The sequence below is a fragment of the Amblyomma mixtum genome, chromosome 2, assembly GCF_055824585.1.
Source record: "Amblyomma mixtum isolate Tamu chromosome 2, ASM5582458v1, whole genome shotgun sequence".
Lineage (NCBI taxonomy): Eukaryota > Metazoa > Arthropoda > Arachnida > Ixodida > Ixodidae > Amblyomma > Amblyomma mixtum.
The window spans coordinates 28,808,974-28,880,135 of NC_143013.1; the positions used below are offsets into that span (position 1 = coordinate 28,808,974).

Here is a 71,162-nt window from a genome sequence, read left to right on the forward strand (position 1 = left end):
GAGTCCTTTTCAACACAGTGCAAATTTTGTGGCCAGAAGGAAAACTTGCACCACATGGTATGGCCTTGTCAGAAAAATGACAGCATTGACATCATAAATCAGCCAACGCGGGAGGGCTGGGAGGCGGCCCTGTCCAGCTCGGACCTCGAGGAACAACGAGCCCTCGTCGGCAGAGCACGGGCCGCGGCTATTGCCAACGGCGTCCCGGACTAGGGACCCGATCAGCCTTCCCTTGAACTAAGGCATTGTGGCTTTAAATAAATGTTTTCATCGTCATCATCTACCTCCACTGAGGAGGAAAATTCCATTTTCAATACAATGATGGTTACGATGCATGGCATAGGAAAGGGCTCCAGATTACTATTAAGAACCTGGATTCGTTACATGCAAGGGTGTTTTAAGCATGAAATGCTTTTAGCCCCCGTTGTCGGCAGTGTGGTGACGTCACGCCGAGACCGAGAGCCATCATCCGGGCTCTGAAACGAGGACATCCGGGCACCGTACGAGACTTAACGAGATTTAACGAGACTCTCTAAGCCCTCCTACGCGACCGGCATGCAAGCGCCGGTTGGTCTCCAAAGGAGTCACAAAAAAAATAACTGCTGCCATGCCTTCTCAATGTTTACCAAGATAACAGTCGCTGTGCGTTTGATAATGCACGGAATTATAATTTCCGATTTCTAATAACGCGTGCAAAAAGCACATAAATGTACGATACACTTCGTTGTCATACGTGATCTCTTAGGGGCTTCACGCATCGAAGCAAAGCCGCGCAGGCGCACAGGGGCCCGGGGGGAGAAGCGCTGCGTTCAAAGGGCAAGGCATCGCGCCGAACGGGTGGTGACGTTCCTCCCTTCCATTACAGTGCGGTTCGGGTGTCCACCGAGATGGCAGAGAATTACTGCGCCATTTCTTTTCCTCAAAAAACCTTGCGTTCAAATGGCAAGGCATCGCGCTAAACGGGTGGTGGCGTTCCTCCCTTCCTGTACGGTGCGGTTCGGGTGTCCACCGAGATGACATTAGGCCCGTAAACATTTCATGCTTACTCTACTCTCGGTTACGGGAGAGGCAGAGATTTTTTTGAGTTTCGTGCTTGCAGTTCCATCTCTTAGCTGCCCACCTAGGTTGAATTTGATAGACTAGAAAACCCAAGTAGGCTCGTTCAGTTCAGACAACGAAGATATAGTTAATACGCATAATAAAAGGCAGCTTGCTTAAATCGGCATTTATTATGCGCATCTTCCTGGAGCTTCTGTTTTGAATATAGTCTTACACACTGATCGTTGGTGCAACCACGAGCGATTTTTACATAATTTCACAACTGGGCCAGTATTGTTGTGCTGGCTTTTCCTTAATCTGTGATAGTTACACATGATGCTGAATACTGCCTGAAACGAAGTGGAGAAGGGGCTTTACTGCAGGAGCATTTCGTGGGCATCGTAATAAATAACGTAAAGTCGAAAAGCAGTTTTAGGGTGGGCTTTCTTTACACCATAAGTGTTAACTGTCAAGAGACAGGTCATTTTAACTGTTTAAGGTCATTTTAACTGTTAAACAGCTCATAGTAAATGTTTTGTTTTTATGCTACTCATACCGAGAAGAATATTGTAATCGTGATCCAGTCATTCACTTCTGGTCCTCAATGCAAACGATAAAATCAGCGAAACGCTTATTTCAGCAATTAACATTGGGAAAAAATATCTTGAAACTTCGCTCTAGAAAACTTGCGCATTACCTATTTCAGAGAGAAAAAAATATTGCGCACGAATCTCTTCAGGGCGTAGTGAAAACGCTGGAAGATAGGATTCTTCAAAGCACAGAACAAAGTGAACAAGGTTTGAGGGGGAGTTCTATTCCACTAGCCAAGCTGTCGACAAGAGAACTTGTGGTCGTCTGGGTAATGTGATCATTGGCAGGGGTTAAAAGCGCCTTCGCTCGGAAGAGGAAGAAAGGTGAAGGGGAGAAGGGTGAAAAGCAGGATGGTTGAGGAGATGGGGAACACGAAATAAAAAAAAAGTAGGATACGCTCAAGTTCCGCCTCGAAGCTATGACGCGATAGCCTAATGAGTTTATGCAGGAGTCTGTTCTCTACTTTACATTCATAAATCCCTGGAAGCCCTCATACCCCTCCTGGTGGAATGGTATGGTTAAGCGATGCGCCACTGCCCTGCGATGGCAGGGGTTACCAGCGGTGGGCCTTGCGCGGTCCAGGTTGCTCTTTCCGAACGACCAATCATTAATTTAGCTGCCACCTTCCATGGTGGACAGTTTGCTCACAGTCCAGTGAGTGGGCTGTGATGACGCCGTAAAGTCACGTGACCCAGGTGGCCTACCTGGCTCTTAGGTTGCTCTGTGGCACCACCTGCCAGAGTAATGCCCGTGACTGTTCGCTCACACCGCCAGCGCCGGATTTTCTGGGCAACAGGGCGTTTAGCGCTATCGTGGTAAAAAGCTGTTTGTCCAGGTATGGAGGCAACGGCAGGTGGCATGGTTAGAGGAAGTGATGTTGACCCGAAAAAACTGCGATAAAGAAGTCGAGCAGCAAGGCATAACCAAATACGGGGAAGTGAAAAAAAAGGGGTGAGAACGAAACAAACGGAGAGAATAAGGAGCGGCGTAACAAAGCGTGTTTATTTAAGAGAAAGCCAGAAGAAAAGAACAAAAATAAAAAGAAGGAAAGAAGGGGATGGGGGAGGTAGAGGGGTAGCCAAAGGCCACTGAAAAAGGGTAGCACCAGGTACAAGGCATAAGTTAAAAGTTAACAAGAACAAAGGGAGTAAAGAGAAAAGAAAAGACAGAAAAGTAAAAAAGAAAACGAGAATAAGAGACTGGAGAAACAATAAAAAAGCGATAAGAAGTATTAGAAAGGCAGACGTAGTGTGTTTTTGTTTTCTGGTGTTATATTTGCTCCCACCGTGTTCAACATTTTAGCAAAGGATTACGTCAGAAGCGCAACATGCCTGAGTGATTATAAGTTTCCTTCGGAGGCCATTGGTTTTAATGGTTGAAATTCGTGAACTAGAAGTGGCTGTCTGTATTTTTTGTATTATGCGCATTTGAAACATGATCGAACAATAAATAGTTTAAGTCCATCGAAGTTCTGACCACGCTGAGTAAAATCAACCGAAAGTGTCCTTGCGAAGTAGGCAATCTATGGCAATCTATGACAGGACAGTCTATCACAATAGCGGTGATAGATTGTCCTGTCTCTCTGATATATTGCTGCGAAACTTTGTACAGTTTCTTTTCATGATCAAAGGCACCAGCACGGGATTTTATCACTTTGTATGGGACGCAAGATGTGGCCAAGTTTACCTCGAATGATCGCAGCCACGCTTCACTACTCCTACGTTGTTCGATAATGTAGTAGTTACTTTTGGCGTCCTCTCTCGAAAGTTATTTGACGGCTTTACATTGAGCGCAGCCAAGAACATCGGTGATTCTGATCTACGGCGATGGTTGAGTTCGTTTGTTGCTATCGGCTCAACCGACTTTCTCAGTTCTTTGTGAGCACAAGTCAGCCCAGTAGCGCTTTCTTTTTAGAAGCCTTTCACTGTCTTCCTTACGGCTAGTATGCCGTGACCAATGCGTAACAATATCGTTTATGACAGGAAGAGCATTGTAGACTGCAGGTAATATTGGACGACGGGGAGTTAACGCTAGTCTTTATGTCGAAGATAAAGTCGATGGCTGTGATTCTGCATGAGAGTGTGAGCTTATTGTCCTGCACGGTTTCTTATCGAGCCTAGAGTGCTTTAGCATATCTATCATGTTTGTATTGCCTCCCTACGTCACCCTTGTTCCCCGGGAAATATTTTCTTGGACGGCCTTTGCTAGTTAGCGTAGGGTGTTATTTCTGCAGAATATTCCAGAATAGGGATGATACGGGCTAGTTGGTACTTGTTGACGAAAAAAAAAATAACAGCGTTTTTTGAAGCATAATATGTGCTGCTTCAATTTTCACAATAAATTATTTTGGTTGCTAGTCAGAGCCGGTATCTGTCTCGTTCTCTGTACCGTTTTCAAGAGCGCTGTTATTTCTTTTCCGTCTGCAGAATATTGTTTATGTTAAGGACATTCGAGTACCTCGTTATAAATGCAGGTGGTCGCTAAGTATTAGCTCTTAGTCGTGTTTTAATACCTCGCCTCATTTAAGACTAATGTCGCTTTGGACAGCTGCATTTTGGGAGTTCGTGGGGGAATTGCCATGAATTAGTTTTTTTTTTAATTATTTGAGAGGATTCAAACAGTCGTCGTTGTCGGTAAATATTCTGCTAGGCCGCGTTGACTGTCCTACAAACGTGCCATGCTTACAGTGTCACGTATTATGGCCAGTGAGATCGAAGTAAGTCGGTCTGTAGGTATCCTGCAGAGCGTGGTTTTAAGATACCGAATTTCTAAACTAACAAAGGTGCCGAGGAAATTGGTGCGTTTCGGAGTAGTGGCAGGTAAATTAAACGCTAGAGTGAAAAGGTATTAAGGTGCGAGATAGACGCTCTTAGATCCGTGTTCTCATATCATGAAATTGTTATCTTTGTAAATCAGGTACATGGGAGGTTTTTCTGAATAAGCATTTAGTAGTTTCGATTCCAGTAACCTCATAAATTGTTTTGCCTAGTTAGGTGTGAATTAAAACTCATAAATGCTCCAAATTTTTTAAGGCACTAAGAAGAATCTTACTCAAAATAGTTGTTCGTGCGGACTAACTGATGTCGTGTCATATACGTGTCATCTTCATGAGGGTGTGTATTTTGAATTAGTGTTTGAGAGGGCGTCAATGCAGAGGCATTATGTGTCGACAGTATGCTATCCGTTGCGATAACGGCTGTGTCATTAAGTGATTCTCTTAGTCGAAGAAAGTGTAATGTGGCCTGGACAAAGGATGGATAGAGGGTCGGACTGTCTGCAAGGCAGTAGCAGTTGTGAACGATTAAGAAGTTTCCTGCAGGCGTGTTACTGTCAGAAACGATAGGACTGTCCTGGATAGCTGCTATAAAAAGTCTTCCCGTGGAAACCTTGTTAATTTTAAGGAGTAAGTAAAAGCGTCCTGTTTGTTTATTTGACGGACTTACGAAGTTGTTGAACTGTACTGCTCTCTTTCTTTATCGCAGTTTTTTTTTCTGGTTAAACAGACTTACCACGCCAGCTGTCGCAGACCCCAATCCTGGACAACAGTTTTTTCAAGTTCACATTTCCATCCCACCACCCTTCTCAGTAGGGGTGTGCGAATATCAAATTTTTCGAATACGAATCGAATACGAATACTTGGTTCCGAATATCGAATCGAATATCGAATAATCAAGAACAGATGCATTTAACCACTACAAAACGTTTATTTGAGCACCCAAGAACATCACAGTTTAACTATCAATGATTAAATGAACACAAAAGGTGTGTGTGGCTGCACAAAAAGCATCAAAGCCTCGAACATTATTCTTAGAAGAGTGGAAATATCAGAGAAGATGGCTAGTACACAGCACTGATTAAGGCTAGCTTGCCATAAGCACAAAAGCTCTTTGCTGGGATGAACATAAAAGGTTATCGAGAAGGGCAAACCCGCTGCTCCACATGGTCAGGCAGAAGTAGTTCCCTTAACGACTCCTCCCGCCACAGAAAATGCCCTCCCACTTGGCACTGGACTGGCACGTATTGCGAGGCACTACGTGCACAGCTCTGAATATACCAGCTTCGCAGGTATAGCCACAAAGAAGCTCATCAGCGCAGTCAGCTACGCCATGGCCGAACGTTACGCATTGCTCTAGGCGCCGCCGTGTTGTTATGTCTCTGTCGAAAGGACTTGAGGACCGATATGAACGCCGGTGCTCACAATAGAATATTCGGCTGGATACGTATATTCGCTTCGGATGGAATATTGGAAACAACACGAATACTTGGATTTCGAATCGAATACGAATACTAAAAATATAATATTCGAACTATATTCGAAAATTTCGAATATTCGCACACCCCTACTTCTCAGTTAACAGCCGACTACACTTCACCGGGACTTTCTCCTCGAAGCGAAAGCCCCATTTAACCCTTAGCAATTAAGAAAGCAAGCAGAACAGGGGCGGAAGAAAATTAGGTAGGCGGAAGAGATTAAGAAGTTTGTGGGGATACGGTGGCTGCAGCTGGCAAAAGACAGGGTTAATTGGAGAGACATGGGACAGGCCTTTGCCCTGCCGTGGGCGTAGTCAGACTGATGATGATGATGAATGAAAATGCGTTGGCCAGACGAAGGCAGGTCCTCTTGTCGAGCCCTTGCTCATTTTCTTTTCTGTTCCTAGCGCGAAGATGCTTTATGGGATGTCTTTCGAAGTTTTTTATGCGTAGCATATTGCAATCACTCAGTTCAGCCCTTGGGCGCGGCCGGGCAGCCACCAAACCACGTGACGTGACGTCACGTTACGTGTGACGTGACGTCACCAAACCACGTGAAAAAAAGAGAAAGAATTAAAAAAATAAAAAATGACAAAAAAAAAACAAAAAAGGGACGGCTGAGCATGGTGGCGGGCGCCACCGCCCCGTTTCAAAGGGGGCGCTCCTATCCATCCATCTATCCATCCATCCATCCATACGTCACGGAGGAAAAGCTGCTGAGAAAATCGAGTGCCGCCAAGCAATACCTCGCGCAAAAAGACCGCGCAATATGCAACGCATTCTTGGCTTAACCAAGCTAAGCCTGGGCATTTTTTTCTTACCTTGCAGGTGAAAATCGGTGGAAACATCATCAAAGGCACCGACTTTTACGACTCACGCAGTGCTGCCGCCCTACACAACTTTTATACGTCTTGCGTGAAGGAGATATGGCGTTCAGAACTTCGGGTCAGAGACGTTACCGAAGCTGTTTTATCATTCGGAAACACCAGAACTCCCATGGGCCCCACCGAGATGCTCCGCTTCGCCCTGAATACGCAGTTCAGATACCGGCTCAACTTTTTCGTGATGTTCCTCTACAACCCAGGTTTATATCTCGCTATAGAAAGACACATTATGCTAATTCGCCAGACCTATTCCCAATGCGGCAGCGTTTGCTTAGATATCGCTCTTTCGCTTGTCAACGCTCACTTTCGGACTAACTATACCAGTGATGAGGTTAGAGAGTGGGAGGCGCAATTTTTAGGCCCTCATACTAAGGCCGGCGGACAGTCTACAAGTGCTTTACAACGGTTTGGAAATGCGTTGGGTGGCGTGGACACTTCGCAGCTTAAAACCATTTTTCTGGAGTTCGGCATCGACATAGACCTCGCCAGGAAAATTTACGCGCCCTCCACGCGAGACCTTGGGCAAATCCGTTTCCTGTGGAACAGTTCACACCAGCCGTTGTCTTTGTGCTACATGCTGACGACTCTTGCACTCGATGCAAGTGTCAGGATACAGGCGAATAGGGTGCTCGATTCCCCCTCTACGACCAGCTGGAGAACTTGTAGCTTCCACGCCCACAGCTACGCAGAACTATGGCGCGCCACGTACGTCCGGGCCCTCACAAGTCCGGCCAAGAACGTTCAGATCCACGCACTGTTTGAGGCGACGCGACGGGCCCTGGTCCGCTACGAACCACTTCGTAAGATCATGGCGGCCGGTGGCAGCAACGAAGAGTTCGAAGCTTTCATCGGGAACATGTCCCTCCTGCTTCCCATCGACCTCGTCATCCGAGACGTTGCCGTTCCCAACATGTCCGCGCACGGCTTCGTCCGCAACTACTTTCGGGGGTTGAGCTTCGAGTTCGACGTGAAGGAGGCGAAGAGGCGACGCGGCCTGTCCCTGGTCCGAGACGACGTGCTTGCGGGCGTGAGGGATGACATGTGGTTCCTGGATGATACCACCCTTTACGTGCCTGCTCCGGCGTTCGCCTTTTTAAGCTCCAACACAACCGACTCGCTTCTGGCCGATGCCCCGGTCATTGCTCTGCGTATGGCAGCCCTGATGTACTACCAGGCTGCCTATTACAGAATCTGGCCCAAGAAAACAGCGAACGCCATCACATCCCACAGGTGATTTAAGGCATCTTGTCGCTGTAGCGACGAGGCGGGAATGCTATGGGTTGGCTCGAATGGGCCACTGTGGAAAATATTTCCTCCCGTGTTTCAATTCTCTTAAAGGACAGCTGCATAGGTTTTAGAAATCGACGCGCTTAAAATGTTCGAATGTGTGAAACTTGCAGGTAAAGCGTTCGAAGTGCTTTTGGGCTAGCATTTGAAAGGAGGACGTAATCGCCGATTAAAATCACGACGGCCTTCAAGCTTCTCCGCAGCGCACAACGCTGAATGGGGAGGGGGGGGGGGGGGGGGCATGATTACGTCATCGAAGGTATCGGTGTGTTTCCAACGCATAAACGCCTGTTTTGAAGGAAAAAAAAAAACCAAGCCCACCGAAGGCAAAGCCCTCCGAATGCTGTTCGGCAGTGTCCAACGAGGCACGGCAAGGTGTGGCTGACGGCAGCTGTAATTTGAAATCATACCTTCTCTGAGGTCCAACTTCCCTTCCACGCACTCCACTGGGGCTTTGAGGAAAAACGCAAAATTCAATCGTCGTCGATTACGTCATTATTTTAAAGGATAGAGCCAAACACTTCGTATGCTTTACCTACAGCCCATATAAATTTGAACCTTCGCAAAATTTTCAAAAAGTGGTGCAGTTGCTCTTTAATAGCGTCAAGCCTAGGGGAAGCTAAAATTATAGAGGTGGGTCAGTAGTATTCTTTTGAAACCGAATCGAATACTCTAGCTTTGCTACGCAATCGATTACGAATAGGGCAGTAAATAATGAATCTAATTCGATTCGAATATTTTATGAATGCTCGCCAAGGGTGGTAATATCCTTAAAAAATGACTATTTGTGCGAAACAGAGATCCATTAGGCCGGGCGCTGCAGTAAGGGATTAAAACTTCTAGCTCTACAGCTGCCAAAAGTCGCAACACTAATATAAACAACTAGGCGAGCAAAAACGCTAAACAAATCACTATGCTGACCCTATAACCGTCATGTAAAACGTACAGGGAAATGACGTTTTGCTACTGATGGCAACGACAAATATACTTGCACCGCAAATCACTAGGTAAAGGAAGCAACATTTATGTATGATCCATGGTTTCGGATGTGGCTGCAAAGCTGCTTGACCGTGGCTAACAAAATACCAGTAGAGCTATGCAAATGGAGGGGAAACTGCAGTAGAATAGTCCGCTCAGCAAATTGCGATATGCTCGTCGTCTCGAGAACAGGAGTTAGCCGCAGTGGCTTACTTCTTGAAAAACACTTTATAAATGATTCTGACAATAGCTCATCGGCTCGCAGTTTCCGGCACCTGTGTAAAATCTGACCAAAACCCACTTCAGACCCACGACGCAGACGAATGTGCCAGTAGTCACTGGATCTGGACAGGCTGTCACCTTCAATTTCTACTAGCAACGTTTAACGTGATATCCTCGTTGAGCAAGGCTAACCTAGCTACGGTGTTTGAGAAATTACGAGGCAAAAATTGCGTGCCTTAAGGCTTAGAATAATTTGCGGAACTGACGAGGTGTATATAGGGTTTAATTGCGGGTGCGTTATTTAATTGGTGCCTGCCAGAGCCGAGGGGACATGATGTAAAATTCTTGGTTACTAAATGTACAAATGGCATTATTAACAAATCCTTCCCTTCAGTATTCACGTGAGTGATGCCGCCATTATAATCATGCTCTGTGTGTAGTAAAACATCGAACGTGACGCAGGCACACTTCTTACATTTAGTCCGGATGACGAGGTCGCCGAATGGTTTTGCGATACGTCGAGTCTCTAATTCTTAAAATAAATTTTATGCAGTGTACTGATCCGTTACTGTAATGCGAAGCTTACGAGGGAAGTCAAGAAGCTAACGGGCAGCAGAAAAGTACATCGTGTAGACTTAACGAAGAGGAGGGGTGGGGGGTGGGGGGAGGGGGGGGGGTGTACTACTCGCAGAATTTGGATAAAGTAACAACCTACACGTGAACATCTTGTGCAAACATCACAGGCAGGGAAAGTTTCCCATTGAGGAACACAAATGGTGATACTGATAACAAAGAGACTTCTACGCTTCGGTGATGGCACCGACGACAGTAGAGTAATAGGCTGCTGTAAGTTGCGCTGGAATGGACTGTATTGAGCTGACTAGCCTCCGTAAAAAAAACTCTGTGGGGGCGATAACAACAAGAGTGGTCAGCAGTCGTCGGTGAACAGAACCAGCACCACTTTTGGCCGCTCTCAGTTTACAGACAGCATCAAGCATTCGAGAGAAGGGAAAGGGAAGAACGACAAAAATCTCGAGCAACATGGAAACAGTAGGCGGGATTGATATCGCGAGAGGCTCTGATTCCTTTTTGCCTAGAAAACGAAGTGATGGGCTCATATGCCGCCAGCGATAAACAGAGCAGGAAAATAAAGAGAAGAGACGAAAACAAAAAAAGGAATCGCGCGAATAATGTGCGTCCATTTCGGTATTGTGGAAGACTTAGACGTGTCAGGGACGTGAGCTCTGGTGAGCGAGAATTTGCCTCGAGAACTAAGGACCTTGAGCGAGAATTAGTCTAGAATTAGCCTAGACCTTTAAAGGCACCGCGGAAAAGCAAATAAACATGTTAGCCTTAAAACAAAACGTCGATAGTCAGGATCTCACTCAAGAACTAAAATTCTGCTTTATTCGAGAAAGGCGAACATATCGTACAAGCGATTATTGGAAATATTACCAATACGATCAGATAATGAGCAGTTGAGCCAGGAAGTAAGACTGACGGGCTGAATACTGGCTGGTTCAAACTCTGCAAACAAAAGCCCATCGACTCTCTCTTAATTCTTCAGTAACGCTTATACAGCTCTGGACTCATATCGGTGTCCCACCGTCCATCGACTCTTTCTTACAGCAAATGCATGCAGACCTCGATGTCCGCACGCTTCCGTTACGGCACGGAAGGTGTGATGGCGTCCACGATAGGTCTGCACATCGCCGCGGCAGTTGTCGGGGCGGTGTCCACGTACTCTTCTCCGGGCCCAGTGACAGCCGACTGGTTTGAAGTTAAGCCTGTCTGGAGTCTGTACCGCATGTCTAAAGCCCAGTTCTTCTACACTCGCTACGCCTACTTCCGGTGCAGCGGCAAGGCGAGCTCCAAGTCCGTGGTGAACGAGCCTCTGATGCTGAGTCCCGACTTCGTCCGTGCTTTCCACTGCCGGGAAAACCCGAACATGTCAAGCAGTATCGCGTGTGCGAACTTTACGCAGGACTCGTAGGCTTTTTGAAGTTTTACTTAATGAGATGGCCATCCCTCCTCTTGTTTCGCGCTGACTTTAGGTTCATGGTATTTGTGTCGCTAAGAGCGACTTGCAGACCCAAAGCGACACCTTTGCGTGTTATTTTTAACATTCCTCTGCTACGTGCCTTTGTGTCTCTGAACACTTTTCTCATTATGTTTGCTCTATTTCTGCGAAGTGTTCATGTCATGCTTTTACTTGTAAACTCCTTTCAGTGCTGCAACGCGTTTTAGAATTGTACCATTAGCTGAATTTGCAGATGCCGCGGCGTGCACTTTATGCGTAGTTACCGCGTGTGAAACCGCTTAAGCGCGGTTAGATCACCTTGCGCGTTTAGTTTTTCTGGATTAACAGTCTCTGCTGTGGTCCGTATGCGCATGACATGTGAGCTACGCTGTGCTCCTTGTCATACATTTGGGCGTGACTTGCACACTGAATCTGACTCTTCTAGACGGCAAGTTTTCAAAAATTGGACGAAATTGGTGTTTGAATGATGTCTCTGTAACGCTGCACGACCACATGGTGGTCATCGTTTGCATACAGTGGAATGTCTTCTAAGCGATAACATACCAGTCTCCAAAGTTCGACATCAAACGTTGGTTGTCGACCAAGTACGAAGATTGATAACCCAACCTTTCTGAGAGCAGATCACTCGCAGAGAGCGCGATTGTTTGAGTTGAGCTTGGTTACGGTGATAGCCCACCTCACACCTTTGTTCTTCACCCTCTTGTGCTATAAGGTGTTCTTTAAAACCATTCTATACACCAGAACTGCTTTCAGGAGCATAATACATTATGGAGGTGGTATTTTTCTTAGTGGTGTCATCGACGTGCTTTCGCGACGCCTGTTGCCAGTAAGAATTGTCCAGTGATTGTACGCAATCCAGAAAAAGGCAGACAGAAAAACAGCGCCGCGTGCAGTGACGTATGATATAAACTCGCAGAACAGAGTGGGTGCGTGCTTTGTGAGAAAAAAAAACGCAGATTCATCAACGCATGAACGCAATGCTGCGAGCATGTGGCCTTCAAGAATTTATGCACAATGGTGGAATGCCTCTGATTCGGCCGGCGCTAAAAAACACGCTAGCACCCCAATCTCTTTCAGCGTTTGTGAGAAGTTCCCTTCGGCTTAAAATTTTCCAAAGAGGCATTCTACGGCGCTAAATAGAACTAAGGATACGCAATAACGGTGTTTCTTTGCATTGCTTGACGACTGCACCTGATAATACTGTTTAAAATGCATGTATTACAAGTTGTCACGGGATATAATTACTGGGACGTGTTTACCACATCAGAACTATTGTCACGAGTGTTTCTGCTGTTCTATTCTTTTACTGAGCTGAGAGTGAGAGAGGCGGTCAGTCTGAAGTGCTTACGGCTATCACCGCTGTCGAGTTCATTTCTTTTTAAAGGCAAAGGTTCGCAGAAGAAATTTTTTTTTTTAAAGCCGTCCTCTGTTTTCTTGGTGCCCGATTGACGGCAGCGTCACGTTAAACTGTTCACAACGGAGTTTTAATTTTTTTTTCGGAATGTGTTTAAAACTTTGTGCTAGGAATTTACGGCACAAAGTAAATGCAGTCTTCCCTATAAAATTGTCCTGATGTTTGCGACCACAGAAAGTAGTTTCTTAATTTTCCGCACGACGCGTTCCGCTGCTCTGTTCGATGCTGGGTGGTATGGTAGGACCAGGATTCGCTGAGTGGCGTTCTTGCTCAAGATGTCTGCGTACATCGCGCTGTTGAATTCGGTGCCACTGTCGGAGAGAATGACGTCTGGAATGCCATGTGTGGAAAATATGTTTCGCAGCGATCGAATCGTGGCACCCGCAGAAGGCACATGAGTATAGTGGGGTCGTGCGAAGGCCCAGGGACCTGTGTGCCCCAAACACCTCTGTTAAAATAAAAGTTTTTACTATACCACCCCACCACATGAACGGGACCCAACTCTACTCAATTAGAGCAGGCATCGATTAGGTCGAAAAAGTAGTGTCCCTGAAATGCACCACCAAAATCAGCATGCAGTCTAGACCATGGACCAGTCCTGTTCTCTGAGGTTCTTGAGAGCTTTTGCAAACTTACACCTTCTCTGCGATGCTGCTGTCGAGTCCTTTCAACCATATTTGGGTTCGTGCGACTGCTTTCATTTTATTCACGCCCGGATCAAGAACTACTACCAGTTCCTTAGGAAGACGACTTGTGTTCCTCGCAGGACGTAGTTCTCCTGAACGCTAACCTCTCTATGGTTCTTCCGAAATGATGTCCAATCACTTCCTCTTGGCGGCGCATCTCCAGTAAAAAACGCATGACGTAGGTATGACAGCACAGGGTCATGGTCTGTGGATTGGGTAATGTCGGTTGGCGAAAGAAGTCGAGGATATGAACTTTCAAGCATGAAGATAACAGCAGGCTTGGGTACTGTGCCGGGCTCTGCAAGAAGCGGTAGCTTGCTTAGCCAGTCGACATCGCTGACGTTGGTGACAAGGTAGTACACAAACGTGTATTTGTACGCCGGAGTAAATTACACGCGCTGCATAGCTTTACAAAAAAAAAAAAAAAGAGAAGCTAGGGAAGACGTTCAACATTGTTCAACCAACTAGCCCGAGCACAAACTATACTTAGTGTACTTATAAGAGGGTATTTGCCCAGCGTATAATTCTGGTTGATAATCTGTCGGGAATAGGCTTGCATGAAAAGTGCCAGAAGTGGTTTGTGATCACATGCAACTTTAAAATATTGACCCTATAGATGCTGATGGAACTTCGAGACGCCGAAAATTAATGCAGGGGCTTCTTTGTCTAGCTGTCTGCAATTATATTTTTTTTTTTGCTGGAAGAAGGCGTTTCGATGCCAAGGCAATAGGGTTGTGCGCTGTGAGAACGCCGGCGGGTGGCATGTCTATGCAAGAAGTGCGTCACCATGTTAGGTACAATGCATGCTTGCTTCTCGCTCTCAGATAAGCGTGTCTATTGCCATTCATATGATATCAAATTGGTGTATCTATATTGCAGGTATGTAAGTATACTATAGCAGCTGTAACTTACCGGTACTCACCTACAGGACAGAAACATGCAGGCCAACGAAAAGGGTGCAACTTAAATTCAGGACAACGCATCGAACAACGGAAAGGAAAATGACAGGTGCAACGTTAAGAGACAGGAATGGGGCAGGTGGGTAAGAGAACAAACGCGGGTTACCGACGTCCTAGTCGAAATCAAGAAATGGGCTTGGGCAGGCCATGTAATGAGAGGGCAAGATAATCGCTCGTTAAGGGTAAAGGAATGGATTCCAAGAGAAGGCAAGCGTAGCAGGGTGCCGCAGGAAGTTTGTGGGTGGATGAGGTTAAGGAGTTTGCGGGGATAGTGGCCGCTGCTGAGGCCGTCATCGGACAAGCCAGTATTTTTCTTCAGCAGCGCTTCCGTATGAAAATGAAATAAGTAATGGAAAAACTGAAAACGGCACAGGTATGTGGGAAGGCTACACAGGATGAAAAACCACGCCACAAGCAAGAGACGTAGGTTATTTTAATAATGCACCACATGAAAGTCAGTCAAAATATCTCGCATACATACGGACTAAGCATTCGTAAGAAACCGACGAAAATATGACACACAATTTCCTGTTTCCGTCACTTCAGAATCTGGTATACAAGGAGCGCTTTTGTGCGCATGGCTGGCGAAACGCAATAATCTAGCGTGGTTTTCAGTGCTAACACTGAAGACAGAACATTATTAACAGGAATCACTTCTCCAGGCTAGCTTTGTACACGCAGTTCTTCAAAAGCGTACTTGATTGTTAAACATTGTTTGTCACAGAACCAAACCGCCAGAGGAACCATTTTCAGGGCTTATTCGTAACGCACTAGGAACTGTTTCCTCAAGGTTGATCCTCTATTACCGAAGAAAGGCATTGCAGGTTACTGACTCAGATTTTGGACTGTCTCTCAAAGAAATCACCCTTCACGCTTTCGCACACCAACGAGATAGGAAAAAAATGCACTGAGAAATTATTGTCAACTCCTACGCAGAACAGTCTGCAAGCAGTTCTTTCCCGCGTTAATCAACCAAGAGCACAACACAAACTCTTTTCTTGCCGAGTGTTCTCAGGGGATGCATCCCCCGAGTTATTACTTTCACTCCTCGTCGGGGTCATTTGTGGGCACCATGTGGAAGATCTCGTTTCTGGTCAGTTTCCTGAAGGACCCCTTCGATGACCTCCTGGACGAAGAATGGAGGTCCGCCTCTCCCGGCGGCGGTACGCGGCTCCTGTCGGCCAAGAAGCGCTTTTCTCGGCCGTAGAGGTTGCCCAGCCGACCGCTCAGCAGAAAGACCACAAAATTCAGGGCCACGCCAACCATGAGCAGCACGAAGGTGGTGCCGTGCAGTGAGTAGTTGAAGGTGCGCTGGTCGTACACCCAGCAGTTGCCCCGTTGGCCACAGCTCTCCTCCCACACCACGCACGTCGAGTCCACCAAAGAGCCGTACACCAACGGATACGGCAGGAACGCTGCAAAATTATTAATAAATATCGAAGGGCACCGAGTGTTTTTTGAGTCGTACGTGCAAACCTTGAACCTTCCGTGATGCCCATAGTTGCTACGGCAAACAAGCAGGCTATGTGCACCAACAAGAAGACATTAGCTGGGTTAAAAGGAAGCCCGTGGAGCGATGCATCTAGCTGTGACGTATCCTTTAGACACAGGTTAACCAGCCCACTGCATAGCAAAGCTAGAATGGTGTTCACTGCACCTTCACTCTCACGCTCACAAGAACACTGTTAGTTACACAACAATGGATGTCAGCATGGGTTCGGACACTGTCTTGAAAACAATCTCGACTGACTTTGACATATCATCGTCTATTATGACCTCCCTTTGTGGGGCTCTTTTTATGTTACTGCAAAATTTTATGGCAAAAGCCTTTAATGCCTCATCGTCGACGACAGGAAGTTTTCAGCAGAGGTGTCACGCTTTTCTAGTCAGACCAGAAAAAAAATCTTTGTGCACGATGGGATTCGAAGCACCATCCTTCTGTTCCGCAGCCGAGCGTGCTAATGGCTACGCTACTTCCTGCCAACGCATACGTAGTTCTCCTTGTCTAGGACGCTGGAGAGAGTTTGCAGAAAGGCGTCGAATCGGACGGATGCCTCTCAAATGCAATGGCTTTCGCCTCACCGCACTTTACGTCAACAAAGTGCCCCCCTGATTTTTTCTGTAGCACAGATCTCCAATCCGACATTTAAGCATTTCGTCGATAGACTGCCCTGCTGCGGCTGGACTTGTGATAATTCGAACGGCAGGGTAGCAAAGCTGCGCTTTTGAGGGCAAGGAGGCATTAATTCTGCCCAGCAACAGTGGTGTGTGTCTGAGCCATGAGCACGAAGCTCGTAGAGTTCAAAGCTAATTGACATCATTAAGCCGAAAAGGTACAGCAAAACATTATGCATCATAGCCATCTCTGCAGATACAATATGTATCATGACGTGCTTTTGATCACCGTGGGAGAAATGACATTGTCATTAATTCATAATGACTTACAAAAGAGTGCCAGGACTCCTTCAGCGAAGCCGAGTGCAAATGCCTTGTCCTGCTGATCAACACATCTGAAAAAGAGTTGGAAAATATAATTTTTTCCAGCGATTTTGAAGTCGCATAAGAGGTCTGTAGGGAAAAAAAAAGCCAGAACAGATGTCTAGAACATGCAGCATAGTTCTTATTATCTCCGATTCCAAATCTGCAATTTTAAATTATGCGAAGGGCTACATATCCAGCACCGCTGCTCGTTTACTACGTTTCTGGCAGCCCCGGCGCCTCATCACCCTCATCTGGACGCCAGCACATGCTGGCCTCCCTGGCAACGAGGAGGCTCATTCCCTAGCCCGAGGTCTCACATTCCGGGCAGGAGTCGGACCCCCTCTACGAGCCTCGGAGCGCCTGCTCTCCTTCCGTGATATTCTCTCGTACTACCGAGACAAACGAAGGGAATACGCACCCCCAGCTCCATCCCTCACCATACCGCAGGCTGCACATTGGCGACAACTACAAACCCGAACTACTCCATACCCAATACTGCTGCATGCCCGATACCCAGACCAATTCCCGTCATCATGTAAACTTTGCGGCAAACCAGGAGACTTCTTACACACCCTCCTCACATGCCCCACCTTCCCTCATCCCCCATCACCAACCGCGGCGGAGTCTTATTGCGAGTCTCTTCAGACCAGCTCGTCCGCTCAAGACCAGCGCCGGATCATCTCCAGCGCTCACAGTAGGATTGAACTCCAGGGGCTATCCTTCGCGTTGTAAGGGTGCCTCCTCCTCACATTGAGGAGGCATCCAAGTGCCATGTAGGGGGCTTCGCCCCCACGATTTACATCATTGGCAATAAAAGTTTCCACCACCACCACCATAGAAATCGAGGGCAATTGCATTCATGCTCCAAAATAGGATTGAGAAAAAAGTTGCTTAAAAGCGTCTTTCGCTAAAATACAAGCCTTCCAAGATACGGTACCGTAATAGCTTAAAATATAGAACTCGCAATAGCCAAAATAACTAGTTTTTCGTAAAAAATTACCATTTAATTTCTGAGTTTCTTGACCGTGAGTGATGATGGGTCAGCCTTGTTTCACTTCGCATTTTATCACCCTTCCTCCATGCCTCCCCTCACAGCGCTGTTAACGTGCCCACTATGAGTAGGAGAATTACTTCTTTTCTTTTCCTGTGACATGTACGTGCCTTCTTGAAATTGAGAAACAAAACTACGGTGTTATGTACGCCAGCATAGATTTACGTGTATATTATCCTAGATTCGAAACTCGCTAGGAGTTATCACTGGCATTCTGCCTATTGTACCTCTGTGGAGAAAAGGAGAGTGCATTTTTTGTTTGCAATTACTTTACGGGGGGTACGCAATACATCGCACCATTTTCGAAGACAACTGTCAAGTTTCGTTATCAGCATACTGTATTAATATGAGATCAAAAAATTTGCCCAGGTGTGCCGACCCGTAGCCAAGGAAGAACATTTTTGTTTTATGACGCACTGTTGTCTTCGAAATATAAGGCAAACGGTGATATTCCATGTCAAACTATAAGCTATCACCTCGTTAGACTTCGAAGTATGCAGAGTACTGCAAGCAGCAGTCGAAAGAGCTCATAAAACGGCTTTAAAACCAGGAATAAAACACGTGCACTATGTCGAGTAAAACCTACTCAGCTTTAATACTGTGTGCCAGGAGGCGGGGGGGCACAGGGGAGTGATTAAAAAGTTTGCACTGAAATCATTTTATCCTGTTCTCGTGTGTTGTACCCTTGTGATGCTTTGTAAATACTTAACAGCTATTTTCCCCTCGCTTTTTGTGATGCCTTAATTTTTGTATAAATTCTACGCGTTTTGTTTGATCTGTAAGTTTTTAGTTTATATAATCTGTAATATATGTGCTTCTTTTGTTGATGCTCTTACAAGTGCTGGGAGCGATGTCTAGCCTTCTTTATACTAACTTACTGTCTTTATTTCGGTATATTGTTGCCTGCATGTTTGTATACCTTTTTTTCCATTGGACCCGTTACTAGCCGTTGGCTATGGGTCCGGGCAGTGTTTGCGTACATTTTTAATGCAACAAAGACCAATAAATAAATGAATGAATGAATGAAAGACGGCAGCGCGTCGCTGCTCTAGTCTACCTCTAATGGCGGGGGAGCGAGCGGCAAAAAAAAAAAAAAGTAAACAATCGAGCCAAGGGAACAGAGGAGCCCGGTCCCGGCCTGCTACCCATCCCAGTCCTAAATCTTCGAATGAAGTTTTTAATTAATTCATTGTGTTTATTTTTTTTTTCTGACTCGCTCAGGTGTGTAAGTTGCGAAAGAAAAGAAAGAGGTCACTTTTAATTGCGGATAATTGGTGCTTCGTAAGCTATACCGAAAATTTTTCCGGGAGGATGATGGGCGATTAGAGCTGTCTGATATTACTACTTGGGAAACTCTCCATACGGTCCATGTATAAAAAAAAAAACGGCGATCCGATTTGGCCCAGAATTCGGGTGTTTACGGATTGCACCGATGCCTGCGTTCAGCAATTTAATCTACGCTCAAGTTTTAAACTTCGAGATTTGATAAACGCAGAACGGCCTGACAACAAAATAAGTTAAACATATTCATAGATGTAACGTCCCGAGAGATAAATTAAAAGATAAAAAACTAAAAAAAAAAGAAAAAAAGAAACGCGTTTCAGAAGATGATGGCAACATATAGCGAAAACTTTTATTGGCCGCTTCTACGTGGTAGCACCATCCGTAAGCACCCGGAGAGTGGCCCATGGAACTAGGCATCTTTCAAAGCACGGGAAACATTTATTCATTCATTAATAGTAAAATTGAAATGAATTCGAATTCGTTTGAGTTTTGTGGAATCTTGACAGGTATAGAAAAGTATATACCTTCCTACACCTGTCAAGATTCAACAAACTCAATCCCGCCCAATACCAAAACGCCTGCCTTTGATGCAGCGCTGGTCCCACACTCCCTTCATGTTTCATGGCGGTGTCAAACTAAGCTGCAGCAATCACAGATACCGGACACGTCACCCGAACGGTGGGAGGTGCAACTGACCAGCGTCACCTTTTAGAGCCAACGAAGGCTCATCCAACTGGTGGGCTCGACGGCCAAGACCACTGGAGCCCTGTAATAAGGACTCCAACCGCCAACTCATTCAACTTTCTTTGGTCAATAAAGTTTTTTTCCTACTTCTCCTAAGAGTAAAATATTGTGTGAAGAACGCCTGAGGAAATTGGACTGTTACAGGAGGTCCCATAAGGTATTTAAATACTTGTACTGAAAGAGCGTTGAATGACAGCATTGGCGGAAAAGAACTCGAAGACTAACCAGTAAGCATGCAGGAAACCAGGACGGAGAAATAAACAGATCAAAAATGGGATGGGTAAAAACTGGATTAATTCTATGGAGAAAAAGCAGACTCTAGACATGTATGGAAAATGGAGAATGCAGATCAAGAAGGAATCGATCTGTGATGACTCAGGAGGCAGCGGCTTACTCTTTGAAGCGAGATCAGGGTGTCTTAGAACGCGAAGCGACAAAAAGAAATTTAGCCAAGATGATGACGTATGTGCAGTGTGCATGGTAATTCCGTAACTTTACTTGAATGTGGCAGTGTCCACCCAGATGTCGATACTGGCACAGTCGCTCTCTCAGGGCGTAGGCTTTAGATGTAACAAAGGTAATGTAAATGCATCTGCTATAGACGTTAGCAAAAAGCGGTTGGAAGATTGGTGGCTTAAGGGCAGTGGGGGAAGGTTAAAAGTTAAGGTTTAAAATTTGGCGAACATAAAACTTATAGAATTTATATGTAAAGAAATGGCGAATTCATAGATAATACCGCTAAATTTGGCAGATTGGGTAAAGAAATATAAACAAAAAGAATACCGAACATGGTGGCGCCCGTCACCATCTGGTTTCAAAAGGTATGCTCCTGACATCCATTCATGCACTACTCGGAAAGCAGCCCTCTGGGACCATAGAGTTTCTTACTATTACCTAGAGGGAAAGCTGGCGGCGCTGCACTTCAGCCGCCATGGACGCCCAAAGCATCATGGGGCGGTGAGCTACTTGTTGCGGAACAGTCGTAGTTTTTCAGGAACACGGAGTGTCATTACTAAGATGTTTCATTCCAAAAACGCTGTTCGTGTATGCGCAGACGACTTTCGCGCGAGCGCAGTGTGCAAAAGCCATAGTAGTGAAAACTCGACGACACACGACGCCAATAAAAGGTTTTACTCTTCCGAAATGCCATTAAAAAACCTCTTAAAGTATCTAAACAACAACATTTTTTTTGAAAACATATTTACTTTTAAAAGTGCGCCTGTTAACTACGAAATATTAGTTATTTTAGTGTTCATCACTTGGCCAATAGGAAAGCTAGTCATCTCTTATTTTAGGCAAACTTTGCACTTAAATACTTTTCTGCTCGTTTGTTGCAATCATTAGACAAGATATTGAATGTTAGGACGTTTGTAGTTATCAAACAGCTTAATTTTTCTATTATTTTTTGGCCAACAGTTGTAGTTCTGCAGTCGGTAGCTCACCGCCTCATGATGCTTTGAGCGCCCATGGTGGCTGAGGTGGTCACGTGGGGTCTCCATGCAAACTCCCATAGACGGCTTGCCAGCTTTCCCTCTAGGTAATAGTAAGAAACTCTATGTCTGGGACTATAGTCGGATACAACTTAAGAAGGCAGTGGCTTTCCCCCGTCAAAGGAACCCCTTCCATCAAATGGCGTCGTCCGATTCTCGTGACCCTGCTAGCGTGACAAAGCAGGAAGTGGCATATGAAAGGGTATAGTCCCCTCCTTCCATAGTGGGGGATAGACCCCTCTCTCCATTGTGGCATCGCTCCCTGCAATGTCACCCTAGCAGGGTCACGAGAATCGGCCGACACCATTGGATGGAAGGGAATCCTTTGACGGGGAAAAGCCGCTGCCTTCTTAAGGTGCATCGGACTATAGTCATTTTCTGCAATGGAATTTCCCAACTGGTATGATCTAAGAGCTCTGGGGCAATTAAATATCGGTAGGTCTTCCGCGTTCGTTGCCCTCGGTGAAAACCGTTTCAGGGGCCTTTCAAGGAGCGATCGTTAATTAGGAGCAGCTGACGCGCATAAATTGTTTTGTCAAACATATGTATTTCGGATTCCGTATGTTGCATTGCACACAAATCTTTTGCTGCTGATGCAACACCAACTTGTTTCTACAACAACTTTAGAAGTAGTTCAGGCGTTTTGCTATTTATTGACATAAAACTGCTTAATAAATATAGGGGAGCCGTATCCTTACGAATCCTTTATTCCTTTTATATTTCATCTTGCATGACCTTAGTGTAACGGTGGCATTAGACGAAAGCAGAAAGCGGCCATTCACAGAAATTGCAAAGTGGGTTTAAGTGAGTGATCTCTCAAAACTTTTGTTTTAAACGAGCAGTAGATATCTCAATGCACCTGTGTTAAAGAAATGTTGAGTTATTACAGGTAATCCTTAGTACTGACACATGTAAGCTGTCAAGGAGTGTCGTGCTTGTGCACCAACGGACGACGCCAGCGATTTGCAGGGAAGCACGAAGCGAACACTGCTTTCACGACTTCTAATTAGCACTTAAACATCCCTGTTATTTCCCGACTGCTGGTTATTTCGGTCGAGTTCAACGCACGAAACATCTCTCGTTCCTGGTGCCACTCTGATAAACCCGCTCACCACAGTTTTTCTTACAAAATTCGGAAGTCGCCAAAATTATGCCGAGTTATGGCCACGGAGCCGAGGCAATTCAAGAATACAGCGTAAGAGAACGCAGAACAGTGACAATGGAAAGCTGGCGCCGCGGCCTCTTACTCTGATAACCAAACCAGCCAAACACTAAAATACCAAACGCGCTTGATGATGATGATGATGATGATGATGATGATGTAGCCTTCCCTTTGTAACGGGCGGGCGCCTACCAAAGGTGCCCTTAGCGAAATACGCGCCATCTATTGTCCGAACAGCCTACTTGTGTTTAGGAGAATCTCGCAAAGATGGCGCGCCATGTCCGCTTCTTGGGATTACAAGGCTGCCATCGGGCGATTGACAGCCTTTAATATTGCTCAACTGAGTGCTTTATTCACTCAAGTAAGAACCTTAATGAACGTAAATGCGTGGAAGATTGTTCTTGACTCTCGCCTTTGGAAGAAGTAAATCATTTGCTGTTCTTTAGCTTACTTCCAAGCATAACAATTGCCCTATAAGCGTATTCTCCGCACGAAGGATGATGCGGTGAGGCACAGTTAAATGCCTTGCAGCGTGTACAGATTTGACCTCCTATTTCTTACGCAACATATTTGTAATTCGTTGTAAAAAAAAAAAAAAAAGTTTAGAGGGTTTGTCAGTACCTGCTTCGCACGAGAAAACTGGCGTTGCGTTGAAATAAAATACAGCTGATGTTAATCACATCGGCCTAACGAAAGTTTTAATATCGAAACTAATAGCCAATTTGCTATCGGCCACTTATAGGCAATTAACTGTCAGTAAGCAAATAGGCTATTCGTTTTGCTACTAGATTCCCTGACGCTGGGAGGCAGCATACGGAGGCCTGTCATCGCGACATTCGTTTTCATTTGAAGCACGCACCGACTAACGTTCCTTAGGAATACTGTGACATAACAACGACATGCGGAGCGGCCGTTCGCTATGTTATTTATCCCAACAGTGGACGCTCGGTACAAAGAGGTCACCGACAAACTACACAGTATAGTAATGAAAGCCGCGAAAAAGACTATAGTAGGATACAACTTAAAAAAACAGCAGTTGCTAACACTGGGCCGCGGTTCGCGGCGTCTTGTATTACTCCGCTGGCCAACCGCAACTGTAAACGAAATCAGCTTTTTAATATTTGACTATCTCAAACAATCCCCATGTCAAAATCCTAGAGCTTATACTCTTTTTCTTGTGATGAGCTTCTTGTTTTGGTCACAAGAAACGTTTAAGCAGCGGATTACTTTTTTGTCGTGGAGGAATTCTGTGCGCGGAGGCTGAACGTGGGCGGAGCTTCACTGCAGACTTAAGTTGTATCCGACTATAACACCCTCAGCTACTGTATGACCAAAAAGTTTCAGGATTAATTTAGAATCGTAACGCGTCGTTTCCAGCACCCAGAAAAAGAGAGTAATTTATTTGCAGAGGCTATAATTCCACAGAACTTTAGGAACGCCTAGAGTTACCTAAGCAGTTTTTTTTTATTATATCTCTCTGCTTCTGAAGAGTTACCTGAGTGGAATGACAATCTGTGCCGCCTTCGTGCTGAAGGAGAACCCGTAGGCGATACAGAGAAGCATAATGTAGAAGGTCAGGAAAGGACAGTCGCTTTCGCAGAACCCGTCTTTAGCCCTCCGAGCCGGACCGTCATTGTCGAAGGCGTCCACGCACTTGCAGTTGTCGTATGTCTGAATGCAGAAAAAAAAACCCAAAAAACTGAATGAGCCTCCCTTTATAGTGTGGTTCTCTGACAGCTAGGCGAGCTCTTAGCCGACCACAAAAATTTCGCAGACAATACCACAGGCGATTGCTTATTAAACAATGAATTTCGAATGCCCTCCATATTTCGTTACTACCATGGATTATATATACGAATTAAAACTCGGCATTTTACAGTTTTTTACACGAGGTAAAGATTGTTTATTTTTGTAAGAGTGTAATAACTGATTAGCATCCTGATTAGCATCCACCGAAGCGCAATCACACCCCTACAATGCTTATCTTTATTACTATTATTGCTCATACATTTTCAAGTAAAGGTTTATTATTTCTGCATGTTTTGCTCCACGCCGGACGATATCCCATCAAGCCCTACATTATGTTGCACTTTGATAAACGTGATATCGAAACTCGCCAGCCCGCTGGCGCCTATAAGGTAATCTTAAAGTAGGGCAAACCCTCAGTTATCTTAGTGCAAAGCTGTGAATATTAAAAGGCGCGCAAGCGACAACTCTGTTTCAGAGGTCCAGGTACCTAAGAGTTAGAACTAAAAAGAGGAAGATGGAGAAGGTAACAAACTTTGTGCATTATTGACGTATGTTCAGGTTTATCCTTGATTATTGATTGAGTTACTAAGTTTCGTAGCCATTCTTGTTCCTTTCGCGTATAGGTGTAGGAAAGGATAAAAGGAATAATATTTGGTTTATGGTTTGGTTTATGGTTTTGTTTAGCGGGTTTAACGTCCCAAGGCGACTCAGGCTATGAGGGACACCGTAGCGAAGGGCTCCAGAAATTTCGACCATCCGGAGTTTTTTAGTGTGCATTGACATCGCACAGAACACGGGCCTCTAGAATTTCGCCTCCCTCGAAATTCGACCACCGCGGCCGGGATCTAACCCACGTCTTTTGGGTCAGCAGCCGAGCGCCATAACCACTGAGCCACCGCAGGGGCCCAAAGTGAATAATAGTAATGTTGGAGACAAGTATCCTCACCCCCCTCTCTGCAGTGCCGTTAGGTCCTTTGGTAGCGCATCCGGCAAAACAAGGAGAAAAATACGTAGTCTTTCCTTCGCATATGGGATGGAACACTTCGGTAGCGCAGGAACAGTTCTGGTTGCAGCTGTTCACCAGGTCTAACCTGAAAATAAATATAAAAGACTGTGGCGTTTCGGAAGAGGAGTACATTGGATCTACTAGCAAGGTGCTATTCCCAAAGTCTTTGACACGAGAAAATATGTTAAGCAGATTACGATTGGAGCCGTACATGCTGCTGGGTTTGTTGGTTCATACTTCAAGAAGCAAGGACGGCTCCGAAAAACAAATGCAGGGACCCAAAGGCTGACCACACGCTAACTTTCAACACTTTATTCCACAAACGCCTCATACGTAGCATCAGTGCGTATGCCCAGACTTAGCTCAATTATTCCCAACAGATCCCAAATCTACACATGGTAAAACGGCTCATGCTTTAATGAGCGTGCGATCATGGATGGACAAGAAATGCACACATCTACTGTGCGCTCTCAAACCAGCGCGTATGTGCGTCTAATGTGAAAGGTTTACTAAAACAGAAGTGCACATCAGCTATAGAGAAGTGCGGAAGGAAGGTCTTGTAACGAGAAAGAGGTAAAGGTTGCACTGTGAGACGGTGGTGGTCCTGCGCGAATATAAGGGGCTTTATCTTGATTCGCTCTGATATCTACGTGATGACTTGGCATCTTCTGTCGCGAATTTTTGTTGTCTCTTTGCTCAGAGGTACAGAACCAGTATGCATATGGTGTCCGTCAAACAAATTGTTTAAAGTTAGCGGTAATTCCATCATCACTGCGTCCTTAGCGTCCTTTGGCTCGTTTTGGCGCTGTAGCTTAGGGGCTTAGGAACGCAATAGTTTCTATTATTTCACGTGTATTTTGTCCTTTTGGTGAGGAAACCAGCAGGTTTGCACCTCGACAAAATTCGTCGTTAACTGTTGAGCGGAAAAAAAAGTGAGAACTTCGATTACTTAACACCTCGCTGTCGTGGTGTCGATGTAACTGTTTAAATTTTTGGTTCCAATTGGTATCCGCAAGAAAATAAACTTTTTTAATTAAATTGGTACTGAGGGCAACTTCATAGAATTATTGTTTGAAGCAAAAAATGATTATCTTCATCCTTTTGGCTATTTTGACGTTTGTCTGGCCGCAAAAAAAGCTATTTGTCGGCGAGCTATTTGTCGGAAATTGGATTTAAAAATCTTGCTATCAGTCGATTCAAACTCCCGCGGTTTTTGCCAAGAAGGACGAGTTCCCGCCGTTTTGAAGGGAATGGAGGTTTAGTGTAGCCTCAGGGATCGGTGTGGAGATTTACTTTGTACTTGGCAATTCAGCCGGTGATGGCGACACCCGTATTGTGCTTTTTCTTTTCTGTTCAAGCTGATAAAATCTTCGTTTTCGCTTAGGGTGTCTATTTGTGGCTAGAACGCGTAAAAATAGAGGCCAACTTCATCTTGTCGTCTGCGCCTTTAAGATACATAACACAAAATATGCCATTTAGGAACCCTTCTGCATATTTAGGAAGCTATAGGAAGCAGAAGGAAGCTATGCACTCACAGCGGAGCAACAAGCACTTGACCCTGCAAAGGAGGAAAGAAGGTACTAGTTTACGAGCGAAGCAGAAGGAAAAGGTCATTAGCACATACTTGACCTTTATATTAACGGGGTGAAATGTACCGCCTCAGCTTAAAGTAACCAGGCTGCACGGTTTGCTCCTCAGTTGTATATTAAAGCTATTACACCAGACCTCAAGCTCTAAATCTCTGTATGGTAAGGATAACCCCTGTCCTCACCTTCAAAGAACTTTTTGATCTTTAGGGCAGCCGTGAGGGTTCTACTATTCGAATGAGAAGCAAACCATGCAACCTGGTTACTTTTGACAAATACTGTACTTACTAAGAGCACTGGGTATAGTAACATGGACATCCGTACAGCATTGGTAGGTGAGGTGAAGAAATTTGGTAAGGAGAAGAGAGACAAGTAATGAATATAAATTATTCGCCAGACCTATTACGAGTTGTCGACTCCTGCACTGTATCTCTACACCACTATAACGCAGGTATACCTGCACCTAAGAGAATTAATGACAACATCGAGGCAAGATAAAAATACCTTGATCTGAGTTCGCCTTTTTCTCTCAGAGGAGGCTGTGGACAGCTGAAAGCCATCAGCGAGATAAATATTAGAGCTGTGATAAGCTCTGTAGCGAATATGATGGCTGTCAGTATGCGCGCGGAAGGCCGAAACGTCTTCATCAAGAAAGCACCGCCCAGTGTGGCAACCATGGCGCACCCGATCGGGAACGTTCCTATAAAAAACGACAGTGGCACACACGGTCAGTCAAACCAGAATCACCAAAATTTCTTGGCCAGTTATCTTAAAACGATGCACGAAATGGATTGTAAGGAAGATAAATAAATGCGATAAGCATAAACACGCGCATAAAAGAAACTGCGTGTACGAAACTGCTGCGCAACCAATTAGTGGAACTGTTTGGAGCTTTTCACCCCGGATTTCTTTTCAATTTTTCTCTCAGTATATGTCCTTACTGCACACGGCACCTATGGCACCCCAGACTGGAGGTAGGACACACGTGGAAGCGCCATCATTCTTAAAATTGAGACATGCACTGAAAGAAACCTGCACTGCGACGTGTAATTCTATAATTCTTCTAATTTATAAACAAACGCTATCCTTATTTTTACATTAAACGTTCATCATTTTGACGCCACTGAATGCATTCAAGGTCGCTAATTTGCTACATAGGGGCCGTCAGTGCGAAAGAAGAAATAAAAGTGGTTGAAGGTCAGGCAAATGACCGTTAAAAAAAAAACATCGAATACAATACAATTCGCGGCAAAAGACTAAATGGCGCTTTTACATGCGTACCACTTAGAACTGAAGCAGCACTCGGCGACTGTTGGAAATGCTCTTGCACGTACTTCGGCACGTATGTACAAAAACCCAGGACGCCGAACCACTTGAAGACGTGCGCGCCCATCTGAGCGACTATTATGGGGTTCTTGATAAGTCGCTTTGACGCTTCGAAGGCTTCTGCAAAAGAAATCACGGCACTGGTATCAGTGTCACGCAAATTATGCCTCGCATAAGACGTCAAAGGAAACATGAGGTGAGGCCTCTTGTAACATTTCAGCTTAAAGACAAAGCTGGTGACAAACTCAAAAATATACATGCCGCAGCAGTCAGAATTTCATGCAGCAGTTAGAACCGGCTTTGTATGCCAGCGACGCCGAATAAAACATGTTTCGCACTAATTATTCTCAGAAATAAGTCGCGCGTTCATGCTTCTCGAAAGACATGTAACGTAGTTTATGAGCGATCTTGCTAACTAAAGGTTTCATATATTGCAGCGTTTTCTCGGTTTATGATAGAAGATTATGAAGAAGCATTACAGGTGACCCTGTAATACTTCTTCATAACCTTCTAAAAAGGCTGTACTGCATAGCTGCAGCTAAAAGTTGCTGTAACCACCGTCCACAGTTGCTTTACCTTTACAGTACACTGTCGAGAATTCGCGAGTTACCGTTTCAACACCGTGCACTCTTTAATAATGGGAGCTAGCATACAAAGTTTGATGTGAACGTGTTCACACTTGCCATCGCTTTCGTCACTGTGAGCAAACCGTGGCAAGAAAAAGGGGGGCGGAAACGAGCAGCTTCCAGGCAGCGTCTGAAACTTTTGCGCCAGCCGTTATCTGGCAACTTCTGGGGGAGAAATAGGAACACATTTGTTGAATAAAACCTTGTCGATTATCCCTGAGTCTTCTTGTTGGCTCGATGCCTTCAATTTGATCTTTCACACAGCTCAAATTATGTGCACAAAACGAACCAAAAGCTGATTGTTGCTAATTGATCACGTACTGATTTCTCAGATTTAGCAGTGCTCGTAAAATTTTGACATTTGTTTTTGAATGTGTCTATATTAGACGGCATAATGTGGAGATAGTATTTTTTTTCTTTGATACTTTATAGCTTAGATTAAAGGATTGTGCCAGCTAACATATAAAAAACACCAAAATAATATTGCATAGCTTCATTGTAAGCTCTGTCATTTTCGCTACTGAACAAAAAATCGAACAGCTTATATAACCATATATTCCTCTTACTATTTAATATAAGCATATCCGCCTATACAACAACCAGCGTGATCACGCTATTTGTTAACGAGCGTAGAAATGTTAAAAAAATATTTTTTGTCCCACAAATGTTATAAGGAAACCAACAGCATTGTATTTGAACTCTGCAAAAAGCACAATGTTCTTTTCGTTTCTTCAAATACCGACATGCAACAAAGGCTTTCACACCTTAGCAAAAGGAACTGGCCATGTCTCTGCGATTTTTGTTCTTTGATAACTAGTGCGATTTTTCGCGTATGTTTTCTGGCCTGGTACTGCTTGCCAAACCGGAGGTGACGTCAAATGGGGCATTATAGTCCTCTGCTACTTCGAACACGACGGATAAAGTTCTACGGATTAGAATGATTCTTTGATGAACGCCGTGGTTCAGAACGACCTACTGTCATAATGGCTTCAGATTTGGAGTGCCGATAGTGACACAGAAAACAAACGAGGCCCAAAACATTGAAGTAAGACAAGATGTTGGGCTAGTCGGTTCATGGTTAGAGCGAAACAGAACTGCGCGAAGGCGACGGGACAAAAGAAGGCACGAATACACATACACAAGGCACAGACTCGGCAAACATGTCCCCAGGAAGGGCCCGGGGTGCCGAAGAGCCTCTGAATTTCAGGCGGCACAATCTAACGCTTCAGGCAATACATTTCTTCAATACATTTCTTCTACTCTGGGCTCTACCACTCTTCCTATGAACAAGGGACAAGCGGCAACTACCTATGTTAACCTCATCGCACTGTCAACGTGCCAGTCAAGAGTCTTGGGCCACTGCCTGAAGCGTAAGATTGAGCAGCCTGAAATCCAGAGGCTCTTCGGCACCCCGGGCCCTTCCTGGGGACATGTTCGCCGAGTCTGCGCTTTGTGTGTGTGTGTATTCGTGCCTTCTTTTGTCCCGTCGTCTTCGCGCAGTTCTGTTTCGCTCTAGCCCAAAACATATTGCTGTGGCCGATCGTACATAAAGTCACCTGCTGACTTTTGACAAAGGTTGTATAACAACGAACGCATTCTGACTTTTTATTTTCACTTTTAATGTTCTAGTAAAGCTCCTTAAACACCTATCAGAGAAAGATCAGGCAACCTTTAAAATATGAGTGTCGTATGTTTGCCAAACCTCTTAGGCTCATGTCTTGCTCTTCCTCAGTCGGCTGGTCGGAATTATCTTCAGCCAGACGCATTGGGAAGAAGAAGAGCGGCAGGGCGAATAGCAGCTGCAGGAAGCCGAGAATGAAGAAACCGAGCCACCAGGCTCCTATCCAACGCGGGTCTTCGTCCGCGAAGCCTGGATTATCTGAAGAGACGAATAAAAATAAAGTTATATTAAATCTTCCCCCGCCAAACAATGTACATGTGCTTAAGCAGGGACAGCTGCATTAAACAAGCTACGATATTGCGGCAAGGAAGCCGTAATTGAATTGGGAAGGAGTTTTGAATTTATCATTGGCAAAACCGCCAAGGCGTCAAGAAAGACGCAAAATTTTTGCGCACATGTTTATGATTATGTTACCTAATAATATATGATAATCCACTTTCAGGGTATATTAAATAAACAAGCTGGCCAAAAAAGGCATTCGCAGCTCTCAAAGCACAATGTTAGTTTTGAACGCCTTCGGTATAATCGTCTAGTGTGTAAAGGCAGGTGCAAGAAGAAAGTTTTAGTTGCGCCTATAAGTAACACTACTTGCAGGGTACATGACATAGCAGCGATAATGTCGATCGCGACTTTGGAATAAGAGCTCGATTTGTGACGCACAAAAGGAGTGAAATGTATCAAAAGTAGGCACTCACAGTATGGTTCTTCGTAGATCGCGAGAATGAGGGCTGACAGGATGAATCCCAGGCATGGTCCACATCCGCGAACAACCGTCATGATTGCTGCTCGAGAAAAAAGAAACAAAAACATTTTGTCAACATCGTAAATAAAATTTTATTTCATTTTTCTTTTTTTTTTTAGAGTGTGGAAGCTGAGCGTACTGGTGCGTTCGTTGCACTCAGCCTCCGAAATTTTTTCCTTTCCCATCAAGGGATGTGCATGAAGCATGCCGACACAAGAACCATGAAAACCATAAGAGTGGAGGCGGACCTCCACAGGAAATACTTGTACCAGGCACACGTGCCCCGTTTGCCAAAAGTAACCAAGCAACGGGTTTTTTCTTCTCAACCACATAGCGGAGCCCTTACAGGATCCCTAAAGACTAAAAGGTGTCAAAACGTGAGGAAAAGCGCTCATCTTGCTTTACAGAGATTCATAGCTAAAGGGCTGGCGTAAGTGCTTCGCTACGCGGCTATGGAACAAACCACCTGTGCTCGGTTACTTTTGGCAAAGACTGTACGTACAGAGAGTCGTGCCTACGCAGTAGTTAAAATGACTAACGATCTAGTTATATAATAACCATTGCGTACGCAGATAGAGTCAGTTGGGGGAACGATTGAAAAATAGGGTTTTAAAGCGGTCGCATTTGTTACCAGAAGATTTCCGAACACTCTGTGGGAAACTTCTCTCTCAAACCACTCCTTGTTTTGTCATTACAGCAAAGCTTATCCCTGGATTCCTGCTCTCACCCATGTAGACGGCTGAGTTCTTCTTGCGAATGAGGTCGTCCAAGTAGGCAGTGCCAGCCGAGTAGTAGATGGCGGTGCCGATGCCCGTAAGGAAGTTGCAGCTGACCAGCAGAAGCAGCGCCGGTAGCGTCTCGGTCTTGCGCGACTGGTTGCAGTTGAGCTCTCGGTAGCGCCGCTCCTCTTCCTGGTCGTGGCAGAAGTGGTTCAGGTCCGACTCGACCTCGGGGTCCGTCATGCTGAACGCCTCGTCCGCCTTGCCGAACAGCCAGTAGGGCAGCGAGGCCAGCAGACAGGAGGCTCCCATGAGCACAGCCGCGCCTCCCACCCACCTGCAGAAGACAGCCAACAGCTATTTGGGCGTGGTGATATTCACCTTAAAAGCGAAATGTACACTGGTGGATATTGGTTTAAAAGGATGGTTACAGAACGGAACAGAAAAATATACAGAGATGAGTATTGGCTGGACACACCAGTGTCACGCCAGTGCTCGTCTCTATACAGTTCTCTCCCACATTCTGGCTGCAAATGGACACTAACCAGACACATTACAATTGAACCAAGAAGACGTCAGTGCCTTAGAAAAGGAAAAGTTGTAGATGCGGTATAACTGGAAGTTTAAGAACTAAATGGCGGTGGGTTTGTGAGCGAGTGCCAGTTATTCTATACCCTAGATTAATTGAAATGATGGAAATGGACTTCTGCAGGACGTATAATGTGAACAACCGTTAAACGATGGTCTATTCTGTTAGAACAGCTTATAACAAGGCAGAAAAATGGTAACCCGAGGTGCCAGCAAGGTCAAATGGAGAAATTAGATTGTGAACTTCGCTGGGGAAGCGAGAGCCGGGGCTGAAGCAGGAAACGGGTCCTTGAAGGTCAAGGGAGGGTGTCCTTTATTTATACAGTAGACCCAACCTGGTTAATGCTACAATTATCATCGTAATCAGTGCAACGAGGGGCTGAACCATGATGCCATGGCATCATATGAAGTAGTTGTATTTAGAATAGAAAATATTTATTCTTTCAGGCCTCTTTCTTGCAACGTATAGCATAATTTCCGTCGCAGAACAAACAACAAAAAAGAAAAACTGAACAGACACGCAAAGATGAAACAAGCTTCTTTTTGGAGGAGTAGTCACTCGCTGAAGTAACTATCTGTAAATTAAACAAAATAAGCTTCCTACTTTTCCCCCAGTTTCGGAAGCGTAGATGTTGCGACGATGTCTGTAGAAACAAAATTGTTTCTCTTCTTCTACACCTCCTTTATATGTCCCTTCACACAGTGTAGACTCTTCTATGACACGCAGCGCCTCATTCAGAGAGAGCAAAAATAAATGCTTCCTACCTCGGACGGTGCCTCTTCGGACTGTAGGTGCCGATGAAGACACCCAGAAGAATAGGACCGAAGTTGTCGGCGAAAAAGACGAAACCTGCGGTTCGGCTGCCGTAGGCGAACCGCCTTTCCAGCGTCGTGTTGACGCCGATGAGGTAGGAGTAGTAGCAGCCTTGCAGGATACCCAGTGCAGAGAAACAGATCATGTAGCACACCGGTTTAGTGAAGAAGGCCAGGAACGCTCGGAGTGCCCCCTTCTTCTTTGCCTCCTTGGAGCTGCCGCCGCGCTCCGAGGTTGGAGCCATGACTCAGCAGTTGTGAGGGACGCTGCTAACAGCAGCTTTAATGTTTCTTCAAAATTTGTGCGCTTTTCTTGGTCAGGTAGCTGTTATGGTGCACGGGCAATGATGGCGGCTGTGAAAGTCAGAGAGGACATGCATAACGGGATGGCTACCAACCAGAGAAGAAAGTGAGTTCAAAACGTCGATTAGAAAAAAGCAGGTACTTCGGCCTTGCGAGAATTTTTTAATGATTCTTTTCGCGGCATTTGACTTTTACAAGCTTATATGAACGCAACAGCGTCCATGTAATTGCAAGTAGAAGTCTTAGGCCACTGACATAAGAAGTGCTTGCAATAGAGCTAGTTGGAAAAGCATTGTAGCAGATATGCGGTGCTTGTAATTTACGCGGACAGTGTTAACAAAGGCAGGGAAGACGATTATGCGCATGCGCTAAAACGTTTTTGTTAACTGTGTTCCGTGCAAATTCTAAACCCCACACCTCTCGGTTAGTGCTTACGTAACTCGCTGCTAGCGTTGATAACTGCTATCACGTAGTGCTGGGTTCAATGTGCTGCTACAAATGTCGTGTTTTGATTACGACGTAACTAAGAATATTTCACACTTAAACTGGCTTCAAGGATATAAAAACGTCTTCGGGAAGGCGGGGCCGCTACTGCGATGTTCCTTCTAGGACGGGTGTTAGAAACATTAAGCTATTTGCAGAACGATGTTCACGTATTCTGAGTTACTGTTTTGGCGGATTAAATATAAGATGTAGCGCATTATAGAAATGTACCTGGCCGGCTTCAACGGAGGCTTGAGGAACATAATTTTTCTTTTCTCTCCAAAGCTTGGCGGTATGCAGAGCTAAGGCGTCGTTTTTTTAATAACTGAAAGCACTCGTTTAGGTAGCCGCTGCCTTCAAATTTTAACGAAAAAAAAAAAACGCCTTCATTGACGAAAAGTAACTGAACTCGCAGAGAATAAACAATTATTACTCGACAAGAATATTTGGCTGTTTTCAAAGAGCAATGTATAAAAAAAGAAAGGACCATTCATTTTCAATTTATTTTTTTTTTGGGGGCCACACAAGGCAAACAAAAATTTTGGCGCCACATTACCGTATTTATCCCTAACTTATGTATTTTCGCGGAGGATCTCTGTGCCCTCAAAGCTGACACCGCATATACACTCCTTGCGGAAAGTCCTCACACCACAGGGTTACCTTTTGAGCTGTTCAGTATCACACGTACTGTACATAAAAAAACCTCGAAATGCGCGGAAAGCTGAGAACAAGAGTTTTGCTCCCTCTTTGACAATGTTGAACTACGGGATGTGCGTTAACTGCAAACTACACGGCTAGAGAGCAAACAATGTGGCCTGAAGACTTTCGACCAAGGCTGTAGACGCGTTTGTTTTAAGTGGTGGTGTACAGAAGGCCTTCAATGGTGTGTTTAGCTCTATAGAACACTTGTACTTTGAATCAACGAGAACAGAATGTACAGTACAGTGATGTGCAAACAAACAACAGCAACAACATAAAGAAGCGTAAGTGCTCAGGATGTTTTTGCTTGCCATTTTCATGGTGCAGACAGTATGTAATTGCTACAAGATAGAGCTAGGATAAAGCTAATGGAAAGGCAAACCTTGTACCACTTTTCTTTTTCGCGATGACAGCTCAGGAAAAGCTTTTAGGGGCTATTTTGAACGGTGAGGACATTGGGCAGCGGGTGGCAGTAGATGCTGGAAGGTTAGGGCCCAGGGCGGCGCCATCAGTACCTTGAAGGAGCCATTAGAAGCACTCAGGAGATCCCCATAAGTGTGCTCGTAGAAGTGGCACGGCGCAACAATATCGGCAGCCACGCCCCTCGCTCCTCGCAGGAAAGGGTTTCGCAAAAGCGTACGTTCTGAACGAATTCCCGAACAACCTCAGCGTAATTAATAAACCCTTTGTGACTCGTGACTCGCCTTTCAACCTGGTGGTTCTACACATTTTTTAGTCATAACGATAAGTAAATTTCGAAATCACAGCGAAGTGGCACATTTGGCACACGCGTGAATGACGCCGAAAGCATAGCTTTGTCTTTAGGGGTATTTTGACAGAGCAATGAAATAAAGATGTGAGTCAAGTTGAGAACAGCATGAAGGAATGCGCTTCACAGTAAACTCTAGAGGCCCGTGTGCTGTGCGATGTCAGTGCACGTTAAAGAACCCCATGGTGGTCGAAATTTCCGGAGCCCTTCACTACGGCGTCTCTCATAGCCTCAGTCGCTTTGGGACGTTAAACCCCACTAAACCAAACCAAACTATCTTGATTTGGAATGGTACGTTCACTTCCCGCTAAACCTGGGGATGAAACACGCAAAAGCTGTTTATGTTTAAATTTACGAGCGGTAGAAGCAGCTTATATTAATAATCGGAGGGAGGTATCGCGCGCCTAGAGACTAAACGCACATCATTTCTCTGCTCTTGACAAATGGTAGAAGTGTGTTGAGGGCTGATTTGAAGCGTTGAGCGTGGCACCAGATGTATGGCTGTTAACCTGTCAAAACTTTTGAATCCAATCGATACGTGTACGTTCAACAGGCGTGTTCGAAGATTTCGGAGGGGTTACATTGAAACCAAAACAATAGTGCTCTTTTTTCTTGGAGCAGAAACACTCCACCCATAAGTTCATATAACTCTTTTTTCCTCAGTAATGTTTGTCCTCCTCCTCCTCCTTCTGTTCGTCCTGCCCTTGTCCTTCCCCCAAGAAAGCAACGCAAAGTTATTACTTAAAGTGACTGCCTCTGACGTCTATACGTTCATACGTACGAGTAATAAAACACCAAATGTACCATCACTTCCTCTCGATGCACTGCCTAACCACTTCAGTCCGCTCCCACAAAAACAGAACGAGTGAGGCAGTAGCGTGAGTTACGCAAATGTTATAGGCAAACACTACAGGAACCTCGAGTGCTGAAGCAGTGGTTACTATCTCAACGTGACACCGTTCAGTCGCTGGGGCACTCTCAGTGCCGATACGCGGCAAAGAGCCGTCCCAGTGCAGAAGGACGTTTCTCCTGAACGCAAAAAGGTTTCTTTCTCAGTTCCCGCCCTCTTTTATGTTTGCTAAAAAGCGTTTAGCGTCTTAGAAGGCTCACTTACTTTATGGCGACGTCAGGCCGGCCCATTCGCAGCAGTCAGGGCGTCCCGACAGGGTGCTGCCGATTTCCACACCGATTATCGGGGAACGAGATACGCCATTGTGCGATGTCTCCGGCCTGGGAGGCACGGAGAAAGAAAACACGCTTTGGGTCCCGGTCGAAGCACTCGAACGGCACTCGGACCCTTTATCAGCATGCCGGGATGATAACTAGGCGCGCTACTCATCTAGGGCTGACGCACAGAGTCGGCATAGGGGCAGACTTGATACAGCGCCGTGTGTAGATGAGTGCGACGAAACAGCGGCTGTTACATGTGTCGTATCACGACATGCCTCGTAAATGGGGCGTTGTGCCCCACCACAGCGCTATACGTGCGATGAAACAATTGGATTGGTCTGCATGTGATAGGTAGGGTGATTACAGCCGTTATCTTCGGGTTATCACATCCGATAAACACTGTAAAAGTAAATAGTTTTTGTTTGTGCCGCAATGAAATATAAAACCTTCGAAGAATTATAAGGATCACATTCCACCACATATTTCTCGAATCAAGCATCAGCTTTCAGAAATACGGGACGCCTGTTGCGCTACCGTCACTGCAAACGCTCACCCTCTGTGCAAATCAATCTAAAATTCCAACAGGCAAACTGCGGCATGAACAGATAATGGACAGCTTTCGAACTTTTCTAACGGTTTATTCCATGCGTCTGATTTCACCACAAGCGCGGTTTTATTTATTTAAGATGTCTAGAAATTGGCCTAATCGGACACCTTAATTGAGAGAGATAACAGTTTTCTCTGTAGACGCAGTTTATGTGTTTCATGTCGTAGAAGTTGTTTATGTGATTCACTGCACGATACCACGCACAGAGGCACCATGTTATCAATTTTGCACTGCGGGCAAAAGCAGCATAACTAGCTTTCTAAAGCGCGCTTGTAGCGCTCGATATTTCGACCAAGATGTTTATTCAGAAGTTGTAAAAATTGGTTTGTCTTCGATGCAGACTGTATTCGCTTTCGGAAAAAATTTTATGTCCTAAAACTAGAACTTATAACGTTGATAAGTTTCAGTTGTCTAATCGTCTTTCAAGTGTACTCAACAGATCGGGTGCTTCATTTCACGTATACCTCCTCTCATCACTTACCCTCCACATTGTAACACATTTGGCGTGCCCAAATACACACTGTTCGAATACCTGTGGAAATGCGTTTGCCGACATAATGTATATTGAGGCATAAAAAAGAATAAGAAAAAACAAGCCTCTCCCGCATCACTAATGTAAAGCCGGTACAATCCCAACTGTAAAATAAAAGATGTGGCCCTTGGGCAATTGGAATTTTTTCACCCGAAGGTGGAAAGCCATCAGTGTGGGAATAGCTACTAAAGCGACCAACAGCCGGAGAAGCGGGCCCGGGAAGACTCCCCTGAACTCCCGTAGGAAGTAGCAGGTTGGGGGGATATAGGAATGGGATATGGGAAATATGTTTGGGATTATGGGAATTATGAGGGATTGGGGACAGTGGAGATTTTGCCGTATTTATTATCCCTTCGAGCTCCTTCCGAGGCCTCCGTAGAGAGCGAGCACTCAGATTTCAACCCACAGGCACCCTCCACAGGAGAGGGGGGGAGGGGGGGGGGGGCTCTCCCGCCTTGTCACCCATGCCACTCATTCCTCCTAGGAGGCTGCTTTGCATACCGTATACCCTCCGGCCAGAAATAGCTAGTGGACCACGTCCTACGTGAAGCTCACGCCCGTGGTGTCCTAGACCAGTAGGAGTCCAATCAGGTGGCCTTTACTTCAGCCAATATAATTGTTTCCGTGGAACAATCCATCCCTTACATAAAGCCCGCTTTGCCGTAAAATCCACATGCGCAGGATGCACCGACTTATATTGTATCTTTCACGGCTTTTAAAGGGAAAAAAATATGTGTAGAATGAAAATAAACAACCCATATACATAATATGTTAATCATATGAATTGTTCTATAGCTTTTGAGCTTCTATCTTTGAGGCACTGTCCCCTTATTAACGGAGTTGAGTTTTCTTTCGTGACTGGTGCCTTGTTCATGTTCGCAGTAACAATCACAGCAGCGATGGTAACGAAAATAATTCTAGTAATGATAACATGGGTTCGCTATTTTTTTTATCCTCTAGCTACATGGTCAGACATTTCCGTCTTCAATGCTGGATATGAGACGGAAGCGAAGCGAAATAAAATCTCCGGACTGTAATTCGTTTCATTCAGTTAAACAGAGTGAACGAATTACCGGTGGTGGTCCCACCTTTTTCACTGCAATGTCTTCATAAAATTTAGCGTTATTTAGAAAAAGCGACGTACTACGTTTGCCTCGTCTTTCCTACATGTGGTCAATAAGGCACCCCTTTGTGGAGTAATCAGGGCGAGTTCCGACTGTGTGATGCTAAGCACAAGCACCTACCCCCCCCCCCCCTCCCCCACCATCATAAGGAGCATCCTCATTTATTATAAAAGCAATGATAAATTTTCAAATGGCAAAGATGCGTGTAGTTTATCAGGCTCACCGTAGTGGAGGCTCATGAGATTGTTTCTTAGCAGCTGAGGCTATTTAATGGCCTCTGAAATATACGAGGGTAATCCCAAAAGTAAGGGCTCCAAAGGGCTGCGGCCTGAGAGAATCTATTTGCGTGGCTGCTCGCCATACTGCTGCGTTCATTGTTCCCCGTCTTCCAAACAAGCCATGACTCAGCGCGAAAGGGACTGTCAGTCTTGGCACGGCAGCCATTTGAAATGGAGCTTCCGTCTGTCGCTACCGCCAGGTACGAAGTTCGCACAGTTGGTCGATTTTTGAACGCAAAAGGCGGTCAATCAATCGAAATTCATCGCCAGTTAACGGAAGTGCACGGAGAGTCGTGCATGGAAGTTAAACACGTCCGCAAGTGTTGTAGGGAGTTCGCCGCTGGTCGCACTGAAATTCACGATGAAGAAAGAAGCGGGAGACCGTCAATTTCTGATGAGACAGTCGCGAAGGTCGAAGAAATGATGCGGCAAGATCGGAGGATCACACTCGACGAACCCTGCATTTTGGTTCTGGCGTTTCTAGAAGCACTATTCATAGGATTTTGACAGCAAAGTTGAAAAAAATATCTGAAGGTGCGCGCAAGATGGGTTCCGCGAATGCTCACAGACGATCATCAACGGCAATGCGTTGACTCCTCCCACCAATTTCTTCGACGTTATGGAGGTCAAAAGGAGACCTGTTTGGATTCCATTTTTACGGGTGACGAAACCTGGGCATTCCACTTCACACCTGAGACCAAACAAGAATCACGTGAGTGGCGGCACTCCTGTTCGCCCAAACCGCGAAAATTCAAGCGAATACAGTCAGCCGGTAAAATCATGGCAACTGTGTTTTGGGACTGAAAAAGGGTATTGTTGGTAGACCATGGCTCCTGGCAGTACAGTAAACGCGGACAGATATTGTGAGACCCCTAAGGAACTCAGAGGTGCGATTAAAAATCGCAGAAGAGGAATGCTGAACAAGGGCGTGAGTCTTCTCCACGATAACGCTCACCCCCACGTTGCCTGCCAAACCGTCCCTCTCCTGCAATAGTTTGGATGGGACGTCATCAGCCGCCCACCCTACAGTCTGGACTTGGCACCAAGTGACTACCACTTGTTTCCAGAGCTAAAAAAACATCTCGCTGGAAGACACTTCACCGATGATGATGAGGTGAAAGATCCGGTCAAACGCTTTCTCAACGGGATGGCGGCGAGCTGGTAAGACATGGGCACACAAAAACCGCCCCAGCGTCTGCAAAAATACATAGGCCGCAACGGCGATTATGTGGAAAAGTAGAAGACTGGTCTGCCTTTCAAGTGATTTGTAAATTGGTTAAAATAAACGTTTCTTTCGATTTATAAAAACTGGAGACCTTAATTGTGGGATGACCCTCGTAGTTACACGACTGTTCTTGTAATTAGCGTCACCTAAGCCCGCAGTCATGCACAGGAAACGAATTCTTTGTCTCAAAGTTGATTGACGTTGTCACTGAGTTCGTGTCAATTTTCCTTGCTTAGCATAAATTTCAACCACCATAATTGCATAACATGGATAATGAACAAGAGAACTACTACTGGGACTAGTTGTAAATACATTCTTGAAGGTACTGATGAGCGCTATCAAAATACGGAAAAGGGATGAACACTTAAGCGCTTCGTCCTGCGTGTTCATCCCTTTTCCGTATTTTTATAGCGCTCACCAATACCTTCAAGAATGGATAATGGTTATTCTGCAGAGTGAATAGCTATTGCAACTATGTATGAAAAAACGATGGAACTTTCCACATGGCACTTACGTCAAAAGCTATCGTTTGGGCGCGGTACTCTGTTGGCCTTACGTTGTACCTTTGTTTTTTAAAAAAAAACTGCTCGTTGGTTTTGTTCTACATAAGCGACGAACTTCATATATGTGAAGCTTTTATGTTTTCAGCATTCCAACAATGAAAAGCAGAAAGCTTTGATATTTTTACGGACTTGTCCACAGGGTGAAAATAATCGAGACAGGAATGAAAAAAGTGCAATTACTATCTATTACTCGCGTAAGTTCTGCTGGTGCAAATGATGTATTTCGCAGGACAAGATACAAAAAAGAATAAAAGAAACGGTTGGCAAAACATGATAGGGGTTGGAACCACGCTAAGAAAGTGTGGCTATCTAGCCTACAAATTTTCACTTCATAATTGGATTGCTTCGACGGGGAGCATCAGTTCGTTGGATTCCGGGTTGTAGGTCAACACAACTATAACGCACCTGATAATTATAGCAATACAGGAAAATGATAGCAAGACCGACATGAAGAACACTGGCGGCGATTGCAAAACGATTAGATTAGATTGTGCCATGTCGCAATAGAGCTAAAGCAAGAATCACTCACCTATCCCACTGGGGCGTTGCCAAAGATCTGATATACACGCGATTTCTGCGGTTGATGCCAACTACCGCCTTATGCAAAAGGCCAAGTTTCAGCTACTATAATTCCACCGTTGTATACGCCGGAAGCTCACCGAAATGCCGAACGAAAGCCTCACTGACGCAGAACACATCGCCTCTTTGTCTAAAAGACTACGTTTCAGTGCACCTTCCCGATTTCACTAACCGCCGATTTGCAACCCAGGAGCAGGGAGCACTCTTGTGTAATTAGTAGTGCACTCTTATTTGGGGGAAATTTGGTGGTTAAATAATGACTCTCATAGCACAGGAAAGTGAGGTGCTTTAACCAATACGTACGCTTCAAAATTATGTGCAGATTGAAGAAAACAGGAGCCAAAAATGCACAACTTACCTTTTAGCGAGTTTCCAAGGTCTTCTCTGAACGCCAGGAAGGATTCTACATACGTTCACAAGGGAATGCTGTGGCAAAATGCTGCATCCTTCGGGGCATTCCTTCACACGGTGTTTTGCAAGCGTTGGAACATCGTGCTCTAGTACCTGAGTGGTGGTCGCTAGAACTCTTCCGCATTTGGTCAAGCCGCCGGAATTTGGAACCCTTGGCACTCAGCAAGCTGAGGACAGGGTCGAAGAGGGCAGCTTAGATACGCTACTTAATTGGGGTACACGTGCGTCAAAGCTTGATAAGCCCCCGCCGTTGTCCGTGCGCATTGTTTATTTAAGTCTCCTTTCTCCAAGATTGTGAGAACAGTAGGTCTGAGTTGCTGTTATCTTAGGCTTTTATGGCTTCTTGGTTTGCACAAGCGTAGATGGGAAGCCTCATCACGTACCTCCAAGGGATAGCTGCGAGTCAGAAAGAGAGAAAGAGAGAGAGAGAAAAAAAACGAGTGATGCATCTGGGGGGAGGAGCAAGATATGTTACTTGTGTGTGAAGTAACGCAACAGAACGTGGGACCATGCGGACGCTGCCTTAGAAGCGTATGTCGCTTATTGCTCCTGAAAGTTTCCTGCTCCTCTAGGCTTGAACTGAACTTTCAAAGATGTCAGATACAACTTGCAATAACTAATCTTCGAGCCAGGTGCTCCAACTGCAGTCGCGCTCAAATCAGTACTACACTTGTCATTTGGCGGCCAGCTTTACATCTGGATTATCAGTGACCCCAGTGGCTGCTCAAATCACAGAATAACGACCGGAGCCGAGACTGCCTGCACCCAGTTAGGTGTCATGTTTCATGCGTGTTTCACGTGTGTTTCACATGTGCTGTTTCGCAAAATTCCTTTGTGTGTTTTCCATCAATAATTCTGACCCCTTCTTGCCGTTATTGGGCTGCTGATAAGCTTCCAGAGAGCGTCCACATCAGTGCATATTGTTACAAAGAAGACGATGAAGCGGCTAGAAACCTTGCTATTATTTGGCTAATATCGTCGGTGAGATGCATACATCTGCACTGCAGAAAGACCACCAAATGCGTTCCAGGGGTATACCGGGACATTGAGGGCCGCATGAAGAAATGAAGACTAATTAAGAGACTGATCAAGAACAAAAGGGAGCTCCTCAGCAATGGCACGCGAACACTTCTACCATTTTCGAGACTTATGTATGTATGTATGTATGTATGTATGTATGTATGTATGTATGTATGTATGTATGTATGTATGTATGTATGTATGTATGTATGTATGTATGTATGTATGTATGTATGTATGTATGTATGTATGTATGTATGTATGTATGTATGTATGTATGTATGTATGTATGTATGTATGTATGTATGTATGTATGTATGTATGTATGTATGTATGTATGTATGTATGTATGTATGTATGTATGTATGTACGAATGTATGTATGTATGTATGTATGTATGTATGTATGTATGTATGTATGTATGCATGTATGTATGTATGTATGTATGTATTATGTATGTATTATGTATGTATGTATGTATGTATGTGTGTATGTACGTATGTTTGTATGTATGTACGTATGTATGTATGTATGTATGTATGTATGTATGTATGTATGTATGTATGTATGTATGTATGTATGTATGTATGTATGTATGTATGTATGTATGTATGTATGTATGTATGTATGTATGTATGTATGTATGTATGTATGTATGTATGTATGTATGTATGTATGTATGTATGTATGTATGTATGTATGTATGTATGTATGTATGTATGTATGTATGAGCGGTACTACCTCCAGGAACTGTAACCAATCAAGTATTCGGCACAGCCTGCTTCAAAGGCAGGATCCTAAGCATGACTTTTAATACTACGCGTAGCATTCTGAGCAACCAGGCTTGCTTTCCCCACGTTGGATATGTCTTTAACATAGAGGTAGTGTCACCTAACTGAATTTGCAGAATATGCAAGACATGCTTCCTGTAACGTCTCAGAGACTATGGACCACATATTAGCAGTTTGACTCTTCTACTAGTAAGAAACGCGTGTTGGCCTTCTTTTGTTTTCTTGGCGCCTCTCGACCGCGGCCTTATTATCCGAGGACCCAACACTGGGTATCTGACCTTGAGCAGGGAAGTCTTTCTAGGCAAGTCAGGCTCTCGTCCTCTTATTAGGCTAACAGCGAGGATCGAATGTCCTGGCCGCGTGACGGCGCATCAATGATGTGTTTGCATATATTCGCACTTCTCTCTGTGTCGTTACTCACTACAGCCCTATTTCGTCCCTTCTTCAGCTCACCCAGTAGAAAACGGCAGACCAACTAATCATACAACTAAGTCCTTACTTTGCAAATAAATACACTTTTGTTTAACTTGACAATAAATGACTTGCTTATTAATAATTATTCAACGATCCACCACGGCGGCTCAGTGGCTGCAAGGTATATAAATTTCCGTGGACGTTAAAAAAACATCATTGAGGGAGAGAGAGATAAAGAGAAAGGGGGATCACTGTGCATTTTACGCCGCAATGCTTCTCTAGCATGAAAAAAGGCATTATATATAAATTAACTATTACGGGGTTAGAGAAACAAAAAAAGTGTTTCAGAATGTTTTAGATCGTGATAAGAAGATACAACGTCAATCCAAGTGTTCCTTTTATTATTTCAACACTGTTACGACACCACGAACGTCAGAGGAGCGAAACATTGCAGCCGCTTTCTCGTGCGCGCTGATAGCGACTCAGTGTGCAGGGTTTTCTTTGTTTGCTTCAAAGTTTCACGGTTGCTATTTCTATTTTTTTTTTTTTTGCAGTGGGGAACCCAGCAACAACGCGCCACCGCGGCAACGACTGTCTTTCTGTGCCGGCGTTTGCATTCCATGCAAGTTCTCACTAGAAACTTCTTATTGCATACAGGGTGTTCTTACATAGAAAAGTAGGCGCTTATATGGAAATTAGGGTTTATTAAAAAAAAGTAACCATCACATATGAGTTGCCCTGGACGTATTATATTTCCGCGAAGCGTTGTTCTCGTTTCTGATCTTTACTTTTGCGCTCTTGTTGTTGCCGGTGGCAATAGCCTCATCACGTTGTTTGCTAGGCAAGAAGGCATCAAAGCGGTCTCGAAAAATCATAATCACGCGCTGCTGCTTCCTAGTTGTTCGATATAACTCGTTCTTCCATGGCCGTCATCACGAGCGGGCAATGTTGTCTTTAAATTGAGCGCGGCAGAAAGCGGCTGGGGTTCGCACCTTGAACATTGCCGGGTGAAACTGCTACTACATAATCGACTCCGAGATGCTCAGTTGCTTGTGGGCAGCAGTTAGCACGACAACTCGCCGAAATTCTTTACCGGCCCGCTGGTATCTCCTCTGCGAATGCACCCACCGTCACGCCACGTGACAATATTCTGTTTGTGAAGCCCGGAGAAGGCGATTAAATGAGCGTATTTGTTTGAAAAAAATAATAATAAAGCAGTAATAGATTCGTTTGCAAAGTGTTACTGACAGGAAATTAGAAGAAATGGCAACAACAAATAAGAATTAATGCTATGGTTCTCTAACATTGTGGGCGAAAGTAGAGCCTGAGAAAGAAAACAGTAAATGCTTCAACATAGCATCTTGATTGCAGTAAAGTCTTAGCTAAGTTGTCCGCGGGCGAGGACGTTATTTTAGTTCAAAACGCTTGTAAATATTTAGCACTGGTAACTTTTAGTGGCGCTCCATAGACTGTGCGAAGCGAGAAAACTGAAGTGTTTTAGACTTTAGAAAGTAACATCGAAAAGTGTATTTCCTCTATGATGCGTCAATTTTGATAGACCGTTCAACGCATTCTGCGCATTCACTTCTTTGTTTCCTTTCAGATTGCTATCAATGTACAAAACTGCGGTTTTTACTAACAATGAAACCACTCTCTCACTTCTAAAAATGTCTCGCTATTCAACCGTCTACGATACCCGCTCTCATTTTCCTTGGTCACTGCCTCTTTGTCGGACCAAATACGGTATGCAATCTTTATCTTTTATTCTGTCGAAATACCTAAACATTTTAGAAAATAACAACATATCGCTAAAATGCATCACGGTAAAGAGCCTAAAAACCATTTTGTATCTTTTTGAAGACGTTTAATTACAACTTGTTCCGAACTGTGATTAAAGCTGTAACACGTGTGAATTCTGCTGTTGTACACCTGGTTGATGTGATGCTTTTGGTTTTTTGAGTATTTATGACGCTTTTTGTTGTGATTGTGATACTAATGTTTAAGTGCCACTGTAGATATTATATTCATGTTGATACTTTATTTATTGTTTTCGAGTGCCTCACCTGTAGCTGTCTTGTAAACTAACAACTGAGGCAATACGTTGCCTCAGCAGTGTGGGCGCAGGGTGCCTCTCAAGCTGCATTCAAGCAGCTTTTTTCCCTGCGTCCTCTTTCTCCCAGTAATACTTGTACTTGTACCACTGTAATACTTGTAATACTGTAATACTGTAAGCAATACTTGTACCACTGAGAGCGAGAAATAAACTTCAACTTCAACTTCAACTTCAACAACCACTTCAACAGGCTTGATCTGCAGAGCTTGAAGTGGACAAGGGAGTATTGTTCGCATAACTAGATAAATAAATAAAAATTAACCAGGAAAGGCGAGCTACAGATGGCAAAAAATTCATACCAAATGACGTTAAAAACCACACTTCTTGTTGAGACACCCGAGTAAGCTATATTGAGCAGAAAAGCGTTGCTCTAGACGCTTGCAAGACACTCATGGTGAGGAAAGAGATTACTGTAAACTTTTTCGTCAACGTGTTCCTCACCTTTAGGCTGCACTGCAGATAAAGGCACCGCAAACATCTTTAACATGCTGCCGCGTGAAGATAACTGCACGTTCACCCTACGATCGGCTGCACCGAACGGCGAAGCGCACAGACAGTTGTTTCTTTATCACGCTGATAGGACTCCAGCATTTATCGGAACGTGCATGCGCAACACCCCGGTGAGAGTACTTGAACGGAGATATCCTCCTGCGCCGTATACCTTGTGGTCTTCGAGTTCAGCGGCGCCTTCACTTTCGATCCGCCGAGAAAACTCCGTGCCAGCATGGCCCCGAAAACCACCAAGTTCCAGCCCATCCCGGCATCAGATGACCCGATATCTGAGGAAACCGATCCGGACTACATGTGTGGAATCTTCAGTTACAGGCCTCACTGGATGCAGCGATTCGCAAAGACTCACTACTTCCTCGTGTGCTACATCGTTTACGGTGTGTTCCAAGGTGCTCTCAAGGCCTACCTCAACGGGTGCATCACCACCATAGAGAGGAAGTTCGCGCTCACTGGTAAAATGTTCAGCGTCATATTAATCGCGGACAACATGAGTTCCCTTTTCGCCAGCCTGCTCATCGGGTACTACGCTCGCAAGGTCAGCAGGCCAAAGTTGATTGCGTTCTCGGTTTTTTTGTCTGTGGCGGGGTGTTTTTTAGCCGCGTTACCGTATTTCATCTACGGACCAGGCTTAGTTGGCGACGTTCAAGAGACGATGAGGGAACAATATGAGTCGGCTTCTGAGCTGAGCGTAGTTTCTAAAAAGGAATTTTGTACTCGGGAGCACAGCGAAGAAAGTTCTGCGGGCCATGACGAGTCGCCAGCCGCCATAGCCATCCTTGCAGTGTGCATCCTGTTCATAGCGAATTTCTTGAATGGCTTCGGAGGTGCTGCTTTCTACATATCCGGAACGACATACACGGACGACAATGCCAAGAAGATCGACTCGACAGTCTATTTCAGTAAGTCCTTTTGTGTGAGTGCCGCTACTTCCTTTGTGAATTGCTAGTTGTGCCTTTAGCACTGAAATTCCTACTCGTGCCTAATTAAGCATGCGCTCTAGGACGCCGCAGCGAAAGCAAGGGAAAAAAAAATGTCAGCAACTTTGTCACAAGGCAGGATAATTCCATAAGAACTGCGCGAGAGTGAAGCAGCGCTATTTTAGAGAACACAAGAAAGTAAAGAAAGCGTTAATACATAAAAATGGTCGATCCTTGTACCACGGTTGTATTCATAAGGTGAAGCTATGATCTCATATGTCGTTCATGTGATGTCAACGTGAAAAATATACCAAAATATGTTATGTCTTTTTATTACAGGTCTTGTTTTTTCTCTAAGATTCCTTGGACCAATGCTTGGTTACGTTATGGCATCTGTCTGTCTGGGGATTTACGAGTCTCCTTTCGGTGAGTGGTGTACGATCGAAAAAATTTGCACATCTTGTGAACGCAGGAAGAAGGGATTTCAAAGATATATTCACAGTCGGTGAAGAAAACTACGCTCAAGGCGTCATAAGGTCAAGAAATAAGTGAATGAATGAATGAATGAATGAATGAATGAATGAATGAATGAATGAATGAATGAATGAATGAATGAATGAATGAATGAATGAATGAGGAAGATTCATTTGGCTGGCGATTTATTTTTGCAGTCTGTTTAAATGATTAAAAACTGCCAGTTCTGATACAAGCATATACAGTTTTGGCCGTCGCATTGTCATTGCTTTTGCAGAAACCCCAAGCATCACAACAAATCATCCCAGCTGGATTGGAGCCTGGTGGCTCGGCTTCATTATATGGGGCGTAACCCTTTCTTTCATGTCACTACCCATGGCTTTCTTTCCGAAGCACATAAGGAGGCAATCATTCTCCCTGGATAAAGAGGAACTTGAGAACTTCGCTGCCGATACTCTGAAAGACAAATTGACCAGCGATTTGAAAGGTACAGTGGTGCTCACAAAGAAGTCCAAAGAAGAACGTAAAAGTAACCTTAGCCTTCTTTCTTTAGCGAGTAGATGTAAAATATTCCGTCTCATGTTTTTTCACAAGATTTATCACAGTATGACTACATACACTGCGGCGCTAATTACACCAGCTTTGCACGTTTGCCCTTCTATTGATAATTCACGACAACTTTAAACTCGAACCAGCGTTCCCATGCAGCGGCATTAATCATTTTTTTTAACACTTTGCCGTCAAGGAAAGGAATCAACTACCGAAAAAGATTGTCGAAACTCAAACCCTGAAAAGTTCGTTACACAAGAGTAGAATTTTTAACGAGCTGGTACATCACAGAAATAGAAAGTGTGCATTTTTATTCCTGTCTTGAACGTTATACTACTAGTATGTATCGAGTATTTGGTGTTCGTCAGTGGACATATGACGTGCAACATTTATAACTGTTTGTTTTAATTATTTCAATTCATATGCCTATACAGAAGTCTGATTGTTCTTGTACGTTGTAATTTTATTGCATAATACTGCAGGCCACTGCTTGGCCCAAGCAGGATTTATTTATTTATTATATTTGCACGCATTTTGTTATATATTGTCGCCCATTAGTACACTGTACTGATAGGTTACGTTATCAGTACACTGTACTGAAGGGCGACGTCAATGTCAAGGTAGGCAAGAAGCAGACTTTAAGCACCAGGCAGTGGCCGACTATGGCACAGACTCTAGGAATATCATGGGGGACTTAGTAGTAGTAGAACTTATAGAGAGAAATAGATTAAGAATCATGAGTACCTTCTTCCTCAAACGAGAGAACAGGAAGTGCACGTGGAAGAGCCCCAATGGTGAGACTAAAAATGAAGTAGACTTCATACTGAGCGCTCACCCTGGCATCGTGCAGAATGCGCATCAACGAATTAGCACTAAGAGGGAAAATAGAGGAATTCAGTATTTCACTAGGAAACAGATATTCGGCTTTAACTGAGAACGACGACCAAATGCTCACGCACGAACGATGATCTTACAACAATTATAACGGAGTGCGCAGTAGAAGTAGGGTGTAGGATGGTTAGACAGTATACCAGCAAGCCCTCTCAGGAGGTAAACGATCTGAATAAGAAACGCCAAAACATGAAAGCCTCTGTCCGCACAGACAGTATATAACTGAGAGAGCTTTCAAAGCTAACCAATAAGCGCAAGGTAACTGACATAAGGAGTGCTAATTTAAAGAGAATCGAGTATGCTCTAAAGAACGGAGTAGCCTGAGGAAAACTGGGAACAGGCGAATATCAAATATATGCTCAAAGAGACAAAGAGGGCATTGTAATTAACAGTATGAATAAGATAGTTAACGTACTCGAAAAATTCTACACAAATCTGTACAGTAGCCGATCTAAGCAGGACGAAATGAGAGAGGTAGCAGCGCACGGCACTGGGACATCCTGCCAGTAACGAAAGAGGAAGAAAGCCTTTGGAGCAATGAAAAGGGTGAAAACAGCTGGTGACGATCAGGTAACAGCAGATCTCTTGAAGGATGGAGGGTGGATTGTGCAAGGAAAACTAGCCACCCTGTATACGCAATGCCTTATGACCTTGGGCGTACCAGAAGCTTGGAAGAACGCTACCATCATCTTAATTCATAAGAAAGGAGACGTCAAGAACTTGAAGAATTACAGACCCGATCTGCTTAATGTCCGTTGCCAACAAAGCGTTTACTAAGCCAATCACGAATAGAGTTAGGACAACCTTAAAATTCAATCAACCAGATATTCAGGTACGCTTTCCTAAAGGATGCTCGACAATAGACAATATTCGCACTATCAGTAAGGTGGTAGAGAAATGCGCAGAATATAACAAATACCTATAGTATTTAGCCTTCATAGATTACGAGAAAGCATTTAACTCGGTGTAAACCTGAGCAATCATATTGTCACGTTGGTAATCAGCGACTGAGGGTCCACAGCGGGTCAACAGACGTGCGCTTCCAGATCACTTTCACACACACACTGCCTCTTCTTCTTGAGAGGCGCTTCCGTCGGCACGAGCGCTGGCGTCATTAGCCCCCTCCTGCGAAGGCATCGACCCGATGCCACCACGAACGCAGGGGTATTAGTATATTAGTATTAGGGATATTAGTATTGTTAAATGAGTGTGTAGATGAGGCGTATGCAAAAATACTGGAAGATATATCTATAGCGGCTGGACAGCCCCCATCATCATCAGCAGCAGCAGCCTGACGGTGCCCACTGCAGCGCAAAGGCCTCTCCCATATCTCTTTAATTAACCCTGTCCTGTGCCAGCTCAGCCAAACTCAAGAAGCTCATTTGTTGTTTGTTGAGGTGCTTAAGTGCATGCTACTTCTGCTCCTTTTCTGAACAGAATTCAGACGTTCTTTGGCGAGGTTATGCAAGAATCCTGTACTCATGTGGAAGATAGCGACCATCATGTTCGCGTTCAACGGCGTTGGAGGTTACATCACTATGTTCCCTAAATATGTTGAGATACACTACAGAGTGTCGGCCTCGAACGCAAGCCTCTTCACAGGTACGTAAAATGGTCCCTCCTTGCAGCTAACCAGCTGGAAACAAGTGTTAACCATCGTAGAAAACAATTCGGATGACAACTTGCAGGCTTGTTTGGTGCCTGGTTTCTTCCCAACGTAGCCTGGCTAAATTGTCGTTATGCTAGACTTTGATAAATATATGTGGCTAATATCCAACAAATGGGCAAAAACAAGAAATCCATGCATTACCTCAAAGCGTATATTTTAATATTGTTATTGCATCAAGAAATTTGCCTGTCTCCAAAGTGCGGTTTGCTTAAGGGAAAACAGAAACTGCCGCGAAAATATCTTGAACTAGAGTCGAAAAACCGCAAAACAATTTTTGAACACGAGGACACTTTTTAAGTGCGTAAAGAAAAATTCACTAAGAGTTTTCTGCGATGCCAGGGCTCTCACTTAAACCTGACGAAAGCGTATCGAGTCAACTTTTCAATCTGAACTTGCCTCTACGGTGCTCTTAAAAGGCAGCTCCGGAGGTCTCTCGAGGTAAACATACTCTAATGAAACATACTGTAGGTTTTTCTCACGTTCCTGATTACTTCGACCATGTTTTTCAGCTGTGAGACATTTAATTCTGGCGCGAGTCGTTTATAAAGTTTGCATATTTTGTGGCTTAGCTCAGACGGTTTATACGTGACAACACTGCGTCTTCAACGTCACAAACATTCGCCGCACGTTAATACCCGTTACATAACAAAATTTTGTTCATTGTATTAGGTCATCTCAAGTATTTTAAGGAACAACTCATTGTTTGCAGTCGCTGATTCAGCCATTCAGTGCGCGTACTAGTGCTTTTCTAGTAATGCTTGTTACGCCAGCGCTGCGTCACGCGAAGAGCGTTCCTGACCATGGACTGAGAATCGGTTTTGGTTTGATGCTTCCGGTGTTTTAAAATGATTCCACATGATAATTGAAAAAACAAAACAAAACAAAAACGGTTGTTTGTGATTGTAAGGAGATAGCGCCACCCAGCGGCGTTCGTGAGAAGAAGACAAAGCACGAGGAGCGCGTGCGGAGGGGAACGGGGGGCAGGTCGAAGAGGATTACGTGGCAGAGAAGAGAAGAGCGCGGTGGGCGACGGACGTGGACGAGTTCTGCTGGCTCCCCGAGTTCCGGGCTTGGGCCTTAGCCGCAGACGTCCGGGCCACCAGACCTGGACATCCATCGTCGAGAGCCTCAACCACCAGGCCCAGGCGCCACTCTTCTCCGTCCATCCGTCAGCTGCTCTACATAGGCCGCTTCGGGCGCCTACGTGACCTTTTCCGGGATACCAGACCTGGGAACCGTGCCGGGTGCCCACGAACGCTGACGCTGCGGTAGCGTTTCATCGACGTTGGAACGCCAAGAGACTCCTCGACTGCCCGACACCCAGCCAGTCCTCCCCGCTCGTTGCTCGAATAAGACAAGTAGTGTGAACTTTCCTCTTTGACTCTTTTTCCTGCATTTATCATAAGCACTTTGTTCTGTTCCCCCGTGTGTTTTTCCCGTGTATTGTTGCGTTGTTCTCTTGTTCCTTTCCTTTCTTCTCGCTCATATTGTAATTGGTTTCCTTTCCGTTAAAAGCCGCCTCGTTTATTGTTTGTACTTTGGTGTTTGTTGAAAATAAGACCTGCAATCTCACAGAGTCCTCACAAATTTGGCGTCCACTACGACAGGACGAGGTCGGTTTTTATTTATTTGCCTGTTGTGTTAATTTAGGCACAGTATGAGCGCGTCAGATTTGGTTACTTTAGGCGAGCGCATGGGCTTGTGCGGCGCGGAGTTACGAGCGTGGGTGGAGGACGAGCTTCGTAAGGCACGGGAAGAGAGAGCCGCTGAGCGTGAAGCTGCGAAGCAGAAATTGGAATTAGAGGCACGGAATTTAGAGGCGGAGCGTGAAGCTGCTAAGCAGAAATTGGAATTAGAGGCACGGAATTTAGAAGCGGAGCGTGAAGCTGCGAAGCAGAAATTGGATTTAGAGGCACGGAATTTAGAGACGGAGCGAGAGGCTGCGAAGGAACGCTTGGAGTTAGAGGCGCGGAACTTGCAGCTACAAATAAGGCTCATGGAGGGTGGCGCAAATCCTCCGAGTGACCGTGGAGAGCGTAGCGTCTCATCGACCAGCTCCATTAACCCGCACAGCCTCATACCACAGTTCAATGAAGCGCGGGATGACCTCGATGCCTACTTAAAGAGATTTGAGCATGTGGCCACGGGGCAGGGTTGGCCAAAAGAAAAGTGGGCAACGGCGTTGAGCTTGTGCCTTGGTGGCGAAGCACTTAGGGTCTTCGGTCGGCTCTCGCCTGAGGATTCCGTGGATTATGACAAAGCGAAGCTTGCCTTGCTTCAGAGGTTTAGGTTCACCGCGGAAGGATACCGAGAGAAGTTTCGCCAGAGCAAGCCCCAGGATGGAGAAACGGCCTCGCAATATGCTGCCAGGTTGTTTAGCTTCTTTGACCGTTGGGTCGAGATGCGGGGAGCAGGCCGCACTTTTGAGGTGGTTCGCGAGATGGTCGTGAGCGAACAATTTCTGAACAACTGTCATTCTCGTTTAGCCCTTTTCTTACGTGAGCGGGAGGGCAAGACAGTTGCCAAGCTGGCGGAGGCTGCCGATCATTTTCTTGAAGCGCAGCGGCAAAATAACTTGTTGTTCTTCAAAGAACAGGGGGAGCATACGATGAATAAAGCCAAGGACGAGGTTTCAGGTTCACAATCTCGCCTGCGGTGTTTTCTTTGCGAGAAGACTGGGCACAAGGCGGCGGATTGTCGGACGAAGCCGAAGCAATCGTATTGCACCTGGTGCCGCGAGGTAGGACATGATGCCCAGTCGTGCAAAGCTAAGAGGCCAGGAGACCGTGAGGAGTCCGCCTGTTGCATGACACCTCGATATTCACATCCCGATAGCACTGCAGTGGTAACGCGCGTAGAGGGCCAGTTGGGGGAGATGGTCTGTCCTTCCAACCCGGTGGAAGTTGCTATGCCAGTGGGGCACGGCGAGGTGTTCGGCCAGCCTGGTTCGGTTTTACGGGATACGGGCAGCACCGGCATTGTTGTGCGTGAGTCCCTTGTACCGGCAGCGGCGCTTACAGGGAAACAGGCCACATTATTCTTGGCCAATGGGACTCGTGTAGAAGTTCCGGAAGCGGAGGTGGTGATTTGTTCTCCATACTTCTCGGGTAAGGCCATCGCGCGCTGCTTGTCTACACCCTTGTACGACATTATAATAGGCAATGTCCCCGGGGCTAAACCTCCATTCTCGGTTGACCCGCGAGTTCTCACTGATCAGGCAGTTGCTCTTGCCATGACGAGTTCGGTCGATGTTCCTTCCCTTACGGTGACAGCAAAGGTGTCAGAGAGTAGTAAAAGCCCCACTCTGAACACACTCCACTTGTCACGGCCGGAGTTTCGCCTCAAACAGGAAGAAGACCCGACCTTAGAGGTGTGTCGCAGGAAGTTGGGGCAAATATTTCAGGGCAAGGGACAGACCGCCCACTCCTTTGATACTGATGACGGTGTTCTTTTCCGGTCGTACCAAGTGTGTCCCGGCCAAGTCGTTGAGCAAGCGGTGGTACCGAAGGGCTTACGCACGCAAGTTCTTAAGTTGGCGCATAAGAATGCATTATCCGGCCATCATGGAATACGGCAAACAATAGCTAGGGTGCTCACTGAGTTTTACTGGCCCGGTGTACAGGCTGACATTAAGAGTTATGTCAGATCGTGTGACATGTGTCAGCAGACTGTGTCGAAGGCAAGGGAGAACAGAGTGAATAACATCATAGGACGGGAACATGTAAAATCATGGTGGAAACTGAGGTCGGTGTGGAGAAAACGGTTTCACAAAGGAAAATGGAAGTATTAGCCGGAAAAGTTCTCGCGACGGTGAAGTGGTTTGATGTGAACAATGGAATACGGAAGAATGTAGCCCGCACCTGTTGTTGGAATTGTTTTTGTTTGTTCATGTTTGTTTTTGAGTGTCGGCTATCTACTTTTTATGCTTTCCGTGTTTCTTCGCCCTCTATGGACGCTTTACGTTGACTTTCCATGTGCTCTCTGTGCTGTGTGTGCGAAGGTCTGTGAACGCTTCGAACATTGACGACCGTCGTATTGTGTGTGGTGTATAGTGTGCGCGCTGTGGTGCGGTGTTCTGTGTTGCGATCGGCGAACGCGTCTGGTGTCGCTCTCCTGAAGTCGAGTTCTTTCCCTTGGAAAAAACTTCCGAAGAGGGGGCCTTCTGTAAGGAGATAGCGCCACCCAGCGGCGTTCGTGAGAAGAAGACAAAGCACGAGGAGCGCGTGCGGAGGGGAACGGGGGGCAGGTCGAAGAGGATTACGTGGCAGAGAAGAGAAGAGCGCGGTGGGCGACGGACGTGGACGAGTTCTGCTGGCTCCCCGAGTTCCGGGCTTGGGCCTTAGCCGCAGACGTCCGGGCCACCAGACCTGGACATCCATCGTCGAGAGCCTCAACCACCAGGCCCAGGCGCCACTCTTCTCCGTCCATCCGTCAGCTGCTCTACATAGGCCGCTTCGGGCGCCTACGTGACCTTTTCCGGGATACCAGACCTGGGAACCGTGCCGGGTGCCCACGAACGCTGACGCTGCGGTAGCGTTTCATCGACGTTGGAACGCCAAGAGACTCCTCGACTGCCCGACACCCAGCCAGTCCTCCCCGCTCGTTGCTCGAATAAGACAAGTAGTGTGAACTTTCCTCTTTGACTCTTTTTCCTGCATTTATCATAAGCACTTTGTTCTGTTCCCCCGTGTGTTTTTCCCGTGTATTGTTGCGTTGTTCTCTTGTTCCTTTCCTTTCTTCTCGCTCATATTGTAATTGGTTTCCTTTCCGTTAAAAGCCGCCTCGTTTATTGTTTGTACTTTGGTGTTTGTTGAAAATAAGACCTGCAATCTCCCATGATCCTCACAGTGATGGAGTGTGGGGACTACACGGAATATGAAGTGGCTATTCACTCTAAATATTCTAAAAACCTCCGGAGTTGCCCTTTAATCGCGTTGTGCAGAAGCGCGTTCAGTCGGGCAAGTTGGCTTTGCATGATATAAATGAAGCGGGCGCAAAACATAGACAAAGACCAAGAAGAAACGCGTTTACCCGACCAAATCTTTAACTGGCTCGGGTGTTGCATCGCTAAATGCACCTTGTAAAAGGTTCTTTTCGGCAACACCGCTGGCATATTCATGCTGTAATTTGACGCGTTGGATGACATTTCGTGGTTTTTTTTGTTGACATGATGTTTGAGTACAGTACTTGCGTGTTTAGATCAAAGTTATCAGAAATATTCATCGTCTGCCACTACGAAGAGCCAAAACAAGCGGAATACTCAGCAATGGTTCTGGTGGCTCATTTGCGCTTAGTCCGCTTGTTTCGTCTCTTCGTAGTGGCAGACGATGAATATTTGCGATAACTTTGATCTAAACACGCAAGTACTCCACTGAAACATTATATTAGCAAAAAGGAACCACGAAATTCCATCACACGCGTCAAAGTACAGCATGGATATGCCAGCGGTGTAGCCGAAAAGAACCTTTTTACAAGTGCATTTAGCGATGCAACACCTGAGTCAGAGATTTGGCCGGGTGTACGACGACTGACAAGCGCTTTGTGCTCGGAAGGAGACGACCGGACTGAAGGAGACTGGTTGGCTAGCTTCAATCTGCAAAGGTGTATACGCCACCACGTTGTAGTGTCTGGTTGGCCTAAGGTGAGAGCAGGTACACGATGCTGCTCGCCCCTCCGAGATCGGGGCCGGGCCGGGGTCTCGGAGGCCCTATACGCCACGATATCACTCTCCGTCCTGACGCTTGATACCGCTGCAGTCGCTGCTCGTGGGGTTCGTCGGTACCGCCTTCGATAAAACTCGCACTATCTTCGAGTAAGAATGACTTTCCTGTATCCGACGCCAGACTGCACGAAGTGTGTGTCCACATATCTAATCTAGCAAAGGAAACAGCTCCGGTTATTCTGAAAATGAATTACATGAAAAGAGCCAAACGAACTGCGTGACACGAATTAGCTGTTTACAGCCAAAACCACTGCTGTACAAAGCCTGGCAGTTCAGCATAAGAAGTTCTGGCCTGGGTGCACAGCTTTAAAATGGGAACGACACTTCAATTGTAGCGTACGCCAGCGCGCGCGCACAGACATGCTCACACACACACACATATACAGGATACACCGTTAGACTTTAAGAAGCATGGGTTGGCCCCGAGGAGATTCAGTGTTTTCACGGTTCTTGCGTCCAATAAACTTTTACGGAAGACGTGCAAGTTTCATTAACAGCCTTTCTTTTCTGAGGTACATTCAAGAAAACTGTCAGGCATTAATGCTGTTCCCTGTTTCGCGTTCCAATAGGTCCGACAAAATTATTGGCTATGATGCTTGGAATCTTTCTTGGAGGCCTCATGATCCGATTTCTAAAGCCAAAGGCACGCACAATAGGCCTCATGGAAGCGGCCGCCGACTTTGTTGAAATAAGCTTCCTGGTAGCCGGCATGATGCTTTCTTGTTCTGGATGGCAGCTTGCCGGAACCAGCACGCACGCTTCTGGCAGGTGAGAACCCTTTGCTGTAATAGCAGTATAATGATAAGGCACTTATGTATAAGAGAGGCACTTGCTGGCAACGATAATGTTTCTTTGAAGCCGAGGATGTTTTCTTCTCTACCAAAGTCAGTCATCGAAATCTTGTTCATATTCCAAACATGTTTCTGTTAATTCGTTTACGCCGTGTCTTGGACATCAAGATGACAATGGTACACGCTCAGATTTACCATTATTGCAATAAATGTTTTATTTGGAATACGGCAGAAAATTGAAACTCTTGCCACGAAACCTTTAATAGCTGTCACAAACCGCCCTATGTATTATTGTTGCATGCAATGAGCAAAGACAGCCGAATCGAAGGTCTTTAGCACGAGTGTAACCACACAAGAATGTCGCCTGTCAGATGTGAATGGTTTCGCGATTTTATTGCGAAAGCAGCGCTTCTGCAACGCCCCTGTATTCTGCGGTACCTGTGAAGTTCAGCTTCCAGCCCAAGCGAGACGCCTGCACCTCCACCTTCCGAAATTATCACCCACTAGCCACCTGATTTTGATTCGATTTTTTTATTTTAATCATTTTATTTTGACAGAACTGGTTGCAATACAAGACCGAATAACACACATTGGTATAAAGCACCGCCAAGGTAGACGAGGCAAAAGGCGTTTAATGCACGCCTGACGAGGCCTCGTCTCCGGAATATTGCATCAGGATATATACAAGTGGCCGGTCGCGCCAAGAACAAGAAAGAATAAGGAGGCAGCAAAACTGTGCAGTTACAAAACAATCAGAATGATGCGGTACAAGACGCCATTATTAGAAACATCATACACTGAGCAGGTAGAATACAATGCAAAGGCAAAACTCAAGATACAATATAATACCATATAAAAAAACAATTAAGAAAAAACAAATCAAACAAATCAAAACAGCATACATCAAAACAGGGTAGTTATGTTTTATCTAGTAAAAAAGTTTTAACTTGTCTCTTAAAACTATTTACTGAGTTGGAGTTACAGACTATTTGAACAATTTCCTGAAGCATGTTTAAAAGTGAAGGGATTTGAAAGTTAACCGACTGCTTCCCGTAAGATGTTCTGATCAGGTTTGAAGTAAACAATACATTTCTCAACTCGTAGCCACAGTGGGCGCATTCATATGTTGCGAAAAAGCCTGGTTGATCACGTTTGATTTCGTTGTATATTCTGAGTGCTAGTTCTTGGCGAAATTCGTTAGTAAATGTAAGAATCTTGTTTTCATAGAAAAAACGTTTCATAGAACATAAAAAAAACCTTTCATAGAAAAAAAAAACCATACAAAAAACCTCCCCATTGGACCCCCTCTAGCTAGGGGACTGCTCACCCGCTCCCCTCGAGGCACCCTCCCACCCCACTAGTCTACCCTCCATCACCCATCAGAAGCGCCTTTCCCCAGTCACCATCCACCTACACAACTACACTCTAAACAGAATACGCCTGCACGGGAATAAAAAGGGAGAGGGAGTAACCTGTCCTCCAGCGCATTTCCTTTTGGAAGAGTGTGCAAGAAGATAGCTTACTCCCTCTTAACTCCTTTCTGTTTAGAGTGTATGCCCTTTAAAAACACCGCCAACCCTCACCCCCCAGAGAAGCTCCATATACTAGAAGCCCACGCACCAGCGGAACAAAAAGCACCAGCGAAAACTCATTCAATGTCGTAGTGAGAAAGCCAGCTGCCCTCCACAAGCACTGCCCACCGGCCACCTCACTGCCTCACTCTACGCCATTCCCTTGCTAATCATAAACCCACCACCACCCTCAGTCAACTTCCGCCCACTTTCACCCTACGGAAAAATATCGGCCGCATGTATGAAGCCTCTGCTTAGAGTAAAATCATGAATGTAATTGATCGAGGGTAAATTCAACTGCTTAAGAACAATCGTCGCATCAGACGTCTGATCGTTCCATAATTTATTTCTGAACTTATTAGGACAGATAGCCGTAGGATGCAGATACAAGCAAATCATGCACACCATTTGTTTTAAACATTCATCAGTCGATGTGTTCTTGTTTAGTGGTCGCGTTTTAATCTTCCCTATCTTTTACAGCGAAAGCTCTTTCTGCTTTGGTTTAGCCCTCGATTCTAACGTGCAATCTACAGCGTCAGCCGTAAAACCTTAACTACTTAGCGAAATAACTTAAGTTAACCTAATTAAAGAAATGAAATTGAATTCAAGGTAAACATCCGTCAATCGATTTGTTCGTGTTTAATCCGTGCGTTTTATTTTTCCCTATCTTTTACAGCGAAAGCTCTTTCTGCTTTGGTTTAGCCTTCGATTCTAATGTGGAATCTAGTGTCGGCCGTAGGCCCTTAACTACATAGTGAATTAATTTAATTTATCTTAGCGAAAATGAAATTAAATTAATGTGCTTCAATTCAATGAAGTCTCCACCTTTGAACCGTGGCAGGTAATGGATATCTGCCACGGTTGGCAGAGGGCAAAGTGGAGAGAGGGAATTCCCCTCTCTCTGTTTGGGGGATTCGAGGGAGAGGGCAAGTACAAGAGGGAAGAAAAACAGAGGTTGGTAGGAAACAGGTGGCGAGATTAGTTTTCGCTGATTCGCATGAAAACAGCTGGGCTTTCCCTTACGGCTGACGGGGTAAATTACACAGTAAAATGGAGGACTAAATGGCTAAACCATAGCTATAACAGCTTTCGCTAATTAATGTCTAAGCTGGTTAGTTTAGTCTTAAAATCCTTTTCATTTGTTTGTTGTGGCGTAATAAAAGCCACCTGCTTCAAAGAATATAATAAAGGCAAATATGCGGTAACTCTTTTATGTTTCAGTTTGTCTATCATTAATCCCTGCAACCAGGAGTGCGGTTGCACTGGAACTTCCTTCCAGCCTGTCTGCCACGTTTCGGAAAATGCCACCTACTTTTCGCCCTGCGCAGCAGGCTGCTCTGACCTAGGAAACGTAAGCCGAAAAGTCATCTTATCATGGTGTTTTTCGTGTAGGCTGGACAAGATAAAAAACATTTCCTGGAAACTCCACGCTGCTTTCCTATTGACACCACGTATGAAAGAGCTCTAGCGCTCAGACCGTCCACACGCAACCACGGCCACTCGAGCTCTCATCACGGCTCATGCCAAATAATTACATCCAGACGTCACTTGCACTGTCGCTATGGCAACGAGGCTACCCGGCCTGCCTAGCGTTCGAAGGTGTCGTCGGTACAAGGCCGCGGCAGACGTCGCCGGTAACGGACCCCAGAAGGGCTGCTTATAGATCTCATACTCGTGTTTTGATAACCGCGCAACGACTCGCACAGAGGCGAGCGCCGAACCTCCGTCTTAAGCGAGGCATTGTCATCGAGCGTCTGTGCTACTCGACAGATTTGACTGATAAGCGGCGCGGCCAGATAGTTCAACCGCCAGCCGGACGCTCGCACTCGATGTCTTGGAAGGCTGCCGTTCACGATAACTGCGTTTTTCGTCAGCCGGACAAGTCTTCACGTGCTCTCTTTCTCTATTGCCCGCATCCCTTGCAAGCACAGATTAAAGGAATATCTCAGATCCTCTGGTCCAGTACAAAGAGCCGGTTGATTTTGTAGCGCCATTTTGTGTGCGCAGTCCTTCGCGTCGAAAGAGGTACCGCGTGCTGGAAAGCCGAATAGTTTGCCCGAACTCTCCAATGTAGGATACGGCATGCGGGGATTGTTTAACAAAGTTTTTCTAAATTACTTGAAGGGAAAGGAGCCGCTACCTTCTGTGTAGGTTCCTAAAGAGCAATTCATTCCCCGCTGGGATGCGGTGAAGGAGTGGTTTTTGCATTCGGCTTGGCTAATGTTGGACCGAGAACGTAGGTTCTGCCTAGAAATCGGCACCTGTGTCGCAATGCTCTCCACCGTGCGCATAATAAACTATTCTAATTATGCACTTCTCATCCCTTCAATCAATTTACCTCAAGTGAAAGATCGGTGTCAAGCTTGTATGCAAAACTTTTACAGCGTTCCCTAAAGGTTTATCTCGAGAAGAGTCGTAATGTCAAGACTGAATCCACGTATTTTGCCCAACAATAGCCAAAGCCAAATATGAAACCACAACTTCCCAGCGTTATTGAGCCTATCCACGCAGATTAACTACCGCAGCACCACTTTTCATTCTAGGTAACTTTCAGAAGCTGTATGATATTAACGTCCCGAAGCAGCACGGGTGGTGCGGCCATCTCAGAAGTGGATACCTCCAGATTAATTTCCACATTGTTCTTTTTTTAGTTGGGGGGGGGGGGGGGGGGTACTATCGCGAACGCATACCTGGGTTATCGAGCACACGAGGTCCCTTGGACGAGTCCTGTGAATGCTAGAACAGAGTAAAACCTTTATCGCAAACTGAAACTGAGTAACTGGATATGCTGCCACCAGCATGCTATCTTATCTTTGGGTCGCAGCGCTAACAGACGTTTACTTGGTAGGCATTGCCTAATTTGGCCCCCCTCACTTTTCCGCCGGTATTCTCACGATTTAATAAGCATAACAAGCTTAATGCGAAAGCATTTGATGACTCATCGACACAAAAATCCAGTCTCGCGTACAAAGTGGCGGCGTTCGAAAACTCCCAATTGGTTGGAGCGCGGTGATGTCATCACCAGCGAAGAGAATAAGAAATGTTAACCGGTAATTGTTTGGTTTGGTTTATTATGTTTAACGTCTCAAAGCGACTCACGCTCTGAGGTACACCGTAGAGGAGGGCTTCGGATTATTTCGACCACCTGCGATTCCGTAAAATGTGCTTACATAGCAGAGTACATTGGTCTTTGTTAGCCTTTCGCCTCAATCGAAATGCGACCGCCGCGGCCTGCATCGAACCCACGTCTTTCGACCCAGCAGCCGAGCCCCATAACCACTGAGTCATAGCGGCGGCTATTAACAGCAATAGTCAGTACTAGTAATTACAACTGCACTGACTACAAAAGGAATAGCATTAGATTAAAATTAGAATAGAATTAGAATAAATGTGGAATATAGTTAGAATATAATTGGAACCGTATTGGAACAGAATTGCAATGCTCTCGCATTACTCGCAGGTAAGTTCCTCAAGTACCTTCGGTAATTATATGCATGAAAATTCACATTCACGGCAAGTGATACCGGAAATGATAACGACACAGCTTGTGGGCGTACTAAAAAAAACTAATCATTGCAAAAGTGAACAGTTGCTGCGCATTAGAATCTCTTGTGTCGACATAAAAGTCCAATTGTAACTGCGTTATACTCGTTTCCGCTCGACTATAACGCACTTAATTTTATCACTGACATATTCCGGAAACTTACATCTCTGCACGCTATGGTACGATTTTATTAGCACTCGCAACCGCAAACACGGAAGATTGTCGCTTGGTGGTGGTTACTAACTGTCGGATAAACGGGAAGCCTGTTTTGCGCAGGGCACAATGCATTGCAGCTGTCTGATGGGAAACAGCAGCAGTGAAGAAGCAGTGGTGACGGACGGCTTCTGCGAGTTCGGCTGCGACAGCCTGTACACCCTCGTTGTACTGACCAGCATCAGCAAACTGGTGGCACAACTTCCCAGGGTCGGTGGAATAATCGTCAGTTTCAGGTCAGCTTTTTATCGTCACCTTGCACAATTGATGTCCATCTAAATGTTTTTAGGTCAAGCCTGAGGCACTTGTTTTAAACTAAAACAAAATGTTCCTGCAGTTATTGATTTTAATGGTAGTAGAACTTAGAAAAGATGAACTATCGCTTTGCAGTGCTTTCGAATCTGCAGTATCATGGATAAAACAAAGGAGGCGCACCACAGAGTATGATCTTTCTCCTACAGCTTATTTACAGATTTTTATATGAGATCCCTGCATGCGATGAGAGCTCTGCACTTCACCCTATCATTAGCCGATTCCCTTGAGCTTCTTCGCACTTATATCTTATATCTTCCTCCACATCGTGATAGACCTCTTGCTAAGTCTTCATATGGGACTATTCCCACTAACTTCGTTTCATAACCTTCTTGCCAGTGTATTCGTCGTCCTTCCTCACTACATTACTGAACTATCTAGGCCTTCCGTCTTGAATTTTTCTAACAATAACTGTGACTTCAGCAACACCCCGTATGTGGTCGTTCCCGTCTCAGTACTTTTTTATCACTCCACACATCCATCTCAGAAAGTTTCATCTTTAGTAGACTGGCCATCTTCAGAGGTTTCGCTTAAGTTCTATGCAGCACTGCTAGCCTCAGGGCTGTTCTGTAGACTTCATCCTTCAGCTTGAGAGGGTATCCTTGTCACCTAGTACACCTAAAACAGCTACCAGTTATTCATCCTACTTGGGTTCTACTGAGACTGCGTGTCATCCTCTCCATCGGTTGTTGAGCCAGGGTACTTGAAATGCCAAGGTGCTTGTTCTCTTGATTAGGGTGTCTTGTAGTCTTAGTTCTTGGCATGCAAGGTTTCTTAGATTACAGTCCATGTGCTCTGTCTTTCTTCTCCACATTCTCAGACCTCGTACTTCTAGTGTTTTCCTCCAGACCTGCTTTACATCTTTACTCTCGTTGGTCCTTGAACATAGCACAATACTATCAGCATACAGTATGCTCCAAGGTCTATCTTTAACCTGCTCAGTGAGGACTGGCATCCATTATTATACTGAAGAGGAAAGGGTTCTATGCAGAACCCTGGTGCAGTCCCACTACACAATTTTGGCGCTAAATTTAATTGAAGACTGTTTGTGTCTTTAATTAACCTGTTGGTTGGTTCCTGCCATACCCATCAGCGCAGAATGAGTATGAACCTCGGCACAAATATTACGCCCTGTGTTACTACTTGAAAGTACAGCCGAACCTCGTTATAACGAAACGGTTTGTAACAAAATAATGGATATAACGAAGTAATGGCGATTCCCCTTGGAAGCTAGGTCATCACGGGCTATAACGAATTTAGGGCTAAAACAAAGTAATCGCCGGGCCCCTTCAAATGCGTTTTAACAAGGATCGACTGTAGTTGATTGATAATGAAGTTGTTCACGGATATCTGCTTTTCTCCCAGATGTGTAGATCCGGCGGACAAGGGCCTTGCAGTGGGATTGCTTGGAGCCGCCTTTAACTTGCTAGGTTGGTGCCCTTTGCTGATCATTCGCGCGAACGACGCACGAAAAAAATAGCGCTTGCACAAATGTATTCGCCGTACCTTTTAGTACTTGTGTTCAAATGGTTATGCAACAAAAGAGCGTATGTCCTTCGACCGCGGACAAACACGAGCGGAGACGAAAGGATGGAACACGATAAGCGGCCAGGCCTTAGCAAGAAAATGTAATGTTGGCATTAACTTTTCATCACAGTTTTGTGTGCCACTTTTGACTGCAGGAAAGTGACTGTTTCGGAACCTTAGCTGAAGAGAACTAAAGTAATTAACTATAGCGCTCTAGTCGAAAAAGATTCACGGCGAGTACGACCGCTTTCGGAGAGGGTGATAAGTCCCGTTAGTTTTATACATAGGTGAAGTCATATGAAAAATATTATTTTATATGACATGTCTTAATGAAGTAGGTTACATAAAGGTACAAAAGAGTAGATTTTTATTCCGGCTCGAAATCCATGGTTAGCGCTCTTTGACGACTCTTGAAAAGGCGGCCCCATTCTTTGCCTTTCTAGAACTTTTTCCTCGAAAAAAAGATGAGCGATGCAAGTAACCTTGAAATATCTTTCTGAATAGGCACAAGAGGGCGCATGCATGCTTCTTTACGTAACAGCCACATCACATTGCACACGAGCGCTGCGGATAAGCACTGAGGGTTGGCTATGACCATCTGTGATCATGCTGCAGGTGAACTCCAGTGAAAGCAGCATTACTGTATGGCTTTACTTGCGCTATGGCCGCTGTTGCAGTGACTGTAGGACTTATGTGACCGATTATGCAAACCATATTGCCGTACTGGCAACTACTTAGAAAAGAAGACTGAACAAAAAAATAGAGCTGTCCGTAGGATAGGAGTATGTATAATAATTAAGTAAATTAATAAAAATTGAATAATTTACCTGGTTCCTGCTGGGGACGCGCGATAAGTGAAGTTAAGAAGCTGAGATTGTTGGCAGGAAGTGCAAATAGCGCAGTTTTTGTCGCGGTTTACGTTTCCACCACGTTTTACTGCGCTCTGAAGAAAGCGCGAAATTCGAAGCGTTCGAGAGAAGAGCCTTGATTTGATCGCCTCGCACCAGGGGGCGCTAGCATACCGGGTTTCACGTGTAGACTCCCAAAGGCTTTGCATGATGCGGCCCAGTTCGCACCGCGGCGCCTGCTATCAGAGTGTACGATTGGCCTACATTCTGTTCTCTGATGACTCGTAAGCTTCCCTCAAAGCGCAGACAACGCGGTAAAGACAAAAAAAGCTTGATATCACTACTTTACGGTTTTCTTTATTGCGGGGCGCTTTAGGCCCTTTTGCTAAAAGCTTTGGCGTTGTTCCAGCGGTTAGAAGGTGTATAAGTATTTCAATTTACTGAAGCAGACAGCACGAAACAAGGTTAGCGCCATTTTGCTGAGGAGACCTCCGTTTCAAAATCGTTCCCTGAAGCTGTACCTATTTCTTTAGGGCCTTGTTAGATGACATCCTTTCTTCTCTCAACAAAGTGATCCAGAAGACGCAGGAAAATTTTAAAAAATTAATTAAAAGAAAAAGAAACCGTGGACGACACTTAACCCTCCCGCAAGAGTGCAATGCGATAGGGTTATAGAGAATATTTTTATTAGCCTTTCAGAAGATGGCACGTTCCCACACTGGGGGACCGGCCAAGAATCTCTTTTTCACGCATTGATAGACGGCGAATAGTCCTCATACAGTTACTGGCGCCGTGGCCCAGCAGTTAAGCGATGCGTCACTGCCCCGGCAGGTTGCTTGTGAGATCCAGGCTGCTCTTCCCAAGCTCCCCTAAGCCTTATTTATGCGCAGATTGTTATTCGGGAGGCTGTCAAGACGGGCAGGTGGCCATTGCATTGAATTTGTTTGATTTAACCTAATTGCTTTTTACCATGGTGGGCAGGTTACTACCTGCATTTTTGTGACAGACGGACGGATGCCGGCTTTTCTCGTGAACCGGAACGCTAACGCTATCGTATTAAATGTAGAATCAGCAAGGCGGTGCGGTTTTTTCCATTGATGCGCAGACAAACATGGTATGTTTTTTTTTATATAATAATTTGTTGCCACATCTAGCTCTGCAACAGTACTGCACGAACTATTGACGCAACAGTAGCGCCAACTTTTGGTCGTGAATGCAACTATTCGGGCAATAAAAGTTGGAGCGGCACTTAAGCTTCGCCTTTAAGGGTAAGACGTGACAGCGGTTCCTCTTGCCTACGCAGACAGAGATAGTTTCCTCTTTCGCAATAAGAATCGTTATCTAAAAGACCACACAGCATACATATAAAGCCCCGCTTTAACCAAGCCGTACGAACGTGCCTGCATGACGTTGCGGTATCGTGTCTTGCAACCCGAGGGTCATGTGTTCGATTCTTGTGTAGGCTACATAGGTGCCGCTTCTAGGAATAGAGCGATGGGTCTGCTCCATAGTAGGTTGAGAGGCAGCGCTCATCGTGAGCCGTCTGCTGAGTGCTTATATGAGGATGAGGAGGGAGACGACGGCCGACGGCCCGTGCGCTCGGCGCGTTGCTCGTGGTTGCTCCGATGGTTAAACATCCAGTGCGCCACTGGCGTGACCGGCGCCGTCAAAGCCACCTTTTCGACCAATGGGGATTTTCTCGTCACGCGGACGGCAACGCCGACATCGGCTGTTCTGCAACACAAGGCCCTTAAGCTGTCGTGTAAAATATTTCTTTCTGCACAAAAACTTCCCACGCTTTTGTGCGCATTTCTGTGAAAACCGCGGCTTGCTATTGGCAATAGTTTACGAATTACCGAATACTTGCTGTTTCTGTCGCTTTTTGTTACTCTCTATGCTGTGTGTTTTGAAACAACTAGCGCCAGCGCAGCGAAGTTGTCGTGTAGAGCACAGGCGCCGGAAAGTCATTGCACCAAAAACGGAAGTAGTGGAAGAGAGACTATTTCCCTCTCTTGTTATACGCAATAATAAGGCGAACAGAGGGGACCTTGACGTCCGTTTCAAGGAGATGGTCCCCACAAGAGTGATTATTCAGAATAAAAAGTACCGATTTCTCTCATACTTTGCTATAGGTAGCCGTTCCTGTGCATTTCCGGAATAAACGGAGCTCAAACATTCGCATGAGTACCGCTAATGATTATCTGTCTAGCCGTCGTACCAAGGAAGAGACTCGTTCGAATGTTTGCTCATTGGAAGCTTATCGCTGATATAAAGGCGTCATCATAATCCTTGCTCTCGAAGGTGTCAGCAGATTACATCACGTGCTTCCGACAGGGAATTCAGCCTTGCCTAGCGGTCGAGCAAGCCTCATCGCGTCACTCGAGTGCTCCGAACGCTTGGCGCCTTTCACAAAGTGTTTACCTTGGCATGTGAGTTAAGCCTCTGTTTACCTACCCAGGGGCCATACCGTATCCACTCATCTACTCGGCGTTGTTCGACGCGACCTGTCTGGTGTGGGACGAACGAGGAGGTCACCGGGGAAGCTGCTCATTCTACGACGCCGACAAGCTGAGGGTCGTCTTCCACGGCGTCACCATAGCGTTCCTGAGCCTGAGCCTGGTCAGCAACCTCATAATGTCCTACTACAGCAAGCGCGTCAAAAACCTGTACGGCGAGGCAGACGCACGCGCCGAGGAGTCCGCGGCCGCGGCATCCCTGTGGGACGACAACTGCCTGCGCATGGTTGACCTCGACGAAGACGCCATGCGGAAAATGACTGCTGACGGAGAAAAGCCGGTCCACTAGAAATTTCGCTGCCGTATTGTTTTCCGTTGGGAAAAATCTTAACTCCTGCTCTGTGAGAAGGTTTTTTGGCGGAGGGAATCTTTGATGATGAAATTGGGGAAGGCAATACATGACAATACAGGAACGATTGATGCTTGCGAGCTTAATATTTTGCGAATTCAGCTAAAGCGGCAGTTTAGGAATATTTTCTGGAAGCTAGATTTCCTGGACAGAGGTAGTTTAGTTTTTAGAATCGCTCTTCCCCAAAAGTTCCACAAGCTTAAAGGGGTAACGCGGCGGAACCGACCCTGGAGGAAGGCACATCTGTTCCTGAGAGAGGACATTTTAGGAAAATATTGAAAAACCACCAATAAAACATTCAGAAAAAATCGATGAAAAGAAGAGAGAAGGCTAGAACCTCGCTTTCTATAAAAACTTAGCTCTGTTGATCACGCGGTGAGTACGGAATTTGACGGGCAAAAAGCCGGCAACAGTTCTGGCAAAATTTTCGCGAAGCCCTGGTTTCCGGAGCTTTCACTTGGCATAAAAAGAATTTCGTTTGTATACTATTATAATACTTCGATATTTTGCCCAAATGATCGCACGAGTAATCTTTAGCGAGCCACTTTAGGTTCCCGAAAAAACACGAAAATCAATCCTCTAGGAATTTTATACCTTTAATGTACTAGGGGGCGATTCGAATAAAAACTGACGCATAGAAAAGACTAATCAATCACTCCCGAGGCACCCTACAAGAGTATAGTTTGCTATTGACACTTTAGGGGCACTGCAGCGTAAGATATAACCTGCTGTAATAGATAACCATTCGGCAACGGTGCAGCATTTTTCTACGCGAGATGACTGCGTGCTGAGAAGACCGCAAACCAAGCCTCTTGTTTCTGTCCTCTCTACAACCGCACTCAGCACGGGTAGTGTTATGTCATTTTATGACGTATAGCCTTCGAACTTTCGGCGTACCGGAGAAAACAGTACAAAAAAGAAATTGCTCCGTCTGCTGGTCAGACAGCTATTTGTTGCATTGAAGTGTCTGCGCTCAGCGTCTTCACACAGAGCCGACAGGGTGGCACCCTCGTTGCTCCTGCATAAACAGCACAGCACCCCCCCCCCCCCCCCCCCCCCCTCCGCCGTCGTCAGTAGCTCTGCACGTACAGACATTGTTGCTGGCGATAACAATCTTGACTAGGCCCAGTTACCGGAGTTTTCCAGGGGCATTGGAAATGCGTTTTAGTTTAGCGTAATTGTCTGACTCCTTCATGTTCCCTTCTTGGTAAAAATGACATGTTTCCAGTTTTCAGATCATAGCCACTCCGCCTAGCTAGACTATGCATTCACCTTTAGATTCCCGTTAAAAAATGTGGATCGGCATCAGTACTTTTGTGCCATGACGCAGTCGCTTCTGAAAGTGATGAGGTGGAAAGCAATTTGTCAAGCCTCCAATCTAGCTAGTATTGCTCTCTTCGCCCAAGCCTGTGCGGTCGGTTTACTTCACACATATATTTCTTAACTGCGCACTCTAGGGTATTGTTCTGCTTTCACCTCAGTTCTCTTTGTGCAATGTTTTTCACGGTCTTGTACTTAATAAAGGAACACTGAGTGCAGCTCGATCCTATTTTAGTCCACAAAAAAAAAAAAAAATCGATTCTTTCCCCATTTTACTTTCTGGCTGTCATGTGCCCGAAGCAAAAAGCGCGTTTATAGCTGTGAAAATGAATTTGAGATTTTCCCGCCCCTTCATTCAAACTTGTTCCATCTACACAGTAAGGGACTCCGTGATCACGAATGCTAAGTGAATGACTGTTTAGTCTATCCTCTGGGATCCGTGCCAAAAGAAATTAGACAAAGCACGTAGTTTACTTGCGAAACTGGCCGGTGATAGCGACGCCTGTATTTTGCTTCATCTTTACCAGCTTGCAAAAGCTCTGTTTTCTGTGAAAATGACGTCATTTTTCTGTAGACTGCGATAATCTCTCAATACAGGCCAACTTCGATGTACCCTCAGAGCCCTTAAAACTGTATATTACACGATCTAGAACGGAAGTGGCTAATCAAGGAGAAAGATACTATGTTTTGGTTATTTATATCATCGCTTGATAGCCAGAAACGTCGTCCCGTTCAATAGAATCTACACAGTAAGGCGAAAAACTTCGAATCGCACTCGAGTTGCGGGAAGTAGAGATTTCAAAACGCTATCAAATTTGAAAGTGATTACTGCTGCTGGAAAAACTCGACCGCCATCAAGAGATTCTGTTATCTCGGAGTGAGCTGTCCTGGCGCAACAATCGCACCAGTCATTTCTCCACGAAAAAAAAATAATCAGCTCGCATCTTTAACACAAAAGT

At 45.3% G+C, this 71,162-nt stretch overlaps 3 protein-coding genes across 5 annotated transcripts in view; 2 read left to right on the forward strand and 1 right to left on the reverse strand.

Annotated features, from left to right (window-relative positions):
• The first annotated feature begins 10,581 nt into the window (after positions 1-10,581).
• On the forward strand, positions 10,582-11,671 carry LOC149358797 (uncharacterized). The gene has a single exon (XM_089568918.1). The coding sequence runs from the start codon at positions 10,888-10,890 to the stop codon at positions 11,242-11,244; it is 357 nt and encodes a 118-aa protein (XP_089425044.1). The 5' UTR covers positions 10,582-10,887; the 3' UTR covers positions 11,245-11,671.
• A 3,095-nt stretch (positions 11,672-14,766) lies between these two features.
• LOC149358798 (solute carrier organic anion transporter family member 74D-like) lies at positions 14,767-42,526 on the reverse strand. Of its 2 annotated transcripts, XM_089570990.1 has the most exons (13): positions 42,090-42,526; positions 36,768-36,883; positions 35,267-35,399; positions 33,352-33,753; positions 32,007-32,335; positions 31,233-31,319; positions 30,559-30,735; positions 28,186-28,350; positions 27,409-27,604; positions 25,259-25,403; positions 24,059-24,234; positions 16,797-16,861; positions 14,767-15,766 (listed from the first exon to the last, which is right to left on the reverse strand). In XM_089570990.1, the coding sequence occupies exons 4-13, from the start codon at positions 33,642-33,644 to the stop codon at positions 15,393-15,395; spliced, it is 2,007 nt and encodes a 668-aa protein (XP_089427116.1). In that variant the 5' UTR covers positions 33,645-33,753; positions 35,267-35,399; positions 36,768-36,883; positions 42,090-42,526; the 3' UTR covers positions 14,767-15,392. The 2 variants fall into 2 exon arrangements, with proteins under 2 accessions (XP_089427116.1, XP_089427115.1); XM_089570989.1 differs by lacking the exon at positions 35,267-35,399 and having other exon boundaries at positions 42,090-42,525.
• Positions 42,527-47,129: 4,603 nt separating this feature from the next.
• The window catches only part of LOC149358799 (solute carrier organic anion transporter family member 74D-like), a 24,901-nt gene continuing 868 nt past the window's right edge, over positions 47,130-71,162 (forward strand). Inside the window, exons 1-9 of one of the 2 annotated variants that reach the window (XM_089570988.1) lie at positions 47,130-47,889; positions 48,247-48,333; positions 48,659-48,868; positions 51,259-51,423; positions 57,782-57,980; positions 60,796-60,925; positions 63,395-63,567; positions 65,009-65,073; positions 68,477-71,162. The exon at positions 68,477-71,162 is cut by the window's right edge and continues 868 nt beyond it. In XM_089570988.1, coding sequence (XP_089427114.1) covers positions 47,205-47,889; positions 48,247-48,333; positions 48,659-48,868; positions 51,259-51,423; positions 57,782-57,980; positions 60,796-60,925; positions 63,395-63,567; positions 65,009-65,073; positions 68,477-68,823 — 2,061 coding nt within the window. In that variant the 5' untranslated portion in view covers positions 47,130-47,204 and the 3' untranslated portion in view covers positions 68,824-71,162. The other variant, XR_016288733.1, reaches the window with a different exon arrangement.

Bases quoted from the DNA above. Each gene is read 5' to 3' on its own strand.
- LOC149358797 (XM_089568918.1), top strand. From the start codon at position 10,888: ATGCAGACCTCGATGTCCGCACGCTTCCGTTACGGCACGGAAGGTGTG.
- LOC149358798 (XM_089570990.1), bottom strand. From the start codon at position 33,644: ATGGCTCCAACCTCGGAGCGCGGCGGCAGCTCCAAGGAGGCAAAGAAG. The intron at 27,605-28,185 runs GTACGCATGTAA...CGTTTTTTATAG, and splicing joins TGCTGCTTCAGTTCTAAGTG to GAACGTTCCCGATCGGGTGC. The intron at 25,404-27,408 runs GTATTTTTATCT...ATTTATTTTCAG, and splicing joins AAAGGCGAACTCAGATCAAG to GTTAGACCTGGTGAACAGCT.